Genomic DNA, 61946 nt, shown 5'->3' with positions numbered 1-61946 from the left:
GATATGTGGTAATTTTTCTTAAAAAATTATAATTCCTTTTCAAAATAATTACAATTTTAAAAGTATATCAACCAAAAATAGCTTCATAATAAATAAATGCTAAAAAAAAAGGATTGAAAGTGATAAATTTGGCCCTAAATAATTGCACTGGAAAGAGACACGATCCATTACTTTCAAATCTCAGCGGACTTTATTCTTTTATCCATTTTACTTCTTTAATAGCTTGAATTAAAATTCACGTTTAAATAAATTACAAAGTTAACTCCTATTGATTTTATCGATTTGCTTAACTAATTTTTATTAATTAAGACCCTGAATAAAATGTAAAGAGAATAACGCACTATCTCCCCTACCTTGTCATATACGTTTTCAATCTTATTACGCTTCAATGGCTCAATGATAATTATTTTATACATTTTAAAATAGTTTAATAAAATCAATTATAAAATAAAGTATCAAAAGTAGTTTTTTACTTTCTATATTATTACTAACAAAACTAAAAGACAACTATGAAGATTTTACAAACATTTTATATGGAATAAAAATATAATTTGTTTTGAATTCAAAGTTTTTTCACTATTCTTTGAAAGACATATAAAAAATGCATTTAAATTTAAATTGTTTCTTAGTTTAATTTTTAAACAATATGAAATTGTTTAATATATTAAAAGAACAAAAAGCTTTTCAATCCTAGAAGACAAAAAAAAACTAAGAAAAGAAAATACTAACCCTTGAGTTAAAAATAAAGAACAAAAAAACTTCAACCTTCTACATTACATATTTTTTGAATAAAAATACTACTATATCTTTTAAATTTAATTAATCCTTTCTTTTAACCATATCTTTAAGAGGCAGATGAGTTATTAGTTTAAAAAAAATATTTCAATCATATCTTCAGTAAATTTATTTGCATTAAATGATCATTTAATAGACGAAGATCTAATTTTAATTTGCGATTTAAATTAAAATTGAAGTATGAAGCGCGAGAAACAAAACAATTTAATATTTGGCGGTAAAATAGAGTTCTGTGTATTTAAATAACAGTGTCTCATTACACTTCTCACCACCACAGAGCAAAGACAACGCTCATCCTTTTCTCTCTTCTGTGCGTCTTCCTACACTCTTTCTCTTTTTTTTTCTATTTCTTTTTCGATTCTGCTATTTTCAGAGTTTATGTTTTTCTTGATAAATTCTTTGACCTGATTTAACCCATCTTTTGATTTTGTCTTAGTTTTCTTCTGTGTCTCAATCATTCTTGCCAAACATAGTCTACATTCTGCTGTTTCATGGCTGTGAAACTACGGTATTTGGCTGTGTAGAATTGAAAATTGGGTTCAATTTTCAGATTCTTCTATTGGTAAGCATTATCAACATTCTACTGTAAATTCTCACTGAGATTGTTTTTTGGTCTTGTACTATGTATGACTTTCTTTAATCTAAACTTGTTTAATCAGAGAATATCTGTCTCTTCCTTCTTGCCGATTCTGGATTGAAGTCGCATGCCTCCCTCAACTCTGTTCATGTAACATTTTCTAATCTTCCTCTGCCATTTGCAATGTTTCTTGTTTATATTCTAATCTGTGTTTATATTTGCCATTTTTCCATCTCTTTCTATTGATATATGCAAGTTTTGTTGATATTTATGAACGAGTGCTTGTTCTTTGAACTTGATGGTTTTATGTTCCTTCGTCAATTACCGATACACGACTTTATTTTTTTCAGAACATGAGAAACATAATATTATCGAACCAGACCATTGACCCAGAAAAACAGAGGTTACATTTGGTTTCCAGAAAGAAAACATGTCTCTTTTACTATATTTTCTTGTGGCTTCTTTCTTTCCTTGTCTTCTTTTTCTTTTTAGTAATTTCTTTTACCTTATTTAATTATGATCTTATATATTGATAATCACAATCTTGTTTCAAGCTAGTAAGGTTTATCACGATTTCGTCAATTACTCTGTATGGCCTGCAAAAAGAAGAATTAAAGAAAACAGAAAAGATAATTAATTATTAGAAAAATGTTCTTGAACTCCAATTTCTCAAATAACATAACACCAGTTATTATTATAGTTTTTTTAACATATTTTCTATTATTATTATTTTAAATTCTTTTATAGTTTTAAAAATATAGTAATGTTTCAAGTAACCATTTTAAAACTGTTCAACAATTATTTTACATATTATTCCATTATTATTAAATAAAATTTCTCTTCCACTTCGGTTAAGTTTTATTATTTTAATGTTTATTTATTTTTATCAAAGTTTATATTTGTGTTGTAAATAATACATGATTTATTTTCTTAATTACTTATTTGAAATATATTTATATTTCCCTTTTTTTGTTAATGAATTTTAAATTATAATAATATTTCATTTTTCATTTTTTATTTCATAATTTTTTCTTTTTTATAATGTTTTTGTACCAAATATTTCTGTTTTTTATGATTTTCAAAATTATTGAAGCGGTTTATATTTCATTATTTTTTTTGTATTCACAATAATATTGCATAATATCTAAAAAAGTTAAATATGATTTTAGTCCCTAAAATATCAAGCAATTTTATTTTTAGTCTCTCTTTCAAACTAAGATACCTTTTGCTCCTTATCCTTTAGGAAAACATAATTTGTCGTCCTAAAAAACGAACAACGTTAAGTAGAGGTTGAGCTAGCGATTGCTATGGCTCGAGTGAAAGAAATTAGGGTTCATGTTCGATCGATTTGCTTTGGCGATTGTTGTGACTCGAGTGATCTCAAGGGTGAAGAGCAACAACGGGAAAGAAGCTTCAAGAGCAGAAGGTTGAATTTCATCTTCTTCAGCATTGTTTTGGCTGGAGTGGTTGGTGATTATTTACTTTCGCAATTAGGATTCGTCTTCCATCAAACAAGGTAATTATTTACTTTTGGTTTAATGTGGATGCAGTGTTTGTGGTGCATTGTGTGTGTAAATTTTTCATTTTACCATGTTGTGAATGCATTATTCATTGAACAAGGTAATTATTTTTCATTGTCGATGCAATGATTAGTAATGGTTTTTGACGTTGAGTGCTTGACTAAGTGAGTAGTCGGATTCAATAAAGGCTGACCCAATATATGTCCCTGCAATAAGACAATTTTTCTCTGCATCACATGGGGAAGTTCATGAAGAACAAGGGGCTAGAATATGTGGGAGGAGAAATACATGTTATAAAAGGAGGGGCTAGAATATGTGGGAAGAGAAATACATGTTATAAAAGGAATTACCTTGTTCTTCATGAACTTCCCCATGTGATGCAGAGAAACGTCAAAAAGCATTGCTAATCATTGCATCGACAATGAAAAATAATTACCTTGTTCAATGAATAATGCATCCACAACATGGTAAAATGAAAAATTTACACACACAATGCACCACAAACACTGCATCCACATTAAACCAAATGTAAATAATTACCTTGTTTGATGGAAGACGAATCCTAATCGCGAAAGTAAATAATCACCAACCACTCCAGTCAAAACAATGCTGAAGAAGATGAAATCCAACCTTCTGCTCTTGAAGCTTCTTTCCCGTTGTTGCTCTTCACCCTTGAGACCACTCGAGCCACAACAATCGCCAAAGCAAATCGATCGAACACGAACCATAATTTCTTTCACTCGAGCCACAGCAATCGCCAGCTCAACCTCTACTTAACGCTGTTCGTTTTTTAGGACGACAAATTATGTTTTTCTAAAGGATAAAGACCAAAAGGTACCTTAGTTTGAAAGAGAGACTAAAAATAAAATCGCCTAATAGTTTAGAGACTAAAATCATATTTAACCCTATCTAAAATTATATTTTTTGTACTTGGTATCATTACTTTTATTTCACACCAATATTTTCTTTTAAATCTTTAACCGTGCCTGTATAATTTTGATTCAGTAATAACTCGTACGTAATTGAGAAAATGAGAAGACATTAAATCATGTATGCTTTTTTTAGGATTATAATTTATAGTACAAGAATGTTTGTGTATATGTAAATTCAAACTCCTATCCTTAGAGAAAAGTATGTTTCATAGTTATTATTCAATATGCTTTTTGGATAAATGATACTTCTTATCTATATTTGTTAAGTGATTCAACTGAAGGTGAAAAATTAGCCATAAAAATTGATAGAAAGAAGAAAGGTCAAGAAGAAAATGGTGGAGCACTCACACTTAGAGTTCTGGTATGTTCATTCATCTTTCATTTATTCTGGAATTCAGCTAAATATATTTGGAAGTTTTGAATATTGATAACTTATGAGTTTACACTTACTTTCTTAACTCATATATAAATAAAATAAATTACTAACTGCAGATAGTTTTTTAGTAAAAAAGAAAGTATTGATGTTCGTACTTGTTAATTAGGTTGTTGTTAAACCTTTTGCTTGAATTAAAGTCTAAAGATAATGCATAAGATATATTAAAAAGATGATAATATATATATTTAAAAATTTACATCACAGTTACATCTGGTTAAATAATTCACTTGATATTAAAATAGATAGTGTTTCCATGCGACTAAATAAATTCACAAAAATATTTAAATTAAAAATAACGTTTACGAATATTAAAAATATTTTAAATTCAATTGAAAACAATATTTTAAGGTATTAAATTTTTAAAAATTACTAAGGCGTAAAACATAAAACAATAATCATTAACACATAGTAAAAAGTATTCTAAATAAAAATATGATGTATTAAAAGAAAAGAAAAAGTCCAACTATTTTTGTATCATAACATGATTTCCGAAAATAGTGAATCCAGATCTTTTGAGATTTCGGATAGCAATTATGGAACATTTAAGCTTAATTATAATTATCAGAACTATCATTAATTAGCATTGCTACAATGAAGTAAGTTACATTAGGGATTATTCTTCAGAGTTAAGAACTCATGACCTGACTGATAGACTTAGGTAAAGTTTGGCTTCTCCTCAAACAACATTAAGGATGTTTTGTTTATTTGCTCCCTTGTACCTTTATATTTTTTTCATGTCTAGTTCTTATACTTAGAAATTATTTATTTTAGTTTTAAGTTTTAAAATTTACTCTTTTAATATTTGTTAAGTTTGGTTCAAGATCTATGCAAACTCTGTCATGTTTATCAGTTTGATAGAACGTTTACAATAATTACAGAACTGCTATGCTACTACTGTTTCTACACATTCACAAAATTTTATCACTTTTTTTTCGAGGGAAAACTCCTTTAATTGATCAATGAACAAGCCAAGGAAGTTGAAGCAAAGGATTTACACAAGAAGTCCTTCATCAAGCTTACATGCCATTCCACGCAGCTCAGATATTTTGGTTTGCGATAAAGATATATGAACTAATTCTAACATCTAAGTAAAGGTATGCTTACAAAAAAGTAGAAAAGAATGTCCAAGAATTTCTGCCCGACACAAATGAAGAAAAATGAACATGCATCATGGAGTTTCATCAATGGTCTCCAGCGCTGGTCTCCAAGATCTCTGTTTGGAGTACCTTTCAACTGGTTCTGCCTCCCTTACCACCTGATTCGCAGCTTCTAATCTCTTAAGCTCCGAAGGGAACATGCAAAATTCACTGAAAACTGGAAAAATCTTTCCCAGGTTGTTAAAGCTTGCATGCTTGGTTGCCCTTGATGCTTTGTAATTAAGAGAGCTCATTTCTTCATGGGTTAGAACAGAGTAGAGAAGCTCCATTGGTAGAAGGAAGTAAAATTTGCGCCTTTCGAGTTCCTCATCAGCTAGGAGCCCTTGAATGCGGTGTCCCACTTTGAGGTAGGTAGAGTCACAAACAAACTGTCCAGGGTATTCTAGCATCAGTTCTGCAGCTCTGATTGGTTTTGTGTAGGACTCTAACCTCCCATCCAAGAACAACACCTTGAAGACCCCATTGGCTGTCAAGGAAGGTGTGCAAGAAGCTGCGTTGCCCATTTCTGAGAAAGACAGAAGGGTTTCAAAATTGGTAGTACTTGGTATTTTAACTTTGAAATGTCAGAGTATTTATCAGGGAAGCTACCTGGTTGTTAAGAAAGAAAGAAAGAAAAATGGCTGATTGTCGTTTTCTGCCTCAAGGTCCATGGTTGGGTAATCAGTTAGCATATCTTTATTTCGATATTCTGATTTTAATATTTTGGTACTGAAGTTTGTCCTAAGTGTTGTTATATCTTTATAACTAAGTTTCCCATCTGGCAGAGGCTTAGTTTTATGCAGGTACGAAATTAAGAGAAAGTGGGCGTGTCTTTGGGCATATAATCTATTTGCCCCTTGTGTTAAAGATCATCTTTTTTAATTAAAGCCACAGATGAAGGAAATAGGCCAACCTGGAAAATTTTGGCCTATTTTAACTTCGATATGTGGAAAATTGACGCACATAACTTTCCAGTTTGTTTAATTTTGTATTTGTTAGGGTCTATTTGTGGAGAGAAGTGGAGACTAGTTTATTGCAGTGCACATGGGGAGGGATGGAGAAAAAGCTACGGGATTTAGATAACCTCACTCAAGGACACTACCAAACTAATGATTAGATATGGTACCGTGTAATTTTATTTTATTTTATACCATTTATAAAGGATTCACCTGATATCTGCTAATGTCTACACATGCAGTTTGTTTTGGTTGATATGAAAAGAGCATCTGCATTTGAGGGCAAACGTCAAATCTCTTGGTATCCAGTCACCATCCAATGCTAGCTTGCACTATATTCCCATCAACTCATTATATTAATTGCCTCAACATTTCTCTTTTGCTCACTTTTACTCACACAGCTAATTAGATGAACAGTCTCTGTTTTGTCAAATCTTAAAGAACAGCTGAAAGAAAATCAACCAATTTTTCGTTTGATAGCTTCTTAGTTTTCTTGGAGTGTCAGGATCTAATTTTAAGATGTTTTCTTGTAATAAACCTGTTGGGAGAGTAGTTGGCGAAAACCAAATTCACAGGGTGTAAAATTTGATTGAAAAAGATAGGTAAAACAGGTATAAGTATTAAATTTGCCTGCTGAATTAACAAATGAAGAATCTTAAGTAGGACAACTAAATGATTGGCCCATAATTAGTTGTCATAGGGGTTGAATGTACATTGAATGTTTTATCTGATGGGTTTTCTGCTTGTTTCCTATCCAACAAAAGGAATGATTGGCAAGCAGCGGTTCGGTTGTTGCTTAGATGGTTGACATCAGCCACAACATAAAAACACAGACTTCACAAATGTTAAACTGCTTGCTCTCTTTCCTAATTTCTTCTAGAACCCAATATTTGTCTACGATCATAATATGAAATGCAGAACATGGAAAAATGAAGTAATGGGAAAGCAAAAAGATAAAGAAAAGGAATTTAAATTACTTACAGATATACTTCTATATTTTGTACTTTTTATAGGCACTGAGTATATATGTTCATGCACAGGCAAATTGGTTCCAGCTCCAACTCATACAACTTAAAGATCTCTGGCCAGTTAACACCAGCTGTTTGCTTTGCACCAAAAGAAAATCAACAATAATCATAAAGACCCCTTTTTTCTGTTTGCTAGCTCAACAGTAGCAACTTTTGGTGCCCAAAAGGGTTGTATCGTAGAGATATTTTATTAATTAAATCCGTAAAATGTTTTTAAAATTAATACATACGTATATAATAGTGATAATTGTATGATTAGTTTCTATCAGTGGTCAAGGTAAAAAAAAAAAACCACGACATTGGGCTAGGCGATAAAAAATATCTTTTATACTATATATACTGGTTTGTGGTGTTTAAAGCAGTGAGTGGGACCACACCAATGAGTAAGGGACACGTATGGTGGAACAGGGATTAACGACACGTTGGGACGTTGAACTCGAATAACCTCATCTCCAACGCGTTAACGTTCTCCACTCATCACTGCCGTTGGTTCTTCTTCTTCTTCGTCTTACACAGGTAAATGTTCATGTTTGTACTTATCACTTCTTTAGAACGCTCGGCAAGGTTTTATGTTTTCAAAGCTTGCTAATTGCTGCGTCAGCTGATTGCTCTTCTCTTCAGGGATGGCTTATGTTCAGTATGGAAATGCAAATTGCAACTCTTTATTCCAAAAGTTTGCAATTTTCCATGTTGGTACTTCTGCTTTGCCATTCTTCCAGCCGGGGGTAAACTCTTGTACAATTTTTAACAGAGGTACGTTAATTACTCAACTGCTTCTGTAATTTGTGTTGGCTTCATTGCAATACGATGCATCTTTTCTTCCCTGAAAATTGCAATTATTTTTTAACGTAGTATGTTCGTATTTCTCTGTGCTAACTGTCCATGAACAGTAATTCCCCTGTGCTTAAACGGAAAGAGGAGTTTTGCTTTGTCAGAAAATAGAGTTAATTGCAAGTTGCCAAAGAAAGAGAGATTCTGTATCCCTACAAGTAGAAATTCTTCCAACCCTAGTGGAAGTACGGATGAACCCTCTAAAGAGAAAGAGGTAAGTATGAGTTTAGACTATGAAACTTGAAATCTACCGGCCAATGGAGATTTTATTTGGCTGGAGTGTGCTATCAGAATTATATTTTTAACTATGAAACTTGAAAGAAGTTAAGGATAATAAAACACGGTTGCAAAACCCAAATATATGTGCTATGTTTTTGCTTTTTTTTTTTAGTTAATCCTAAGTTCGAATGTCTAATATGGTATCAAAATCTACTATAATGAGGTTATGATATTTTATGCTGATGTCTTCTGAAAATTATGACCAGTCAAGTGGTAATTAATGAACATTTAGTGATTTGGTTGTGGAAATGGGTTCAATAAACGGAAAGTAGAAAGAATGCTCGTGTGGTATTTGTCTGATTTATACTTAACTACTCTTCTGCTTGCTTTATCAGCCGTGCCATCTCAAGCATTTAACAAAATGAGACACCTGATGGTTATTTTCTTTATGATGTTACAGAAGACACCATTTGGATATACAAGGAAAGATGTCCTGTTAATTGGAGTTGGGGTTACTTTACTTGGCATTGGCTTAAAAAGTGGATTAGAGGTACCTTGCTTTTTTCTTATTCAACATCTTTTTGTTTTGTTTTTTACTATTTTTTGTACTTCAACATCTTTTTACTCAGCTCATTCCAATTCATAATTGAGAAAGTACGTATCCTGGAGATTACTAACAAATGGTTCAGGTTCCTTGTAAATAAAGAAGTGTACCTACTTTGAATTGCTTTTGCCAATGATGCAATGGATAACATATAGGCACTTATGTACTAGGGTTAATTCACGCAATTGTTCTTGGATAATTTTTGCAGTTTGCTGGAGTTGATTCACTACAAGCAGGAAATGTGGTTCAGCTAGTGCTAGTTTTGGGCCTCACAGTTGGGTGGATCTTCACATATGTGTTCAGAGTTTCAAACAAGGAAATGACATATGCACAACAATTACGTGACTATGAAAGTAAAGTAATGGAGGTACAACAATCTTAACAGTGTTGCTTTTTGTGCCAAATCTGCGAAAATAATTACTTTTTGGTTGACCAAAAGAATTGAAGTGCGTGTTTGGGTATTGAATATGATATTTTTTGATGAAATTTTAACTTTTTCTAATCTTTTTCAACCATCTTCAAATTTGGTTAAAGGCATCATATCTAGTTGTATGATATCATAACATAACCTTTTTGTTTTTAAGAAAATACGAAAGAGATCATTAGTCCTTAAATTGTGAAAATGGATGACTTTAAAAAATATGCAATGACAATATATTGGTGCCGTTACATAAGCTAGCTATAAACAAAACAGTGTCCCCTAGAATATTTACAGTTACATGACATGGCCAAAGTTCAGATAAATATAAGTTGTAAGGATCCATGACTTTATTCTAAACGTTTCACGCAGTATGATAAAATAATACTTCTACTTTCCTCTTTTCCTGAGCTTTTGAGAGACTGAGAGTCTGAAACATTCAGGTGTCCTGAAAAAAATGTATAGTTAAAACAATTTTGCATCAAATGTTTTATGCTTTGTGTAGAACATTTTGTTGAATTGCACTGGTCGTATGATATCTTTTTAGTTGTCGGGGCACTGTTTTTCATAATGTCTTGGACTAAATATGAGTTGTAAGGATCCATGACTATTCAAAACGTTTCACGCAGTATGATAAAATAATACTTCTACTTTCCTCTTTTCATGAGCTTTTGAGAGACTGAATCTGAAACATTCAGGTGTCCTGAAAAAAATGTATAGTGAAAACAATCTTGCATCAAATGTTTTATGCTTTGTGTAGAACATTTTGTTGAATTGCACTGGTCATATGATATCTTTTTAGTTGTCGGGGGAACTGTTCTTCATAATGTCTAGGACTAAATGAGATGTAAGGATCCATGACTTTATTCAAAACGTTTCACGCAGTATGATAAAATATTACTTCTATTTTCCTCTTTTCATGAGCTTTTGAGAGACTGAGAGTCTGAAACATTCATGTGTCCCGAAAAAAATGTATCGTGAAAACAATCTTTCTAAACATGGCTGAAGCTTGAAAATTTCGTCTGCCACAGGCTGAGGTTAAAAATCTTTCATATTGTTTCTGAATATGACATAACACTGAATAATTTTGCCTCTGTTGAATCTGCAGAAGCGTTTAGAGTCCCTAACAGAAGCAGAGCTACAAGCACTGCTTGAAGAAGTTGAGGAAGAGAAGAGACGCTAGCTAGTGGTGCGCAGGTGAACAGAAGTAGCTTGTTTGTATATATATATACACTGAAATTTTGCCAAACTCATTGAAACAGAAATTTGAATCTATATGGAAATGGAAACTAGTTCAGAGAGGTTTTAGCTATGTTTTCTTCAGTTTACTCACGGACAAAGGGACGAGAGTTCAAAATTCTTAAGATGGTAATGCTTTTAAAATCCATATATTTTGTGACTTTTTCTGTGATTTTGTGACTCATTAAATGTCTTTCTGTGATTTTTTCTTCCTCCATTTTGGAGACCAGTGTTTATAATAGAAGTCATAAACGAGGAAAATTGTGTTTCTGATACTGATAAAGATCATGGAAAGTGGTAGAGTTGACAATCGTAATCGTGGATAAAGCTATCATTTGATGTTTCTTAATCATTGAAACATGAAATTGGATGGAAATGACGGTGGGTAATCTATACACTTTTTCTTTTCAATTTTTAAAATAAAATAAATATAAAATCAGACAAATAAGTATTTCCATCATTCTCATTTTATATTATTTCCTATGTTTCGTTCTTATCGAAGATATAAGCGTAAATGTTTGAATGTTACTCTTCATGCAGACATTTCACGTAACCTGCAGGGATGGGGCGAACTTGTTTTTTTAACAGCTAATGCTGATAAGGTTGATCACTTTAACTTATTTAATTAATACGAAAGCTATATTGTTAAATTCACACATTTAATTTTGGAAAATTCTCTGTTTCTTTTTATAATGTTTTTCTATTTTTTTTCTTGGATTGATTATTTATTAATTAAAATAAAATAGATACATTATTTTGATATATATTCTTTGTATGTATTATTTTATCGCTAAAATAATCATAATGAGCTATTATTTCCTTTTTTTTCATAATCTTTTCTCGAAAGAATTCACTTATTTTAATATATTATTTACTTTTTACATTCATTATAACTCTTTGATATTTTTTCAACAGAGTGAGCGAGTCTCTTTTTCTATTAAATAATAAATTATAATTTTCAAATTAAAGTAACCATTAATTAATATGGTAAATTAATTATGGACACTTTAAATATATAGAAATATAGATGTTGAAACGAATTGATTCGAAGGGAGATTACTCTTAATTGCGATGTCAATATATCTTGATCATTATGTATAAGATTTGGTATTGGAGAGTTTGATATATACGTCATTCTCTACGAATTAGAACATAATGGACGTATGTTGATAGTTTAAGGGGGTGATTACTTGAGAAAAGTAAGAAACTTAATTAATAAGAGATAAAAGCAATAAATTAATATCCAATATTTTCTCCCGAATAATAAAATAGGATTTAAACATCTAGATGCAGACACGTGTCATCTAGATGAAGACACGTGTCATTTTGATCTCAGTAGTATTAGTAATATTATTACTAGTTTGAAAACTTCTCCATATTCAAACACCAAACCCAATCATTACAATGCACTACTAACCTCAAGTAATTGCCCTTCTTTCTGTCACTAAACACGAAATGATTACTACATTGAATTTTTAAAAATATATATATATATATATAAGAATTGAAAACGTCACCTTCTCTCTCTCTCTGTCCCTAACGCTTCATCCGTACTCATGGCCGTTTTTCGTTCGTCCATTCCTCCCAATCCCAAACCACCCTTCTATTTGTCCATCCTCTGAATTTCCATATCCATCTCCATATTCTCTTTCTAGATATTCTTCTCCATTTTCTTGTTGTGCGAATATCTCAATTTGTTCCTTTCGTTTTTCTTTTCGTTTTGTTTTCCCATGGAGTCGGCGAACGGTGCTGGCTTCGCTCTAAAAACCCTAATTGGGGTGTGAAATTCTTGAGAGGCAAACTCATCGGTGGAGAATGACGATTGTGACCGGAGATCGGTACCTGGTGAAGTTGGTGGAGTTCGTGGAGGAGCAAGCCGGTCCTCTCATCGAAGAAACCAAGGTCTTGAAGATGAATCCGGCGGGCCTCCACTACGTGCAATCGAGGTTAGAGGCGCTGCACGAGGTCGAGAACCTCCTCGCTGGCGCTCCGGTGGACTACCTGAGAGCGTACGTGTCCGACCTCGGCGACCACCGCGCCCTGGAGCAGCTCCGGCGGATCCTGCGCCTCCTCACCTCGCTCAAAATATTTTCTGTGCTGCCTCATCCTATTAGGGATCCCACGCCCTTGTCCTTCTTGCCTTTTGGGCGCTTGAAGGCTCTGGAGCTCAGGGGTTGTGACTTGTCCACTTCCGCCGCCAAAGGCCTTCTTGAGCTCAGGCACACGCTTGAGAAGATCATTTGTCATAACTCTACTGTGAGTCTATTTATGGAGTTCTCACAATTGTTTTAGTTGCTTTCTTTCTTCTCTATTAAGTGAGTGTTAAAAATTGTGTCCGTGTTTTCAGAATGCTCTGCGGCATGTGTTTGCTAGCAGGATAAAAGAGGTGAAGAATTCTCCTCAGTGGAACCGCCTGTCGTTTGTGTCATGTGCGTGTAATGGCTTGGTTCTCATGGACGAGTCTCTGCAGCTTCTTCCTGCGGTTGAAACACTAGACCTTAGCAGGAACAAGTTTGCAAAGGTGGATAATCTACAGAAGTGTACCAAATTGAAGCATTTGGATCTTGGTTTCAATCACTTGAGAACATTTGCACCCTTCACCCGGGTACATGGATATAATATTTGTTTTTTCCTTACATGGTCTTTTGCAATTGCATCCATAGTATGTGCTGGACCTTGTTTGTCTTGGGGGAAAATCTTTTTGCTGCTTATTGCATGTTGGGAAATTATAGTTTTCGATTTAGTTGACTGTATAGTGTTGTTGGGAAACCAGAGTTTCTTTCATTGGGTTATTTTCCTGAATCTGAAGTCATCTTTCAATTTCCGTTCTACCAATTGTAGAAGTTTCTTTTGGAAAAGTAAACGGTCCATTCATGACATTGTTGTGAATAAAGCGATCGGAATAAAAAATTCTATTTTTGTTATTCTATTAGCTTGAATCTGCCTCTCCACAATCAACATTTAATAGAGCATGGTAGTATGAAATTTTAAACACTGTGAACATGAATATCAATACTTTATTCTTCCTTTCTTGGTTGTGATAAGATTTTTCCTTCAGCAAACTTGATTGAAAATATTAGTCACCTTAGATATTGTTTTCTTTTCGATAAGGTGTTAAAAGGATTTCAACTATTAGGTTAAGGGAGAGGTGTGTCTTTGCTTCATTTAGAGAACCTGGGTTTCAAGTGATGGGATCCCAAGTGGAGTTGATTTGGTTTGGTTTTCAAAATTCTAGCTGACTCATGCACTTATTGTGTGATTGAAAATGGAAGTATTAAGCTTCTTTTAATCTTGCAATGAGAAATACGGTGTGAAAATCACTGAAATTAGAGTGGTGTGTGATTCTAGTTTTGCTTGGATGAATTTCTGTTTTCAATATTCGAGGGTTATTCTGGATGTTCCTTGCACTATTGTGTCCCCTAACTTCGAGTATGAATCTTCTCTTAGAAATTAGTTTTAGGGCCTAATGCAACCTTATAAAGTTGGCTGTATGCTGAGGATTTTCCAAGCTTTATGAAGTATTTTAAAACCAAATCTGCATTTGAAGTGGGACTAAACCACCACCGTTGAGGTTGCAATACAGCCTCCAAAGAGGCAACATCTAAGATGGACTGAGGGTAACCATAATTAAGTCAGTTTTCCAACCTTCCCCCTCAGACCCTAGGATTCTGCCTGGAATGTGGCTAATACAGGAGTACCGGTAATACTAGAGTTACCATCATGTATGTTGTATTGGTCATTTCCATGTTGATCAGACCATGCGGAAATGTATGTGTATATTCTTAAATGCCACATACTTGCCAGGGTAGATCCCTAAAAGTAGTTTATGTTCCCAACTTCCCGTGCTATATTTGTTGAGCGTGCTTCTTTTTGTGCTCTCACTAATTTTGGTGAACTATTTGTAAAGAAAAACTAAGTTTTCTTTACTTGCTTACAGATTTCAATGACATGATCCTTAAATGAAATGAGAGCAAATTTTTCGTAGAAAAGTTATTAATATCTTTCTGTTATAGTTGTATGCCTTCATTTAAGGATTTGCTCTGGAGACCTATATACAATTTTGTTGAACCGTGCAGGTTTCCCCTCAAATTGTTAAACTAGTTTTGAGGAACAATGCTCTAACTACTTTGCGTGGAATTGAGAATTTGAAGTCACTTGAAGGACTTGATCTTTCCTACAATATTGTTTCCAATTTTTCAGAGCTAGAGTTTGTTGCGGGCCTTCCATATCTTCAAAGCTTGTGGTTAGAAGGAAATCCTTTGTGTTGTGCTCGATGGTATAGAGCACATGTATTCAGCTTTTTTGCCTTCCCAGAAAGGGTAAGTCATATTGTTCACTACTCAGCTGATCTAGCTATCTGTCTTCATCTTTGTCTATTTGTTTGTCCATGTGTGCTTGTCGGTGTTGTGTGGCATGGTTTTTATTTAATTGTACCTCAATGTCACTTGCAGAGTTCATTTAATTTCTTTGTAATATCATCTTCATCTTTGTTATTTTTATCTGAATCTTTTACTCTCTTATTTCTAAACACACATCTGGTCTTCTGTGTTAATCAGCTGAAGTTAGATGAGAAAGAAATTAACACTAGTGATTTTTGGAAGAGACAAATAATTATTGCCAGTATGCATAAGCAACCTGCCAGTTTTGGGATTTATGTACCTGCAAAGGATGAGGCTGTAGTTGAAGGTGCCAATATCAGAAGGGTATGTAATTAGTGAAGCTGCGTATATATTCATATAAAATGAAAAACATTTATTTATTATGTACCTTGAATTTGTTGCTAACTATTCTCATTTGTCGAAAATTAAATTTGAAAATCCAATTTCATCTGTACATTTATCTATAATATTGTGAAAAATCTAATACTTTTCATTTTGATCAGCATTAGATATTATTATGATATTATTCTTGATTTAAACAGAGAAAGGCCTGTCGTCTTGTCAGTATCAGAAATGAAGAAGAGACCACTAGCATATATTCTGAGGAAGATTCTGTCTCTTGTGCAAATGATATTATTCAAAGTAGAGAGGATCCTGATTTATCTGACAATGAACCTGAAATAGTAGATTTGATAAATAGAATTGAACATATGAAGAAAGAGCGTTCTATTAATTGGTTGAGGGATTTTAAAGACTGGATGGGTATTCCTTCTGACAAATCAGTGCAGACTATGAAAGAAGGCAGCACTACACTGCATCATCAGAAGGGAAATTACATCAGAAACAAGACAAATCCTGAGCAGTCTGGTGAAGTCTCTAGATATGCTTCAGACTCTGTTCTAGCCTCAGGGGATGACAGTAGCATGAATATTTTAGAATCTGATAGTTCTTTTGTAGATACATCTGCTAGTTTTCATAGGCAACAACACTTTGACTATAGAGGTTTGCTTGGTAATGCCAGTGGGGCCTCACTTTTTGACTCGGGAGGAGTGGACATGGAGAAGCTTAAATCCTCAATTGAGGGCATTGATAGTTCACTTTCACAAACTAGAAGTTCTCATGCTGACACCCTGACCACAGAAGGGGCACAAAGAATGACTGAAAATTTCAACATCTCACCATTGACTATTATTCATGATATATCTGGGTCTCAGTCATCTGCTTGCCCAGCATCTCCTCCTCATTTTCAAGAAGACCTTCTTCATCGAAGGCAACACCTGGTGGAAGAAATTTTGCAGCTGTCTACAGATTCCTTTTCAGTAGCATCTTCTGATAGTAACACGAGCTGTAGTGAAGTTGATTGTGGTGAATTTGAGCCATCAGTTTCAGAAGTTGATAATCCCCAATGTAAAACTTATGTGGATGGTGTTGGTAGTCATTTATCTCAAAGTCAGCTTAAGGAAAAGTTTTGCAACCCAAGACAAGGAAATCTTGAAAGAGAAAATGGAATTTCTTCATGTAGTTCCTCCTGTGATCAAACTTCTAAGCAGCATGCGATTGATTTTGCTGAGAATACACTTTGTGCTAGCCAAGACACTTGTTTGTTGGAGAAAAGAAAAATCAGAAAGAAAGCCAAGAAGAGAATTATTTCAGTACTAGAAGAGAAATTAGATGGCAATGCTTCTCATGATACACAAGAGAAGATAAGTCAGGGACATATTTCTACAAATCTAAAGCAAGAATTGGACCTTAATGATTTTACTGAATTTTCTGTGCATAATTACTCTACCCAAGAGATTGATGATTTTATAGTGACATATTTCAATACAACTATTGCTGATTCTGAAGCCAGTGAGGTCTGTAGTCATTGTATGCGCTGTAATTGTGTCCTTCAGAGGGAGACAAACTATAAAGAAAGGTAATTATCAATCAGTTTAATTCACCAGCATTTGTGTGAATTTACTGGGATGAATCAAATGAATGGTATCCTGATTTATCTTAAGCAATTTTGTTTGTTTGGGTCTCTAATTATTTACATAATTATTTTTGGATCACTAGTCAATCATTATTTTTATTTTTCGTATTAATTTTTTTTTTGGGAACTATCTCATCTGAAAAATGAAAGTACCATATGCTCACTTTGCCATTTCATTCTAATCTTTCCAATACATCAACATCAACCAGCTGGTGCTTTCTTATGGTTTGCTGTTGATTACATTAATCAGTGTCTCTTAGGAGTTGTAAAATATCTGGATCCGTCTTAACTGGCATCCTTCCCTCCATTGTTTAAGTCGAAAACCTCCCCATGTTATCTGTCCTAAAACTTTGTTTATGCATAAGGGGGAAGAGTGAAGTAAAATGGTCAAAAGTGTTTAACTTCATTTATATTTATTATAAAAATATTTTATGCTCCTGAGACAGAAAATGAGGCCTTTTGTCCAGGCCAAGCACAAACCCTGCCTCCACCACCATATAGAACCCAGGTTGTCAAACTTGGAAGTGTATTTAAACTCGTGGAGCTTTTGTAGACTTGACTCATAATTTGTAATCTCATAAGAGTTTACCTAATATAAATGACATATATACTTGAACATAATACACTTAACATTCAACATTTTAACTCCATACAAAAGCAAAGTAGCAAACTAATGACAGATCAGACCCACTGATATCAGACATTGTGAATAACAGAGAGAGCAAGAGTGCAGCAAATGGAGATTAATAGTTATATGTATAGGGATAATTATAATATATAAACATATCACATCAAGGAGCATAACACTGAATGAGCTGATGAAAAAGAGAATGGTACAAAAAGTATCAAATTTATTACTAATAAGTCAATAAACAATGGCCTCACTTAAGCTGACTGGACCACTATGACAGAGGAAGGAGCTTTCGCCTTTCACCAAAGCCAAAGGAAGGTGTAGAAGAGGCAATATTGATATAGTTGAGGGAGACGTGTGACTTTAAACGGATGATGAAATGAGCAAGAGAATAGGCAAGTTAGAGACATGACAATTTTTGATAAAAAATGTCTTAGATTGCGGGAAGTCACACCCCTTTCTAGTAGTTTTGATAAAAAAGGACGTGATATTTTCCAAAATAAACACTTTTTGTATGATTATTATTTGTAGTATGTATGCTAAAATTTCTGCACATTCCTGAAATGGGGTGTTTAATTTTTTTTCCCTGTATGTAGTGAAGTTGCAGTGTTACTGAGCAGCCAAAAGAAGCTCTATTTTCTACTGATCAACGTTGCTTCTGATGGGTCAGGTTAGGCCATGAACTTTTGTTTTTGTTGGCAACAGAAACTTTATTGTTCCTTTCATTTTTTATTAGATTCACTTGTCTCCTTCTGTCCATGTCTATAATGTTTGTAAAATTATGAATCTCCTTTTCTGCTCTAGGGGGTTAACGTTCGTCCCTAGTTTAAACTAGGGCTTTGTGTTTGTTAAAAAGAAGTTCCAGAGCATTTACAATATTCGACTGAAAACAGAGTTAATATGACATCAGTAAAAGTCAATTCATATGACAGCTACTACAGGGAACTTTAACTTTTTTACAGTTAAAATGTGCGTTTGATAATTTAGCACAATACAGTATCATTTCTCTCTTCATTTTGTTGTTTCTTTGAAGTTTATGTTAGTCTCTTTTGTTAATTTTATCTCTAAAGATGATTTAACTTCATCTTATGCAAACAAAACCTATTTTTTAACCTAATTTTTAATTAATCTCAAATAACAAATCATTTTTGTTAAACCAGAGCTTTCAATATTAATCATTTGGAACCAATTCTTCAACATTCTAAACCAAATGAGCCCTAAAAAAGGCTTAACTTTTAGTTCCTCTGAATGTTAAAAATGATACTTCATTCTTACCAAGTTACCAATATTTTTATCCATGTTTTGCAGCTTGAAAAATGAACACTCTTTTTAAATTTCCTTTATTGTTTTTTGAAAAAAAAAATGCATATTAATTCAACAAAATAGATCAATAAAGCTTTCTCTATTGGTTTTTATATTACTATTAAGACCCTCTCGGTATGCCATACAGGTACAATCTTGAATGTGTTGAGTTCCCACAATATTGAAGAAGTTTGTGAGGTGCAAGTAGGAATGGGACTTCAGGTGTTGAGGTTAGTGAACTTGTATACTTACGTTGACTTGAGAAACAACAGCTTGCTAAGTATAATTATTTTGGCCGTCAGGGTAAATTTTGAGAACGAAGAAACGTATCTTTTTGTCACAAGAAGCATTGAGAAATCAAGAGAATTACTATGCACCATACATGTGCTTGATTCAAGTGATGGAAATGATAGATGCTCAATAAGAAGGTGATTTACCTTTTATCTTAGATACGCACTCATTAAAAGGGTGTATGTCTTTATGACAGTATTGATATTATCAATTGCTCTACATATGTGATCTATGAATATGTTATGTTTTTTTATTTTATATTCTTCCTGTTATAATAGACGGATTGTGGAAATTTAAATGGCAGTTTGGAGCAGGTCCAGGTTGGGTTGTTTGACAAACAAGTATGTGGTGGTTCAAATGTGAGCATATATCAGTATGCAATGGTGCTCGTTTTTTGTAAAAACGGAAGTGGTAAGCTTCTGTCCAGTCATTTTATACAGTTCTTTTTTCTTTATATTCTATTCTAATGAGAATTACAGCGGTCAATTTATTTTTACGTCATGAACCTTTTTGGAGATTAATTTGCTCTATTATTATGTAAAAAGATGTCTTAAAACTATATGTGAAATTGCAAAAGATATTTTCATCAGATGGTAGGAAGTCGGAATAGTGTATATTGCACATTTAGTTGGATGATTGTGTGAAGCCACTTTTGACGGGAGTTTCCATCAATTTTATTTCAGTAGTATTACTTTGGGAAGGTTTCAGAAAAGCTGTTTTTCAATGGACAAAATCTTTTTAAAATGTCTTCAAAACGTTTTATTTTTAGTAACTAATAGTTTACAGATATTAAGCTATCCATCGTCTTAAACTTCCAGAGGAATCATGGCTGTCGAGATCACTCTTTGTGATTGGAGGGTATGTGCTTTTATGCATTGAAGATGTTAAGCAGCTGTACTCGTTTTCATCGGATGCATCCGTGTCTCCATATTTCAGAATTGATTCGTTTAGCTCCATTGCTGACATTACAGAGATGGTGAGTATACTTTTTTGGCCAAATGACATTGGAAGTACCCGACAATTAGAAACAAACAAAACCAGTGGATTTTTATCTCTTAATGTCATCCCAAAATCCTCCTTGTGAATGGAAGATGAGAAGAACATTTTTTTTACTGCGTAGATAATTTTCTACAATAAAATATATTTTACAATTATGATCCTCCGATAGATATCTTTGATGCCACCTTATAATGGTCATTGGCATGATATAAATTCTTATCACGTCATTACTAAAACAGTGACAGAAAACATTTTCAAAAAATCATAAAATTTATAAAGATGAAAGTGAGCAAGAAAATTGCTGAATTAAAATCAAATTTAGTGATATTCTTATATACTAAAAACAGATTTAAGCATTCCTAAATCTCTTCCCACTTATCATTTTGGTCCTGCTTACTCTTTGAACCCCCAATTATTGTCGCTTATTTTTGCTTGGCTTGTTTAATGTTATTCTTTACAGGTTATTGAGGGCGGTGGCAGCTACTGTGTGACTTTAAGTCTGACATGTCCTCTGGCAGAACTCCATCCATTTACCCAAATGAACCTCGAATCTGTCAATCACGAAAATACGGCTCCTAGCTCTCTTAAATTGAAGCTTCGGTGGTTCTCCAGAAATTACCTTGTGAAGTTTGTGTCATTGTTGAAGGCAATCCATGAAAAAAAAACGGGGTCACCTTTGGTAGTAAGATGCATATCGTAAATCATTTTTGCTGTGTTAGTTCATATTAATTTCATTCATTTTTGTTTTTTATTTTCATATTCTTTTTATGTCAATTAGTTTGTTTGCTTGGTGTGTTGAGTCTGCAATAGTTTCCTTCCCCTTCCTTATTCTTTGATTTGTGTCCACTCTGTGGCTGTTCTTTGTGTATAGAATTGTATAGTATAACACTAGACGTTATCATCCTGTTGTCTTGCTCCACCCCCCTCTCCCCTCATCCTAGATAGAAAAAAAGCGACGAGAAAATTTCCAATCTAAACTAGATTTGCTATACAACCTTCGACTCCATTTCCAGTGCATTAGTACTAAAGCTTCCTATTGATAATTAAAACACTTCCTTTTCGTTTCTTGTATGGACAGAGATGAAAATAACTATTAACATTGATTTGCTACTCAAGAAATTGCTGCAAGATCAGCTACATATTTGATAGCTAATAAACCACTTACACCTTAGGTCCTACTCATGATTACACATCTTTTGACTTGAACTTTGCTAGTGAAATTTGGGCTCCAAAATTTCATCAGCTGACCGATTAACAAGCTTCCTATTGTACTCATCGATTGCATATAAAATGGGTTTGTTGTGGAACAGAGTTCGGTTCCCCAGCATCGGCATTCATATCACTAGCATTAGAATAACAAAATCCGTAGGTTGAAGTGGATCTGAGCTCCTTCTGCATGAGGTCGTCATCCGCTTGCAGGATATACTTAAAATCTTTCCACAAAAAGACTAATATATTTTGAATTATTCTAGAAATATGAATAATAAATTTTATTATCAAGTGATGTAGAATAATTAAATAGAAACTTTATTTCTCTAATGCATTCCGAAATGTTGCAATTTGAAATGTGTTTTTTAGAGTGGTTTTGGAACATATAATTTGAAGGGAGGAAGAAAAGTTAAAAAAAAAACGAAAAAGAGAGATAAAAAGGTCATCACAATACAATGGGAAGAATGTAGGAAGAAAAGATGGAGGTGTAAAATCCAATTGCTAAGAAATGGTTATTTGTTATTGCATATTATGGAATAAGAGCTTCTTTTTTTTATCCATGTTTCCTTTTCTAAATATTTCTTAAAAATCTCTCCTCTCTCTGTAACCTCGCCACCACACCCCATCCATTCCTCTCACATTCACCCTCACCATTGCATGTTCTGTACTTCCATACGGTTCTTGCATTCAGATGCTCTCATATTTCTTTTTTTTTTTTCTTTTTACATCTCTCCTTTTTTCATCATTTTACTAACAAAAAAATCCCTGAAACCAATTTTGGTTTAAGGGTCTCCCAAAGAAACCCTTACTGATCAATTATATATTCTGAAATACAGAATTAGCAGTACATAATGCAAGAATTGAAATCAATTGGTGGAGTTTCGATTGAGAGCTCTTCTTGTCGCCCAAGAGTATAATGTATGCATGTATAAGTTTATTTCAAATTATGTTTTCCTTTATTTAACAAAATTATTTAGTATATTTAAAATAATACAAATATATCACAGAAGCATTATAACTTATACATTAAGAACAACTTTGATATACAAATTTGTTCATAAAGCTTTTTTTATCAGAAAACAAAATGTGTTCTTCGTTCTGAATAATCAAACGCCAGTTTGTGATGGAATATCCAAATATAAAGAGAAAGCGAAAGACATAAATTTTATGCTGTTTGTTTTAAACCATGCTTAGAACTAAGTTAGTATATTGATACATTTTGCTTCTTTTGAGTTGCGCAACACTGTTTCATGGTGAGGCTGTGTATTCATTTGTCACATTTAAAATACAATTTTAACGAAGTAGTCACACCTTAAAGCACACTTTTTTCTATTACTTTAAAACAATATTGAGATCATGTTTTAAAATACAGCCTCACATTTTTTTTTTTTAAATGAAGTTTCGCTGTAAAGCACATTAAAGACTTTTTCAATTAATCTTTTTTATTCTAGTAGTGTTTTAAAGCACTACTTCACCTTTTGAAAAAAATAAATAAATTTTACGAACATTATTTAAAACACAAGTAGTTTTATGTTCTAAAACACAACTTTACAAAATTTCAAAAAAATTATCTATTTTAGTAACTTTTTTTCAAAATTACCCCATAAATGTAAAAGACCCTTATTTATATTACCCAAAAGATAGCAGATAAGGTGATTGTAAAGAAAAATGAACAGCTATTTATACCAGAAAAAAAAAAGTGAAAACTTTGTCTAGCAGCCAAAGAAAGTACAAAAAAAAAGGTTAATTTAAAGCCAACAGTCCTAGTAAAAAGGACGTTCAATACACCTGAGTGTTTATTGTTGGCTGGCAACCGAAGAAAATTCTGGGAATCATTATTTTCTAGAGTTGTTTAGTTCACGAATACAGTTATTGAGATAATTTTTTTAAGGAATGAGCCATTGAAACTTGACCACAAACTCTATAATCCGACATAACGATAAACGAAAATAGGTAGAAAGAGAAAAGTTAGAAGAAAAGGCACGCGATATTGGCGCGGCTCAATCAGACCAGAGAATCAAAGGTGAATGATTGAAGCTAAGGTCAGTTTGAACCGTTCCAACACCTCGTGTTGGTGCCTAACTTTTTGGTATTGCTTCATTGAGACTCATCTCAACAACACTTGCATATATGCTTCAGATTGTGTGCAGTGTGGTGGTAGTGCCACTGCTACTGCACTGATCCCTTATTATATATAATAAAATTTGTTTGAGTGTAATGATTAGAGCATTTGATTTTGGTTGATTGAGAAGAACAAACAGAATCCTCCAAAGATATGTTGAATCTACTGATCTCTCTAAGATTGCCGGCCACCATTTGCCGCCGGCCTTTCAATTCTCTTAATATCTTCACCTTTATCATCGATATTTCCCTTCCCATCATCCATCTCACATTTCTATTTTAACTTATTCATACTCTTTAGCTGAAAATTTTTACAATAATTCTACACCATAAGGAATTCAACAGTTCTGGCAAATCATTTTTAATGCCATAGGGGCTTCAATATAAATGTTTTTGTTTTTACAGCTCAGTAAAACTAACTGCTACTCAGTCGGATCTGGAAATAAAACAAATAACTAATCCACACTAATTAAAAAAGTAAAGAAAAAAGTAAAAGGAGAGAAAATTGATAAAAAAGTGAGATTGATTTTATAAATTGTTTGACTGTATAAAAGTTATATATATATTTCAAATAATAAGACGTTGTTTTATATTAGTTTTTACCAACCATCACTCTTATTTACAGACGTGTACATCCTCCCCAAGGAAACCAGTACTTGTTGGGCAATTGGTTTAAACTTACGAATACATTCTTCTGAATTTGAACACAAAATTGCGTGTTTCAATGCATGAGTTGGGAGAGAATGATTTGTTACTTTTAGAATAAACATACTTTTAAGCTTTTTCAACTGTAATCTAAAATATGCACTTATAATTTATCAAGAATCCTTTTTGGAATATGTGCATATACTTACAAACGACCATGCTGACTCTATTCAGAGTATGTTGAATTAAATTTTGAGGGAACCTTGAAATTTGATGCCATGTTTTGTTTTGTTTTGAGTTGAATATCATCAAGTACCTGCATAACAGATTATACTATACTAGTGTGATGTTTTTACATAAATACCAGCTATCCTAGCATACAAACATGGTAGCTCTAAATGTTAAACAATTAGTTTAGGGGAAGCAAATATCAATGGATGTTAAAGCCGACTCATGTGGAGAGTGACACAAAAATATCATTCTATTCGGTACAATCAAAGAAAATGTGTTGGTAAATCCAAAGAGAAAGAGAAATGGAATGCACCAATCCAAAGTTTGCCGTCTGACAATTTGTTTCTGTTGTCTTCCTCATTATTCTCGAGTCACAATCTTCCATTGCATTTCATTCCAATGCTTTCATTTCCACCGTCACCTCTTGTCCGTATTTCATACCTTATAACCTTTTTATTTAAACAATCCACAGCTCAACTTTAGCGCTTTAACACCAGCAAGCCCTCCCTTAAACACCAGCAGCAAAGAAGGGCAGAAGTGGTTGCTGAAGTTCACTGCAATGGCGAGGCCAGAAAGGACGCGTAGAAATAAAAGCCTAGAGACTCTAATGGATTCGGACAAACCAGGAAGAGGAAGAAATGTGAACCAACAGGGACCCCAGAAGTCCACTCCTGGCTATGGCCTTGAATTCAGTAACCTCTCGTATAGTATCATAAAAAAGCAGAAAAAGGATGGAGTATGGATCAACAAAGAAACATATCTTCTCCATGACATCTCTGGCCAAGCAATAAAAGGTGAAATTATGGCAGTCATGGGGCCTAGTGGTGCTGGAAAATCCACCTTTCTTGATGCATTGGCAGGGAGAATTGCTAGAGGGAGTCTAGAAGGATCAGTTAGAATTGATGGAAAACCAGTAAAACTGAGCTCCTCTACATTGTTTATTTATGGATCCAAATTAGATATATGTTTTACTTTTCACCAAAAAAGGGGAGATATTCTCTCTTTCTATTCTCTTTAACTTAATAATGCTATATTATGGTGCAGATTACTACAAGCTACATGAAAATGGTGTCATCATATGTGATGCAAGATGACCAGCTCTTCCCTATGTTGACAGTTTTTGAAACATTTATGTTTGCAGCTGAAGTTAGGCTTCCTCCTTCCATTTCCAGGGCAGAAAAGAAGAAGAGGGTGTATGAACTACTTGACCAACTGGGCTTACAGGTATATATAATCCATCGTCTCTCACTCATTTACAGACATAAAATGGCAGGTTAATGACTTCATCCCCGTTCAGAGTGCTACACATACATATATTGGTGACGAAGGAAGGAGAGGAGTGTCAGGAGGGGAACGACGAAGGGTATCTATTGGCATAGATATCATCCATAAGCCATCACTTCTGTTTCTTGACGAACCTACCTCAGGCCTTGACTCTACAAGTGCTTACAGTGTTGTAGAAAAGGTTAAAGACATAGCTCGAGGAGGAAGCATTGTCCTTATGACCATACACCAGCCTTCATTTAGAATTCAAATGCTCCTGGATCAGATCACAGTCCTTGCAAGGTGAAAATTTCACAGCCTATATTTTCTTTTGTAGATAAAGCCTATATATGATGTTTATATTACTGTCTAAGGAGCCTAAATGAGGAGATATATAAAGCTTATTATTATATAGACCATCTGAATTTGATAGGCAATGATAGGAAGACCTAATAAGATATTGAATACATCAGTTTATGACGAGATAAGAAGTTACAACTGTGAGAAACTTGTAGGAAAACCTTTAGGGGACTTATACCTTGCTGTTAAGATTGTAAGTAGAATGGGCCTCAGCTCGATGTAAAAACAAGGAGAAACTCTAGTACTTCACATGGATGAACTGGAACAATATATTCACAACATATGAAAACAAATTCCTGACCAGATCTGCTTGTGTTTGATGATGTTGTAGGGGAAGATTGATATATATGGGCAAGCCAGATGCACTACAAGATCACATGTCCAGATTTGGAAGGCCTGTTCCTGATGGAGAAAACAGTATTGAGTATCTTCTAGATGTTATAAGTGAATATGATCAAGCAACGGTTGGGCTTGACCCCCTAATCCAATTCCAACGTGATGGCCTGAAACCTGACCCCGCAGCCATGACCCCTGTTCCAAAAACTCCAAGGACACCTTTCACAAGGAACAATCCTTCATCTAAGCACTTAATTAGCCTACGTAGCCAAGGATTTACTGCTGGAACACAACAACCTCATTCTGCACAGTTTAGTTATCGCGACGAGGATGACGATGATGAGAATTTCGATAACTCCCTAGAAAGGAATAGTGTCCCAACACCAAGGAATATGACCAGTGGTGTTCACCCACGTTTGGCTTCTCAGTTCTACAAAGATTTCTCAGCCAAAGATTTCTCTATCTGGCTTTACAATGGTGTCGTAGGAACGCCGCGGCGGCAACCATCATGGACTCCAGCAAGAACACCAGGATGGACGCCTGGGAAAACACCCATGTCAGGACCAAGAAGTGCAGTTTCCTACCAACATTCTGCAGCTTATCGGTATCCTAATCGCCCCAAAACTCCTGCAGTGGATAGTCAGTCTATGGACTATTCGGAAACTTCATATGCCCCTTCTCTTGAAGGATTTGAGATTGAGGAAGTGGTTGATGAGCCAGTTTTAGGATCCAAGTACGCAAACCCATGGTGGCGTGAGGTTGCAGTGCTCTCGTGGCGAACAGCACTAAATGTAATTCGCACCCCGGAACTCTTCCTCTCTCGTGAGATTGTGTTAACTGTTATGGCACTTATCCTGTCCAGCATTTTTGGAAATCTGAGTCATCATTCTTTCAAAGACATCAATAGGCTCCTCAATTTCTACATCTTTGCAGTGTGCCTTGTTTTCTTTTCCTCCAATGACGCAGTCCCATCTTTCATCATGGAGAGGTTCATCTTCATCAGGGAGACTTCCCATAACGCTTATCGTGCTTCTTCATATGTTATTTCTTCCCTCATTGTTTACCTCCCATTTTTCGCTGTTCAAGGACTTACATTTGCTGCCATAACCAGAGAAATGCTCCGCTTGAATAGCAGTCTCTTGTATTTCTGGCTGACACTTTATGCCTCGCTTATTACTACTAATGCATATGTGATGCTTGTCAGTGCACTCGTGCCTAGTTACATCACAGGGTATGCAGTAGTCATAGCCACAACAGCACTCTTCTTTTTGACCTGCGGTTTCTTCCTCAAGCAAACTCAGATACCCATTTATTGGAGGTGGCTTCACTATGTTTCTGCAATCAAATATCCTTTTGAGGCATTGCTAACAAATGAATTCAAGAACCTCGACTGCTACACAGGAAACAAAGCAGAATTATCCCCCGGACCTTTAGGAGACTTGAAGCCCAGCAAACATCATAACTCCAGTCTGCCAGATAACTGCTTATTAGGTGTAGACATCTTGTCCTCAATGGATATCAAAATGCAAAACATATGGTATGACATTTTAATCCTGCTAGGTTGGGGAGTTCTTTACAGGTTGTTCTTCTATTTGGTTTTGAGATTTTACTCCAAGAACGAGAGAAAATGAACCATTTACCGCCCCTTTTTATTAGGATAACATGCTCATATGCTCCGACCTGCTAAAAGCTGAAGGTCACAGCGGTTACGTTATTTCTTGTATCATTGCTATCATATTCGTCAGAACTCATTATATTCTGTTAAAGAAGCTTGCGAATTTTCTGCATCTGTTCCTAAGGTGCGACTGGCAATTTTTATGCTTACGAAACTACTACAATTAATTGCTCTGAGGAAACAAAAAACCATCATAAGTAAACCTATTATAACGGGGAAGATGGGTATAATAACACCAGCAATAGCCCGACCAACATTGTACTCCGTTCATACCATGATCAATGTTAAAATAGAAACCCTCCTATCAATCACACCACAATTTGCATGCTCTAGTAAAAAAAAGGAATAATGCTTCGGAGGCCTGACTTTGAACGATAAGAGAAAGATAGGGAGAGAAAAACTGACCCACCCAAATCTTTTCAATGTAACCTTCGGCATATTTGGATAGGAACTCAATCTTTCTTGTATCTTCATGTGCCCCAGTTGGACCCAGTACCAAAGGCTCCCGATTCCAAAACTCATTAACTAATTTTAATAAATATGGTTTACTTCCGTTCCCCAATACAGTAATCACAAACCTAAAATCAGCTTTAAAATTTGAAACTCGTTCGAAATTAACACTAACATTTTGTACATGGAGAAACGTCGAGACAAAACACATATTAACTAAATTACTCCTAGCCTTTGAGTTGCGCTATGGACATGTAAACTGAAATCAGGGTGTTTATAAGGTATTCATTTAAAGAGAGCCAGCATGTTGTGCAATCTTTCTTTCAATTGTACTTTTGTCTGCCCCCACTACACTGTCAACCTCTTTGCCATTCTTAACAAAGAAAAATGTGGGAACACTTCTAATATTCCAGCTTGCAGCAACATCTCTGGCCTCATCTATGTCAATTTTCAAAAAAACAACTTTTGGGTGCTTTTCAGCCAAGCTTGTATAAATGGGGGAAATGAAGCGACAAGGGCCACACCACGTTGCAGTAAAATACAGGATCGCCAATCGTGATGTCCTTGATGCAGCACTTAACTTCTTTTCCAATTCAGCAGCAGAATGAATACCAATGACTTGCCCTTTAGAATGCAACAAAAGTAATAGGTCATTAAATTAAATTAAATACAAATTGAAGGAAAGTCAAGAAAATTGCAACAAATGTTCCTTTAGGAATAAAAATGAAATACCAGAATCAAACATGTTACAAATGCCACAACATCGCATGAGTTTTTAGTTTACAGATTAATTAGGTAACGTAAATCTTACCGCTCTGCATCCTACACCATGAAGTTAGGCCCAATTTGCAAAGTAGTTTTCAATTACACAACCAAGAATGGTTTGGGCCATAAATTCAAGCCAATATCCATGTGTTTCCATCAAACTTGTAAAACTATAATGCAGGTGAGCAATTATGACGAAAATATTCATACTAAAGCGTTTACCACAGCCACATGAAAAGTATAGGCCGGAACATATCAGACAAAGAAATATTGTGTACTGTTTTTATTTTTCACATTAACTACAAGACAATGAAGTCAACAAAAAAAGTTTTTACCATCACCAGATGAGAAATACAAAGACTTACCGTCTTTTAAAGCAGATAAGGCTTCTTGAACCTGAAAAAATCAAGTCAACATAAAAAATTTAGCTATAACTAGATCATCCCATAGCACAGTATTAAGGATCATATAGTGAGAGAAAAACTTCCCGTCACTACATATTGCATTCCAATAAAGGAGGAAAGAGAATGTAATAGGACAACTATAGTAGAAGTATGAATACATAGGAAATGACAGATTGTAATTCGTTACATCACAATGTTATCACAAACAGTAGCCTACAGAAACTAAATCCGTTGAAAATAATACTTGATAATGAACAGAATAAACATAGTTACATACTAGATACCCAAAATCAAGATTTTACCTGGCAACGGTAATAGGAGTTAAGATTGCAAAACATATGGCTAAGATAAGTTTGAAAGTCCCTAAAATACATGTCTATGAAAAAACAGCTAAAAAAGTAGTAACTTAGTCTTGAGTCTCAATCAATCCCCTCACTGCTTAATCCTTATAGTCATCAGTCTCATAACTAGGGTTACAAATCACAATCAAGTTATTTTTTAGTATTATCGTGTCTGATTGTCTACTTTATGATCATAATGGAACCTTAGTACATGCCAATAGGGAAACCTAGATTATAGCATGCTTGGCAGGAATTTACTTATCATTATATCTTAGGGACCCTATCTCCAGTCTCAACAACCTATGGAATATAAAAATGAATAAACCTTACTCTTTGGTGCCAGGATCAGACATTCTACCCTGGTGTTCTGCTGGTAACCAAAACTAACAGTAACAGACATTCTACTATGGCCTCTACTTTTTTTCCTTTTGTAACTCCCTAATGTTTTGTCTGGGAAAATCCTAATATACACAATATATGATATTGTATGATACTAACACCTTAGATAGAATTACCACAAATAGAATCAGAAGAAAAGGTCATTGCATTTGGCCCTCCTTTTAACCAAAAAAGAAAAGAGAAGGATATGAAGTAACTCAACTAATAAAGAGAGGAAAGACCTTTGGCGGTAGATTTCTTGACTTTAGCCTACCTATATGTCTTGATCTCTTGCAAGAACAAAGGGGAAAACTAAGAAACTACTTCAGCATGCCACTGGAAGAAAATCTTCACTCAATGCAGCTGAATAGGCCATCTTTAATCTAGCACGAATGACACTATGACTTAATAGAAATATCATCCCCATAAAACAAGAATCCCAGATGATTGAGCTCAAGTGAAGCACCCCAAGAGCACAAGAAGCTCAACCGATTCTGCCAGTCTCAGTTTACTGCTTCTGAAAATACTTGATACTCTAGTGAATAAGTATAGTTTTAATATAGACAACTTCTATCATGTTTGTTCTCCTATGCACTAACAAACTAGCTAAGATGAATGCAATAATAAGGTATTATCTTTCATTGAACAATGCTAACATTTAAATATTGTTGACGTATCATGTTGACAAAAAATGGAACAGTTTGCACTAGTGAACTTCAGAATGCATTAGTCTGTACTTTCCACTGTAATGAAATATATCAACAGTAGAATAGTTCAATTGGAAAGAAGCTCACCATGTATTAATATGGGTTGGTGAAATTACTACATACAGAGAGTACTACGAAAAATGGTAAGTAGTTATTCGTTAGAAAATATCTTACCTTATTTCAAATTATATAGATAGATTTGAAGAGTTGAAATTGTGTACAAAAAAGTGTTTGAACTGCTAGTCCGCCAATGAGATAATATGATAAAAGACTCTCACCCAAAGAGCCATACATATTGGAAGTTGGAAGGTCGTAGAGCTAGTAAAACAGTGCCAAGATTTTACCAAGTTTGTAAAAAGAGAATGATATCTAAATTATAGTGGAAAAGTACAACCAATGAAATTTTGTCCATACGTTGCTGGTAGATAATATCATTATATAAACACACACACCACATATATATCATTATATAACAATCTATTTTCTAGATTCTTTTATGTTAGAAAAATAATGCTTGAAGATGATCTTGAGATTAACTATTCTCTGCTTCCAACTATAACATATATATCATTATATAACAATCTATTTTCTAGATTCTTTTATCGTAGAAAAATAAGGCTTGAAAATGATCTTGAGATTAACTATTCTTTGCTTCCAACTATAAATAAAGGACAATAACCAATTCTTAATTGGTTAGTTATTAAGAGAAGTCCTCACTCTATTTTATTGCATACCTTATCTGTAGCTTTAATGACACAAAGGAAAAATTGGAATGTTAGGTAAATGTAGACCCATTCAAAGTATTGGAGTTGCATCTCGAAATTTTAAAAGATTAGCAATATTCCTTGTATATACACGCATCAAGGAGCATCCAATATGTACCCTATCATGTACGCTCTTGATATTTTTTTCATTTTTGGAATATCAGGGCTTCACAGCATACCGCAAACCCTAATTGCCAAATGGATCGTTCTATCACTGAAAATATATCTATACTTACTTGGGCTTCAGTTTCTTGTTCTTTCTTGACAGAAGCTTCAGTCTTGATAGGATCTCCTTTCTGCTGCTTTTGTTTTCTTAAGCGAACATACTTTCTCCTATGCTCCTCAATTTTGCGTGCATTAGGTTCAACCTGTCCAGTAAAAAAAAATACAATTACAAAGAGCACAAGGATTCCTTCTGCAGGTTTCATGTGTCGAAAGAAGGTAAATTACCTTTTTAAGTACCGTACTTAGCTCTTCATCAAAATCTAACTTTGAAGCCACATGAAGGTCACTTGCTGCTTCTTCCCATAGTCCCAACATAGCCCTCGACATTCCTCTAACTTTGTATCCTTTGGCTGAGTCGGGGTTAATCTGGAACAAATAATAGATCCTTGAGTACAGAAACTCGTGGCACAGATATTGCTTTCACACCATATTTCTATGAGATAAGGAATAAAATAAACCTTCAAGGCAGTGTCAGCATCCCGTATAGCAGCGTTTGGCTTCTTCAGTTTCACAAAGACACTAGCTGAAAACAAGAAATCGAGATTTCCAAATGATACAGAGGGTAAAACGAACAATAAACTGTAAAGTGGGAAGAAAACAATACCGAAAGAAATTTATCGAAAGGCATTTGATTCTGGTAGGAATACACAGAGAGAATCCGTACCTCTTGTAGCATAAAGTATAGCTGATTGGGGATTCAACAAAATGGCTTCTGTCAGTTGGTCCAGTGCTTCGTCCAAATTACCTAAAAACTCATTAAAAAAAACTCAATTTTTAAACAAAAATAATGTCCAAAAAGCTTAAGTTGAGAGATTTGAGAGAGAGAGTAAACTATAAGTAATCATGAATTGAATTGCCTTCTGAGATAGCATCGACTGCTTTTGACTTTGCTAGTTGAGCAGCATTCATATTTTCTTCCGTCACTTCAACAGAAGGATCTCCCATCTGCAATAGCAATATAGCTTAAATTACAGAGTTGCTGAAACGTGGAAGGCATTGCAGTGAGTCCATACGCACAAACCATACACAATATATAATACCTTTTGAGGAGGGTCATTATCAGGTTCAACAACATCGGCATTATCCAACTCTATATCAGATTCTACAAGGTCGTCTTGAGCAGATAAAGGAGGGTCTGGCTTCTCCTCATAAGAATCACCTGGTTCCTGCATAAGTTGAGTGAGTAATAAAAAACGGAGATTCCAAAATTGATTCAGAAAATATGAAAAGGAGAGGGGAGGCTCACCGTTTTGGGTTGGGGAGGGATACGAGCACCGAGGCTGCAGCAGAGGGAGAGTGTGAGCGAGTGAGCGAGTAAGCGAGTGAGCGAGAATTGGGAGAAAGAGATGAAAAATGGGAAGAAAGCGAAACCTGAGGAGATAAGCCTTGAAGAAGGAAAGGGATGGAATGTGGAGGAGTGAGGGATTGGACCTGCATGACTCTATGAACTGCTTCAGCTCTCTCAGTTTCTCTTCCTCCATGCTCTCTCTCTCTCCGCCGAACAGACACTCCGATATAGGGTTCCGTCCGATCCACTCTTTCAACTCCAACACGCCTACAACTTTGCTCTATTTATAATTTATAATCAACGAATCCTTCCAAATTTGTCTTATTGGTATTATGTCATAAAATATTTTTTTAACAATTTTTTTTACGCTCGCTTATATGATAACTCTGTGATTCATCTATTTTAAATACACGAATCAATAAAACAAAACAGTAATACTTAATTTATTCTCAAAAAATTATTAAAAAAAATTATTAATATATCATGATCCATCGTATAATCATATAAAATAGGCTGAATACCTATTTTGTCCCCAGTTTCGCTCGAAAATGTCAAATTAGTCCATCCTTTAAAAAATGCGTCAATTACGTCCCCACTTAATAAAATTTGCATCAATGAACTTCCGTTAAATCCGTACAAACGGCGTTAATTATTTTTCTCTCTTATTAAGTAACGCCGTTTGTACGGATTTAACGGAAGGGATTTCATTGATGCAAATTTTATTAAGTGAGGACGTAATTGACCCATTTTTTAAAGGATGGACTAATTTGACATTTTCGAGTGAAACTGGGGACAAAATAGGATATTAAGCCTATAAAATATGAATCTCAATTGTTTGTTAAGTTAGTTTACTCATTCCTAATGATAGAAACGTAATTTTATAGAAATGTTAACCATGTATTATACTTTTAAATGTTTTTTTTAATTAATTTACATTAAAATAAAGTGTGTGTAAGTTGTATGCATATTCACATGTAATATTAATTAGATTTTTTTCATATAAAATTAGATGTCATAAGCTACTTTTGAATAAATCTCACTTTGAGGGATTCCTGAGAAGAAGAAAAAACCATGTCTTCCACTAAAATATTTTAATTAACTTTAAAAATAATATCTCAGTTAAAAATTAAATTGTTATTTTGGGTTAAAAAATTAAATAGGTAGATAACGTGGAAGTTAAGACAAATAGATATGGTTAGAAGGTTAAAACGAATCAATTTGAGATAAAGTCTAGATAGATCAGTTTATGCTTAAGGTTGACATGAGTCGACCCAAGTAAAATATTTTCAAAGGCGAACCATGATTGAAACTTGATTGAATTCGATCATTAGAAAAATATGGTCGAAATTAGGTTGAATTCGACCAAGTTTTTTGTTGAATTTTTGGAGTCGGTCTCGATTGAAATTCTACCAAGTCAGCTACAACTGAAATTTTGTCGAATTCGACAAGTCAGTCTCTATCATAATTTGGTCAAATTCGCCCAAGTCGACCCCTACCAAAGTTCAACTAAATTTAGATAAGTAAAATCAAACTGAAATTTGGTCAAATTTGTCCAAGTAACTCTCAACCGGAATTTAACCAAGTCAAACTCGGCTTAAATTCGATCAAATTTGGTCATGGCCTAAATTTGATCAAATTCGTTCAAGTTCACTACTACTGAAATTTGGTAGAATTTTGTTGAGTCAATTCTAACTAAAATTTAGTCAAATTCGATCAAGTCAATCACGACCAAATTTTGGTCAATTTTTGCTGAGTTCTCTCTGACCAAAATTCAACTAAATTTAACAAAGTACAACAATCGAAATTCAGCTTAGTGATCTTGGACGAATTCAGTTGAGTTAGTCATAACTGAAATGGGCCAAATTTAATTATGTCAGTTCTGACTTAAATTTGTTGGAATTCAACTTAGTTAATACTATCCAAAATTTAGTTGAATCCTATCGAGTCAACTCTGAATAAATTTAATTGAGCCAATCCTGACTCAGATTGAGATTGGTCATCCCCTAACTTAAGATAATCTGATTAGTTTGATTGAAAATTGTGACAAGTCTATTTAAACTAAAAGTTGAGATAACTAAACTTAAATCGAAAGTTTAATAATATATTTTAAAAAATAATATTTTTTCATAAAGAAAAGTTTCAACTTTTATCCATGAAACTTTGGTGAACATTTTAATCACGTGGGCTTTTTCAAAGGATGATTTTCTTCCTATGATTTTTTGTTTTTGTTTGCCCAAAAGAATGTGAGTTAAGGCCGGACTTTTTCAATTGGAGGATTTCTTTTTCCTATGAGTTTTTTTTGGACCAAAGCATGTGAGTTAAGCCATAGGACCAAATTGATACCTCTACATAAAGTAATTAAATGAGAGAATGTGTGTGTTTAGATAGCATAATGAATTAAACACTTATGCTTTATTTGTTTCAAAACAAGTAAATTATGGTGTTATTGTTGTTTGGATAACATGACGTGCAACAAAATCAAAGTGTTGATGTGTTGGAAAAACTTAGATTCGGTCCCTACAAGGTTGAAGAGATTTTTACATGCATTGTAGAGTTACTCTTCATTTTTTCACATCCATTGCAGATATTCAATTACATGCCGATAAGATATTCCTAATGATTGTCATAGACTCAAATATTCTTTAATGTTGAAAGTGACATTAAGAAGGTGAGTTGATCATTTTGGCTTTACATTGTTTCCTTAATTTTCTTGCTTTGTGGTTGTACGGTTGGTGTTAGATGAGTTCCATGTTTTCTCATCATTTTTTCTTGAAATCTTTCCATTGTATTTCCATGGCTACTTTTTGAGTTTCTTTCATTTCCTCATAAAACAATTCAATTTCTTCCATTATATCCAACTCTATACTCTTAACTTCCTGCATTTTACTTATTCTTTATCACCTAGAATACTGTTATGTTCTCATCCAGTGATTGTGAGAGAAAGAGTGAATTCATGGTAATAAATGGAAATGAGCACATTCTAGAAACACAGTAGAGGAAAGTATATCTTTGGTCATGATGAGCCCTTATAAACACTGAAGCTGCTTGATTATCTGTCTTTTTTACATGATTGATTTGAAAGGTGGCGGAGAAAAAGAAAGAAAAAGTTAGATGCTACCAAGAGTTTTTCAGGATAAGGATTTACTTTGGAAATATAATCAGACACAGAGCGCAAAGTTTTAGGAAAACAAGAAGACAAAAGGTTCAGCTTTGAGATAAATATTAAATACTATTTTTAATATGTAATTAACTTTTTAATTGTTAGAAATAATATATACAAAAGAAAATATATTTATTAAATTTAAAGAATGTGAGTGAAGAATTTGACGAGGCACTCCGGTATCATCAGTATCATTTTCTTTGCCAATAAATAAGGTATTTGTTTCTCACTAGCCTTATGAAATACAGTGCATTCTTCTCCTTGAACCTTTACTTTACTTTCTCTGATCTCTCATGTATTCTTCTTATACCTTTACTTTTTCTCTGATCTCTTTCTATTCTACTTGTATCATTCTCTGATCTCTTTCTCTGATTTTTTTCTGTCTTCTCTTTCAATGCTTCTGTTCATGTTTATCTCTATATCTTCTTGCCTTTTTGTTACTCGTTTTTTCTTTTTATGGTTTAATAACAAACATATTTCGCACAACTTCAATGGAATGTGTATATACTCACGGGTACATACTTCATACTTTGATGAATATGAATGCTAGTACACTCTCAAGGTATAGACGAGAATGAATGCTAATTTATCAGTCATGTTTGTCATTTAATTTTGTCAGAAAAAAGATAGAAAGAAAAAAAGCTACGTAGTTTTTCGTTTAGGAGCTTTTAATTTTGTATCATTTTGCAGATGCAGATGGCGAACAATAAGTGTGATGAGTCTATGACGAAGAAAAACATAGATTTTGCGAATATGGAGGAACTACTACAATCACAGAAACAACAAATTACTGATTTAGAAAATACAAATATTCTGAAAGCTGATCGAAAGAAACATTTACAGGAGAGTTTAAAAGTGGTTCTGAATACGATAAAGAGAGAAACTTTGATGGATAAGGAATGTGTGAAAGGTATGTATATTTTTCTTGTTTTTGAGTAGTGGTTGTAGTTAGTATTAAATTTATCTGTATCGAAAACTCCTTGGATATTTAAATATTTTTTCTTTACCTGGAAAATTAAGATGTATTACTCTTCACCAGTCATGCTTGTTCTTTTAATACTTGAACTTCTTTTTTGTCTTAGTCTCTTGTACAGTGTATCATTGAAATATGGCTTTGATTGCTTCTTGTGTTTTGGACCTTATACGCTAAAACATAACTTGAAAAAATTTCAGAATTAAAACAATTGAAAGTGATGAACTCTAACATGAGTGATGAGCTGGAACGTTTGAAGAAAGAGAATGAAACGATGACAAAGGAATTGACAGAGAGTAAGGCATTAACTGATCAGCTGAAGGAGAAACTTTCTGAGGAGAATATGCGGATGACGATGAAACTTATTGAAGAGAATGGTCGGATCATAAGGAGATTTACCGAGGAGAATGGGCGGATCATGAGGGAAACGGAAAGAAGTGAAGTCCTAAATGATATACAGCCGAAGAATTTTACTGAAGAAATTCGAAAGGTTAGTGGCAGTCAGAGCCTTTGGATTTATGTTAAATTTAATGGAAGCTTGTTTTTTCTTTTTATCAGTATGAGGTAGAACCATGAAGTTGTTTTGATACATCCTAAGGATGAGTTTAAATTATAGTGTAATTTGTTCTAATTTGACAAGTTGGCCTCAGAATAATATATTAGAAATGTTGTTCTAATTTGACAAGTTGGTCTCAATAATATATTAGAAATGGTATCAACAGGATGACTATGAAAAACTCAAAGCAAAAGTGGTTGTGCTTGAAGAAGAACTAGAAAACTCAAAAGATTTCAACCAAGCTCTAATCACCAAAGAGCGTGAAATTAATGATGAGCTTGGGAAGGCTCGGAAGAAATTGATGGAGGTGAGATTTTGATATTAACGTGTCTCTATGTTCTTAATTGTGTTTTTTTTTTTTATTATAGAGAGATGCTTCCATGAACGATTATGGACCTGGTCACACAATTTTGTTCCAAGTCCATTTCATTATCTGTGGTTCAATCGCAGGAAATTACGGAGATATCGTGTCTTTATGACAATATTTGTGTCAGAAGAGTGGGTGAGATAGACACTGAGCCTTTCATTAGAACTTTCAGAGCAAGGAAAAAAATGAGCAAAGAAGAAGCAGAACAGACAGCTTTGAAAATGTGTTCATTATGGCAGAAGAATGTGGAGGACCCTCATTGGTATCCATTCAAAATAATAACAATTGATAGTAAACCAACGGTGTAACTTCTTTTCACATTTACATTCGACACATTCCCTTAACATAGATAATGAATATGATGAGTATTACTTGGTTGTTTCAGCAAGTTTTAAACGAGGAAGATGGAGATCTCATAAGATTGAAAGAAGAACTGGGTTTTAGAGCATATAAAGCAGTGGTGGCAGCTCTGAAGGAAATGAATGAATACAATTCGAGTGGGAGGTTCATTGTAAGAGAAATGTGGAACAAAGAAAAAGCAAGGAGAGCTACATTGAAAGAAGGAATTGAATTCATGATAAATCAAACAAAATCAAAAAGAAGGAAAACGGTGGATGATGAAGATAGTGAGAATCATGATGATGGAACTCCATCTATAACAAAAGGCTCTGAAGTTTGATAACCATCTGTGTTTATATTCATATTTAAATAGACAAATAGGTTGGTTTAGCGAACTTAGTAACTTTTTGTTAGGTCAGAGCCTGGCTTATTTAACTATGTAAATCTGGTCTATTCTCCCATCCAGACACTCTTGTGTCTTTGGTTATTAGTAACTTTTTGTTAGGTCAGAATCTGGCCTATTTAACTATGTAAATATGGTCTATTCTCGTCTCCAGACACTCCTGTGTATTTGGCTACTAGTAACTTTATGTTAGGTCAGAAACTGTCCTGGCCTATTTACCTATGTAAATCTGGTCTATTTTCACTTCCAGACACTCCTGTGTATTTGGCTATAAATTGTTCACGTTTGTGTTATCTTAGTGTTATTTTTACTTGCCGTGAGATTTAGATTTTATCAGTAATAATTTTTAGAGTATGTTTGGGAAGATTTGCCTTTCATAAATGTGAGGAATTCAAATACATGAAGCAAATGCACAAACTATCCTTTGCCTACTATTTAGCTGTGTTTTACCACTGGACAATTACCTATCTTACAACGCTCTAAAAGCTAGTTGTAGAACCCCTTTTGTTCCTTAAAAATGTAACTATTTTCTGTTTGGTATATCATCTTGTATGAACAAAAGCACATAACTTGCAATTATGACTGAATTAATTTGTTCAAATGCAGCAAGAAAAAACTTGGCAGTTTGCAAACAGAAGTATTTATACTGTCATGTCAACAGGTTTGTGCTGTAAATTCATAATTTATGTCCTTGGATACTGCTTTTGAAACAGGGGAAAAATATGACAATACTGGTATGCAAAATGTGATAGCAAAATTGGAAAGGGTGAAGTTAGTAATTGCTCTGGATTTTTCACGGGCAATATAAAAAAAGATTATAAAAGATAGCTTTATTAATGAATTGATTTGATTGATGAATTATAAAAAACAGAGTTAAAAAATCCCAATTTTCCATTGAAAAACCACGGACTTATGAACAAGATCCTTGAGATGGACCAAGCTCCACAATTTTCTAGCACAATCAATTGCTTCACCTGTTACCTATTCCTGTTTTTGTCAGAAACATCATTTTTTGTACTCGTGGGATTTCCACTATTTCCATCAAATCATCTTTACACTAACTAAATATATATCCATTGTAATGGTAGTTAATTTTCCAACTAATTAGTTGCTTAAAAACCAAAGTAAATCCAACGATGTTGCTAAACCTGTAGTTCGTGAATGGTCAAGATTCGAATGGCATGTCAAAAGTAATGGTAGCATCAGTGATGAATGTAACCATGGTTTTCTAGAACTGAGAAAGACACGAAGTTGGGACACTTGACAACTTCTGCACGTGTTCAAGGCATGACAGAAACACAGATGTTAGATATCATGGTATGAGGAAGGCTGCATCACTTGCATATTCTAGTGACAACTATTTGTACTGTCCTAGGGCTGTACAACCCTTATAATGTTGGCTTTCTCACGTTCTCTCATTTTCCTGTAATGAAATTTTCATTAAGTACATGTCATTACGGATTGGGTGAAAGATGATTGTGAATAGTTTGAAGTATTTGGCAGACAATACCTGTTGTATATGGATATTTTCAGGGTTATGCATCAAGATAAATGTTATTGTTTGTCACTAATTTGTTAATTTGTTAACATTTTTTGTAATGTTCAACGAAATAACTTTGAGGCAATATTAATTATGTTTTTTCGTCAATATCATAAAAAAGTTGGTACAATAATTTCAACTAATAACACCATAAAAATGATTTCAATCCGTGTCAGTACAAGTAATTTTGATCAATACTAATTAAAAATAATTTCAATCGATACCATCACGAAAAAGTTTGTCCATTTCACTAGAAACTTTTTTAAATAACTTTACAAATAATAACATCGACAAAAATTGAAAAGAATAATAAAAATTCATACTAAGGTAGAAGAAGTCTTCCTACCACTATATCATGAAAATATGCTCCATATCCATCATAGCTGTAAAGAGATTGCATAGAACATGAATCACAGCATGTACTTCCAATAATAATGTATTTTAATTGTAAGTGTTTTCGTTTGTGGCCCTTACAATAATAGTATCCGACAATAAAATAAAATGTTACCAAAATTGTTACATTTTATTATGTCATTGTCATCGTAAAAAAAGATAAATGTTTATTTTATTAATGATAGAAAATACATCGCACTTAAATGTTATCATTTCACCGTCAAATCCCGAATTAAAGAAAAAACAATGACAAGATATTCATGTAAAATATTTATGATGTTTAAAAGATGTAAATATTTTTCTTTGTTTGTTATTAATAAAAAGCAATAATTTTATTTTGATTTAAAGTTTTCGACATTGGACAAATAAATAACACACCAACCACTTAATAGCATTGTCGCTTGTATTTTTCTTATTGGTTTCAAATGCATTTTATCATTTTGTATTTGATCATCAATTGTTTTTTCATTTTGTCTCTTGTAAACAAATTTATTTGTTTTTGTCTCTAATTTTTTTGACACAATGGCAGTAATGAGTAATCCATTAAGTGTTGATGTCACGGATTAAGCACGATGACAAATTTATATTTCGAACTTCTTTGTTTAATGAAAAACCCAAAAAGAGAATGGAGATATACGTAATATACTTTTTCTAGGATTTTTCATCTACTTTCAATCAGAGGATAATAACACTATTTCTAGCCCATTAACTGATTGCTTTTTTTTTTTCCTTTAAAGAACACAATAAAAAAAATGCACATAAAAGTTGAACTCAACTATCATTGCCATTAACTCAGCCAACTAATCACTGGCTAATTAAAGAAAGGGACGAAATAGAAACTGTTTTTGCTGAATGGAATCGGGAAAAACTCCTGCTACCTCTGTCCGGAAACACTCCTCCTTCACCGATCGGTCCGTCTCCTCTAGTTTCCGGTGCGCTCGGTATCAGAATAAGTGGGGTGACCTGCAAGAAACACTCCGACGCTCAAGTCAGAATTGGCAAGTCTATGTAATTATCACAAAACAGAGAGTTTACCTTCTCCTTCGATTGGTATTTATATGGTTTCAGAGAATATTACCCATTAATTTACCTCTTAATGGCTTTCAATGTTAATCTTAAATACTCGACAACGACCGTTACCTCATTAATTACACATTCATGAGCATTCAACCGCTGTCTCCAAACAGTTTTAGAGACCCGCATCATATTAGACTAAAAAACCCGATCGAACATATTATATTTGAGAGATCCGATCGGACACGTCTGTGCACTCCCGGTCGGTTACTCCGCCCTCTGTAATAACATAAACTAAAAATTTCATGTGGAACTAAAATGAAAAAGCAAGATGTAAAAACTATTAGGGATAAAAACACAAGCTTTGACATGCAGTTAAAGTTTTACAGCAGAAGACATAGTATAACGGTCGTGAAGCTTGAACCAAGACGCAGAATAGGACAGAGAGCAATAACCAAGAGACAAAGGCTTAGTAATAATAACTTTTGTCTCTCACATCACTTTCTGCTTATTTTGTTTCTAACCTCTTCTAAGGTGTGGTGTAGCCCCTGAAAACACCAGGTGCCCCCACACCCAACAAAATATGCCCATCGCCCATAACAGTACATTTTACAACTATAAACCACAATTCTATTATTTCAAGTTCAGCCCACAATCACTGCCGACCATAAATTGATGCTTAAATTTCAAAATCTAGATTAAGAAAAGATAAGAAGCATTAAAACCACTCATGCTTTTGTTGGAAACATGTCAAAATATTGTTTTGACTGGTTAAACACACCTATGGCATAAACACTAAACACAGCAAACAATCACATCTTGTTGGATTTCGCAAACATCGCTTTAGTTTTGACAATTTATATATACATATATATACATCACCTAACAATTTTAATTTTATCCTTTCTGTAGGGATATTCTATAATAGTGTTTTCTTTTCTATGTGATGTGAGCATATCAATAAATCTTAAACCAACTGGCAAATGAAGGATGAATTAATCAAAGTTGGTTTGGTGGCATAAATCGGCCATCCTTACCAAGGTGGCGATCACGTTCACAACCAACTTTTTTGGCAATAATAAAAGCGGTGATACACGCCAGACGGGACATCGCAACCAACCATCCAAGGACAGCTGCTATAACATCTCTATTACAAGTTTTCAACGGACACAAGGATTCAACAAAAGTAAAAGCCATGTTTAAAGCAAAAGTAATAATTACAATCAACCAGAATCCAACAGCAATAACTAATGGAACAGATATCCACTCCCCCCAATGTATTAATTGAGAAGAAAAAGGAGGAGACGGCACAATGGGGATTGGAGGAAAAAAAAAAGAAGGAAGAAATTCGAAAGTTTGGTGCCAAAGAAATTTGGGGCCCAAGCTACAGAATACAACCAACATACGCACAGGATTTAGCAGGTAAAATATGGGCTCCGACTCTGACAAAGCAAAGTCGAGAGGAAACTTGGGCAGAAGATACATCTTCTACAATTCTATATCATTGACGGGATCATGTTGGATTTGATCCTGGTCCTCTTTAAGACTAGACCTTCGCAACTCTTCTATGCTCCTTACCACTTCAGACATTGAAGGGCGCTTGTCTGGGTATTGTGCTGCACAATCAACTGCAAGTTGCAACAACTGAACCATCTCCTCTTCCACATTCTGATACCTAAGGAGCTCAAGATCAAAGACCTCAGAAGTCCACTCTTCTCTAACCACAGATTGAACCCATCTGGGAAGGTCTACTCCTTCCTCATTCAGGAGAGCATGGGTAGGCGCCTTCCCAGTCAGAAGTTCCAAGAGTAACACACCAAAACTGTACACGTCTGCCTTCTGAGACACCCTGCGAGGATCAGTCACCTCAGGTGCACGGTAGCCGGCGACCCGGTTGGGGGTAGAGGAGGGGCCAACGAGGTGTGCAAGGCCAAAGTCAGACACTCTGGCATCATATGACTTGGTTAACAGGATGTTGGATGACTTTATATTTCCATGAGAAACATTAGGCCCTCGTGAATGCAGGTACTCAATGCCACGGGCAGCTCCAAGCGCAATGCCTGATCTCACTTCCCAATTCAGTGGCGTCCTACCCGCCCCTTTGTTTCCTGTAATCAAATAAAGATCAGAAACACCACCCATGGTACCGTACCACAGTAGGTACACTAATGAGTAATGAATGAGCCTTGGCCTCAGGTCGTATTTCATACAGTTCCAATGAGCCTATGGGATTTGGAAGCCGTTGTTGAAATAAACAGTGAAAATTTACAACTTGAAAAAGAAAATAAAAAAGTACTTAGAACACAAATCAGTATCTGCTTAAAGCCTAGTCTAGTAATAGCAGGAGAAGGAGAGGCAATTCAGATAAACGACCATTCACGTGATCCATTGGGACCTAAAAGATATAGTGCGAAATCACATCTTCAATAACCCCATCAATATACATAAAAGAGGGAATGTAAAATGCATTTAAGATTCTAATTCCTAAAGCATGTCACCGCAGATGCAGAGAAATGAAAAATCACTAACGTAGCCCATGCCATGATGCATTGCCCAAAAAAGAAACTCAATTACAGTCAGTAATGATTGACCAAGAACTGGAAAAGGGCGAAATTGAGTGAAGGGATACTGAAAAGAGAGAAGGAATGGAAAAGCTGACTAACCATGTAAAAGTGCAGACAAGCTTCCCATGGGCATGTAATCATACACAAGGAGCTTCTCATCCCTACTGAAATAGAAAGCTCTGAGAGGAACCAAACTCTCATGATCCATTGCTCCCACCGCTTCAATCTTCTCCTTAAACTCCTTCTCAGAAATCGTGACATCCTTCAACCTCTTCACCGCCACCACCGGCCCTGCCTCAAGCACCGCCTTATACGCCGTCCCGAAAGTCCCTTTCCCCAAAACCTCCGCCGAAGCCCTGAGCAAATCCTCCAAATCGAACGCCCTAGCCGCATTCCCGAAAAACACCAACTTCTTCGCTGCCCCACCACCGTTCACTTCCGCCTTGTTCCCCGCCGAAACCGCAGCGACAGCCGCCGCAGAATTTCCGTTGGCATGACCACCGTTCTCGACATCCGGAATCCCCTTCTCCGCAAGAACCGGAGCATCGGCCTCAGGATGTTTGACAGTAGCAATGTCGACCGCGCTGGTCTTCTTGGCAGTTTTGCTCCGGCACAGGAAAATGAAGAGGAAGACGAGCAGCAGAAGAAACACGACCGATCCGACAACAATCCCCGCAATGGCGCCGGCAGATAACTTGTGGGAGGTGTGGCTGTTTGGCTTGGAGTTGTTGTCGACGGAGATAGGATCGGCGATATCTCCGGGGCAGAGAGAGAGTGGGCGGCCACAGAGGGAGTTGCCAAGAAAGGAATCCTGAGGGAATGTCCGAAGGTTGAGGGGGACAGAGCCGTTGAGGAGGTTGTTGGAGACGTTGAACTGATCCAGGCTCAGTTTGCTCAAGTTGGGGATTGGGCCAGAGAGCTGGTTGTTTTCCACAAACAGAGTCTTCAACCGGGTCAGGCTGTTGAAGTCGGTCGGAAATGGGCCTGAGAAGTTGTTGAAGCCCATGTTCAAGCGAACCAAGTCGGGTAACTCGAACAAGAACGACGGGATAGCACCGCTCAGCAGGTTCCGCTGAATGTACAGGTTCCGAAGGTTCACGCACTTCGCCAGATCTGAAGGCAGGGAACCCCGCAGCGCGTTGAAGCGGAGACTGAGGGTGCGCAACTGTGTCAGATTGCCGAATATTCCGACAGGGATTTGGCCGGAGAGAGCGACGCCGGGAAGGTGGAGCTCGACGACGTGGTCGCGCTCGCATTGGACACCGGCCCAGGTGCAGGGGCTGTCCCTGGTGGCGTTCCAGAAGAGGGTTCTGCCGCCGACCGCAGAGCGGAGAGCGAGCAATGCGGCTCGCTCGGCTGCCAGATCTGCATCTGCTGCTGCGAGCATGAGCGCCAGCGTGGCCGCCACAACCACGAGAGTGTGCTTGTGAGGCAGCATTGGTGAGTGGAGGCAACCTCAGCAGCAGGAGGAGGCGGCTATGGTCTGTTTGGATTTTGGATATAATTAGGAACGTATGAGATGGGAGAGGGAGCAGTGAGAGAGTGACCAGCCAAACAGACCCAGAAGCATAAGCACAGAAGATGCAGAAGAAGTTGGACTCTGCACTTTCCAAATAATATCTCTTTTTTAAATTAAAAGTCTTGGAATTAATATAAGACTCCTCTGAGTTGGATTTCGATGCTCCTTAGCACATAACATAACCCTACCTCCCTTCCTCCCCGTATCTTTTTCGTATATCTACGTATTTACTCACTCTTCAATAAATACACTATTAATTTTATTTATACGACTAATTATTAGTTTTGTCACCACTAACTAAATCAATTAAGTCAAAAACTTAAAAATATTACAAATTCGTTAAGTATTTTAATGATACTGTTCTCTAAATAAAAGATTTATCTCAGTGGTGTTATGAAGAAAAATACGAGTTTAAAGTAATGGTATTTAAATTTGTGTAGTGGTGTTAATTAAAATATATTTAGTATAATGGTGATGGTCTAACTAAGGAAATAAAATATTTGAAAAGGAATTGAGTAAATCTGTGATACTCGGTTTGGTTAAGCGGTGGATTTATTAAAAGGAATGATGTCATACCACCACAGCACCCAACAACCAGATTCCCATTTCCTGGATACAAAATGTTCGAGAAATAAAGTGAATAATTCAACCCATCTTTGGTAAGTGTTATGTTTGTTAGATAAATTTTTTAATTGGATAATGATATTTGAGAAACATTATTTTTTATAACATTTTAATATTATCTAAACATTAATTTAATATATTATTTTTATTAGTTTAAAATTACTCTACAGTTAATAATAATAATCATAAATATTAATATGAATTAATCATATAATAATGAGACGTAAATGATATTAAAATGTTATCAAAATTTTATTATCATTCTCCATTGAATTGGAAAAGTTTGTAAGGTGTTGTTGGCTCAAAATCAGATAATTGATTAAAATAGCGGTTGGAGCTTCGCGTCGCTTATTGTAACAAGCTGTGTTTGATTATGAGTTAAGAAACCTATTTAACACGGTTTTTCACCTCTTCATACATACATACCTACATCATGTACACAACTCCAACACCTACTAAAACAAACACTTATATGTATAAGTTGTTTCTATTCACTTTTTCAAAATCTAATTATTAATGTTTGAAAAACAATTCTCGTTATTCTCATTTTTAACAAGTTTATTCAGGAAATATCAACAAAAAGTAATTGATGAGAGAGTTGGATAAATTTAAAAGTCTATGGAGGGAATGGGTTATTGAGAGTTGTTTTCATGGTGTACTTGCTAATGGTAATATTTGTTCTTGTTTTTTCACCACTTTTGTCTTCTTCGACCTCTCTGCTATCTTAATTCCACTGAAAAGAGAAATTCAACTCACTTTTGGATACGATAAATTATTATACTTTCATACAAATTTTAAGTGTATAGAGAAGAACATACGCATGCAGGAAGAGCAGCAAAAGTTAGCTGTTGCTAGGGCTATTCGGTTGGAAAAGCAAAGCCTGTCTTAGTGTCATGTCTGCTTTTCTACTCCCCACGCCACGCGACAAAGACACCATTCTTAATTTCTTCTAAAACTTTCTCTTATTAACAAAGCATTCTGATTAACCGAGTATGGTGGTTCATCTTTTCCTATTACTGTCTTCTTAATCACTCCATCCAAGTGTGGTAATTTATTAGTTAATACTTGTAACATACGTGAACTGCAAAATCAGTGAACTAATTAACATTGATTTGCAAGTTAATTACAAGCTTATTAGGTGTCGGCTGTGGCGTAATTAGCATGGAGTTGGATAGGACAGAGATGGGATAATTAGGGCCCATTGATCGGAAACGGTAACTGTAAGCCTTGTTTGGCTTGTCATGTCCTTTTTCCAAAATTTGACTTCTCCATTAGTAACCAAACGTTTTTATCAACCATGTTTCAACAATAACATCACTCCTACCAAATCACCGTGTAAATGAACTTCATTCGATTAGACACCATCAAGTACAATCTATTATTTTACACATTCAAATCCAACATGGAAGAAAACAATTTAATTAATTTTGTTCTTTTATTTTTGTTAATAACCCAGAAAGTAGAAAACTTTTAGGGGGGTAATCATTAAAATTACAATTAAAATTACTTGCAATGCACATAGGATTCTTGAACAGCAGTTAACTTTTTTGGCTTGTGAAAACAGTGCAATGACATTTCATTAATGGAAAATCGGTGAAATTTCTGTGGGCCACATATTCATCTTTTCAAAACCTTCATTGCATTTTAAACTAAGATGCCAGCCTCTACATTTTGAGATTTTTCTTATTATAAGAGAGAAATTAATAAATTAGTAAACAAAAAACTGCAACTTGTGCTTAAAAAATGACAATCGGTGATGGCTCCTAATCATTGCATCACATGACAAAGACTTTTGTAACTCTGTTGCATGTTCTCAATCGTTTTCACCAATTTTTCACCAATTTACTGCTTTATTTTGTTTTCACTTACTGCTTTTGGTTTATCAGTAAAATTGTGGTCCTATTTTTGAAGAATGAAAAGCATTGCAACCAAGTTTAGCAGATTGCATGTTGGAAAGAAAGTACCAATTATTGGGTCATTTCATTGTTCGTGTTGCCTTTCTTGCTGGATAACATGTAAATTCTTTGAGTTGCCCTCAAATGCTTATGCAGATTTGGCCAATCCCAAAAATCAAAACCAGCTTCACACGCATCCTAACAACTGATATTAATCTAAAACTAGTCTTTGCAGATTGAATACAGAACTCAAATGTATAAAGATTCTCCAAACATGCATTACCAGCTTGTATAAAGATTCTCCAGCCTTAACTTTGGATGCTACAATCAGCAAGACATTTATATTTGGGAACATAAAGAAGGCATATATGTCTGGTCACAATAAAGTTTAGGAAATCAAAGTGTACAAAAAACAGCTTTTGCTGACACAGATAAACAAGCACAGCGAATTACTGAAAAAAAAAAAACTCAAATATGAAAGGGTTTTATTTTATGTCAAACTCTTTGTTCGATAAAAAGAATAATTAAAGTTACTTTTTTTTCTGCTAAAGAAGAATTTATCGAAAGAGCCGAAGCAGACCATCGTTCCTTACTTTAGTTGTGATGAGGTTTGAGTGGATGAAACAGATATACAGGTGTGATTATAATTCGCAGTATAATCTATCTCTTTTATCTTTTACATTTTTTCTTACTTTTGCTGAAGGAATAATCATGAATTCTGTGTACAGATATGATTATTCTTTGAACTTTAGTAAAAGCAAGTCTTAGAAAACTATTTCCATACACACGTATTTCCCTCTTCCATTGAAAAATGAGAAAGAAACTACGCATGAAAGATCTTTCTGAGGTGTTTCATCCTATTGACATTTTAAATATTGACTTTTTAGGATACCAAAATTTATTCAAAACAATTGCCTTTTCTTTAACATATGTTTTTGTTATACCAATATAAGGGTAAGTCGATAATTTCACGATCCCATGAGATCCAAGTTGAAATTATGGGGGTGTAGAAAGAGATGTCCATCTTCGCTCAAAACCTGAAAAGGAGCTCGAAATTGAAATGACGGGTGTACACTGTAAAAGTCCAAGTTTCCATAATTGGATCATCAATCGTTGACTTTTCTTTCCTCACGTTTTATTTTGACTCATTTCTGGACCAAACCTTACACATTGAAACAATCATTCACTAACCTTATTCTTAGTCGCCAAGGAAAAAAATAAGGGATTGATGGCGAATACAATTACACAAAGATAAATAAATAAATAAATAAATAAATAAATGAGAAATAAACAATTCATTTTTTTTCTTTTAAAAATCTGAAAATAACTATATTTTATATATTATTGTTTACGTTGTCCTACATTTAAATTAATTTGTGATATGAAATCTTGAATTACAGTGACACTTGAACATATAATAAAAATAAAATTGATAGTATAAGTAATAATAAAAAAGTGTTAAAAGAATTATGGAAGGAATATTTAATATTAGCGGTGTTAAAATAAATAAAAAAGAAATAAAAGGGAGAGGAGAGTGAGATAAGGACCAGCGCGTTTTGCTTGAGGTGCAAGGATTTTGCAGCAGGAAGAAGCCTATATAAACGCTTCTCCTTTGACCTATTTTTATTTTTATTATTATTCTCCAAACAACACAACGCAACTTCAACACCTTTGGCTTTCAGCACCCGAAACCCAACCCAACCAGGTTTCACTTTCTCTCAATACTCTTATTTATTTATTCTTTAACTTGTTTTACATCCCTCGCACTTCTTTTCATTTCCAGACTTTACTTCTGACTTAGGCATGTTAATTCATGGTTGATATTCGTATGCCTCTCTTTTACTTTTAGGGTTCGTATTATTAGGGTTTTCCATTTTTCATTTCTCATCAACATTTTTCTTCTCAATTTCAATCCACCTTTCTCATGAACTCAATTTCCACGTGTCAGTTGGAGAGCTATCGATTAGAGTCACGCAGGATGAGCTCGCAAGAGCGAAGCCAGCGGTCTAGGGTTCCTCGTCAGGAATGGATTCGTCGAGGATCTACCGATCAGAGTCAGAGTCAGATTCAGAATCAGAATCAAAATGGTGCCGCCACTGCCGCCGCCACCGCTGCTGGTTCATCCAATACAACAAATCGCCATAGGAGGAGCGGTCCTATTCCTAGTCCCAATCCCAATTCCAATCCCAATCCCAATCCTAATCCCAATCCCAATCCCAATCCGAAGAATAATGTGCAGAAGAGATTCAATTCGAGGGACTCTAATTTGCCCCAGCTGTTGCAAGAGATTCAGGAGAAGCTCGTGAAAGGTGCGGTCGAATGCATGATTTGCTGTGACATGGTGCGGAGGTCTGCGCCAATTTGGTCTTGCTCCAGTTGCTTCTCCATCTTTCACCTTAATTGTATAAAGAAGTGGGCGCGTGCACCCACTTCTGTGGATGTGTCTGTGGACAAGAATCAGCGGTTTAATTGGCGGTGCCCTGGTTGTCAATCTGTGCAGCTCACATCGTCCAAGGAGATTCGGTATGTTTGCTTCTGTGCGAAGAGGCCTGACCCCCCTTCCGACTTGTATCTCTTGCCACATTCCTGTGGAGAACCATGTGCCAAACCCCTTGAAAGGGAGCTTGGGGGGGATAAGGAGGTTCTTTGTCCTCATGTTTGTGTCTTGCAATGCCATCCCGGTCCTTGCCCTCCTTGCAAAGCATTTGCACCTCCACGTTTGTGTCCTTGTGGGAAGAAAAATGTTACCACCCGTTGTTCTGACCGCCAGTCTGTTCTTACCTGTGGCCAGCGCTGTGAAAAGCTTCTTGAATGTGGGCGGCATCGGTGTGAACAAATCTGTCATCTGGGACCTTGTGATCCTTGTAAGATTCCTGTCAATGCCTCTTGCTTTTGCAGTAAAAGGACGGAGCTCATTCTTTGTGGGGAAATGGCTCTGAAAGGTGAAATCAAAACCGAAGGTGGAGTTTTCTCTTGCGGTTCAACCTGTGGAAAGAAACTTGGTTGCGGTAATCATATTTGTATCGAGACGTGTCATCCCGGCAGCTGTGGGGAGTGTGGATTGTTACCATCCCATATTAAGACATGCTGTTGTGGGAAAACTAGATTGAAGCAGGAACGACAGAGTTGTTTAGACCCTATACCTACCTGTTCACAAGTATGTGGGAAGACCCTTCCTTGCGGGATTCATCATTGTGAAGAGGCATGCCACGCTGGGGATTGTTCTCCTTGTTTGGTTCTAGTCTCCCAGAAGTGTCGATGTGGCTCTACTTCCCGAACTGTGGAGTGCTGTAAGACAAAAGTGGACGCTGTGAAATTTACTTGTGAAAAGCCTTGTGGGCAGAAAAGGAATTGTGGAAGGCATAGATGCAGTGAACGGTGTTGTCCACTTTCTAATCCAAATAATGTTCAAATTGCGGATTGGGATCCACACTTCTGTTCATTACCATGTGGAAAGAAGCTAAGGTGTGGGCAGCATGCATGTGAATCCCTATGCCACAGTGGTCATTGTCCACCTTGTCTTGAAACTATATTTACTGATTTGACATGTGCTTGTGGCAAGACTTCAATCCCTCCTCCATTGCCTTGTGGCACACCTCCTCCCTCGTGTCAGCTTCCATGTTCTGTTCCTCAGCCTTGTTCACATCCAGCGTCTCACAGCTGCCATTTTGGGGATTGCCCTCCTTGTTCAGTGCCTGTAGCAAAAGAATGTATTGGTGGGCATGTAATTCTTCGGAACATACCCTGTGGTTCAAAGGATATTAGATGCAATAAACTATGTGGGAAGACCAGACAGTGCGGTTTACATGCATGTGGTAGAACATGTCACCTCCCACCTTGTGATAATCCATCTACAGTGCCGGGTACCCGTGCCTCTTGTGGGCAAACATGTGGTGCTCCAAGAAGGGACTGCCGCCATACATGTACAGCTCCTTGTCACCCTTCAACTCCATGTCCAGACACGAGATGCGAATTCCCTGTCACAATTACATGTTCTTGTGGCCGAATGACAGCGAATGTTCCTTGTGATGCTGGTGGAAGCTCTGCTAATTATAATGCCGATGCTGTACACGAAGCTTCCATTATCCAAAAGTTGCCTGTGTTGCTTCAACCTGTTGCTGCAAATGGCAAGAAAGTTCCTCTTGGACAAAGAAAACTGATGTGTAATGATGACTGTGCTAAGTTAGAACGTAAACGGGTACTTGCAGATGCCTTTGAGATAACTGCTCCAAATCTGGATTCTCTCCATTTTGGTGACAATCCTGGTACTTCTGAATTGCTTTCTGACATGTTGAGACGTGATCCTAAATGGGTTTTATCTGTTGAGGAGAGATGCAAGGTTTTGGTTCTTGGCAAGAACAGGGGAAATACACAAGGTCAAAAAATCCATATTTTCTCTCCTATGATAAAGGACAAAAGAGATGCAGTGAGGGTCATTGCTGAAAGATGGAAGCTTGCGGTGTATGTAGCTGGTCGTGAGCCAAAGCGTTTTGTAGTTGTTCATGTTACCCCAAAATCGAGAGCTCCTGCTCGTGTGCTAGGGGTTAAGGGAACTACAACTGTAAATGCACCCCTTCCTCCTGCATTCGATCCTTTAGTAGATATGGATCCTCGGCTTGTTGTCTCTTTTCTAGACTTACCAAGGGAGGCAGATATCAGTGCACTGGTGCTGAGATTTGGTGGTGAGTGTGAACTTGTTTGGTTAAATGACAAAAATGCACTGGCTGTTTTTAATGATCCAGCCCGAGCTGCAACTGCAATGAGGAGGTTGGATCATGGTACTGTTTATCAGGGAGCCGTGGTAGTGATTGTTCCGAATGTTGGGGCATCAGCAGCATCTTCAGCCACCAATGCTTGGGGAGGATCTGGGACAATGAAAGGAGGAGGATCACTGGCAGCATTGAAGGGGGGTAATCCGTGGAAAAAAGATGTTCAAGAGCCAGGTTGGAAAGATTCTTGGGGTGATGAGGAGTGGGCTACTGGTTCTGCTAATGTGCATTTGCCTATTCAGAAGAAAGATTCCCTCATATCTACTTCAGTAAACCCTTGGAGTGTCTTAAATCAAGAATCTTCTTCAAGTTCATCTGCTGCAGCTGTTAAAGTTGATGTTTCCAAGGAACACTCAGAAAGTAGTGCTGTCACAAACTTGGAGCCTCATGATGGCGGTTCAAATCTAGGACAGCATGCAGGAAACTTGGATACTTTAGAAGATTCTGAGGTAGTAGATGATTGGGAGAAGGCTTGTGAATAGTGAAGAGAAGACAAGGAGTAAACCATTTTTTTTAGTCTCAATTTTACATTTTTTTTGAGAAGGAGGCTGATATTGTATCTCCTAGTCTCTTATTTTTGTTTGGCATGAGGTGGACATCACCGTACTTTTTGGGTTAATATTTTAATTTTCGTAGTGGAAAAAAATGGAGTGGTGATGTATCAAGCGATTGAAAAAAGAAACTTTGGTTTGATGCCATGGATAGGGTGTAGTTCTTTTGCTGATCGGAAATTATTAATTCCATAGTAGCACATTCTCGTCTTATATTTTTTTAGTAGCTGTGTCCTGTAAATACTGACGAAGGAGTAGTTATCTTAGCAATTTTGTTGTTTATTCTATGGAAATTATGCATGTGTGACAATTTGTAAGAGATGTCTAGTTGTAGTTGAGACCCTTCCTCTCACCAGCACAGTTATTAAGTTTTCAAATTTCAAATATTGTTTGCCACACTAATTTTAACTTTATTAATCTATATTTCAATTTGGTCTCTTTTTCTACTATCATCAATGTTTTTATGGTTAGTGAGTCTTATTTCTTACTTTATTTGAATTGTTGCATCTGTCCGTCTTTGACATCCAAATTTCAAGTGTAACATCATTACATTTTGTCTTGGTTTTGGGTAACTCATGATGCTGGATGGTTTTTATTATTTTAGGTATGACCCGAGTTCTAAATTCAAGACTAGCTAGATGGTTCCATTTACCATTTTAAGCTTAATTACTGATTTTAACTACCTATTAATAATGGTGAATATTGTAGGTGGATTTGGTTGAATCCACTTTGAAGTTGTGAAGTTCATTTAATAAGCAGTGCTCTGAATTTGAAGTTTGATGCCCTTTCTTTTTCAATTTTGTAACATTGGTTGCGTTTTAGATTCTTCTTCTTTCGAACCCAACAGAAGTAAGTAACATTGCCAACAGTTGCATTATTACATTTTTATTTCTGTTTGTATGAATAGTTTGTGTTTTCTTGACTTCTTCGTCCAATATAGTTTTAGCTTCTTGTAACTTTCTACTTGATTCGTCTTTATGCCATTGTAACCAACCAACCATATATAAAGTTAATTCCTAGCTTGCTTGGTCAATTTCAAAGTTAGCGCAAAATATATCATTTAAATTTATATAAAAAAATCTCAATTAATCACGAGAGGCAAAAATTAGACGTTGACATCTAGTAACAAGTAAGATTGGTTAATAATTTTAGGGATAAATACAGGCGAACGATTATTTTTCTTATAAATGAAGGAGACGATTGCGATTTTGTTGAAGAGAATTCAAATTCAATGTTCAACTTCCAACAAGAAGGAAACATTTGGTTTGATTTCATTCTGTGAATGTTTTGTTTTAAAATGATGACGTTATATTTTAGTTGTCAAGTTTTCAAATAAAAGCAATTTAAATGAGTCAAGTAAATTTCAAAGTGATACTGCAAGATCACGTGTAGTGTAACTTTCCATTCAGGTACTTCGACAAATAATAATAATAGTCGTAAATTAAATTTAAAGTTCATTATAAATTTGAGTATTTTTAATTGAATTACTGTTAAAAAATTTAAAAAGTTATTATATTAAATTATTTTATTATAATTAATAATTAAAATTTAATTTGTAAGTATTAATATTATAATTACATCATTGAAATTGTTGTCAGTTTAGTTGATCAAGCAGATAGATAAAGTGAGTTGATGAATTGAAAATTCAAATAAACGTGACCTACTTTGCACTTATACAAAATATAATAATAATACTATGCATTTAATAGAAAAATTAAATAAAAAATATTGAATTGAAAATATAATATTTTAAAAACACAATAAAAGAAAAATATTAATGGAGACTAAATTAATAATAGTAAAATTTATAAACAATTAAAATGTTAATCCATAATAATAATAACAATAATAATAATAAAAGTATATATTATCAATATTTGACTGAATCTTCAATAAATTCGAAAAGAATCGTTTCATAAAATTTTTAAAAGAGAAAAATAGAAAGAAATAGACGAAGTAATAGCATGGTTAGGGACTGTGTTCATGCTAGATCTCTCCTTAATAACTTTTAATAAATTTGGAAAGACTTCAAAATCATATTCAAGGTCAATTAATCAGTTCTTTCTTTTTTGTTTCACATTTACATTCTTAAAATGTGACAAGAACTTCCCCAATAAAAAAATAACTAAGAAACAAAGTGGAAGTGCAGCACATAGTTTTGTGTGACAGTTTCCGTTGAAGATTTCATACAATTCAGCATTTTGGTTTTGCAAATATTGGAGACAAATGGAAGCAGCACATGTCCATTGATTGTTTGTATTTTCTGTCGCATCCACATGCTTTCATCTTTCAACCATTCAACAAATGGAAACAGAAGACAGAAAAATTATAAAAAAAGAAGAAAGAAAGAAGGAACAGGAATAAGTTCTGTATCCTTACAGTAAGGGAAACCATGTGATATGATCATATGATTCCTGATAGGTCAATAAAAAAAAGGAATGGATTTCATTTCACATAATTCAAGGATTTGCTTAACATCAATCACGGCTGATTAAACCAGAGGATTTGACTCTAAATATAATAATATATTACATGTACTAAACAGACAGTGTAAAACTATGCAAAAGTGTTGCTGTGAGTATTATTTGACTCCTAATTGAAGTGTTGTTGCGTGCTGAATTTGACTCATCCATTAGTTTATTGAATTCATGGACCAAAACTAGAACTTACAGATGGCTGTGTGTGAATGATACAATTGGGGTGTCCATGTCACCTCGGCATTCCCTCTCTGCTATCTGTAATAAAATAGTAAAATAATGCAGAGATGAAAAGAGTGATAGTGAAGATCATCACGAGATCAACAATAATAAGCCGTCTAAAAGAATTTGTAGTGAAGATCACTATGTTAGATCATTTTCCTCTGCTGTTTAAGACACTGTAGTGTAGGGTCCATAATGACCATCATCATCCTAGTCTCCTCCGTCTGTCTCCTTTCAACCATTTCCTAAATACCTCTCTCTGTTCAATCATTCATTCCTTCATTCATATACATTTCTGTCACTTTCTTTCTTCTCATAACTTACTTACCTCATATTTTGCCTCCCTACTAATGGATTCTCATCTCTTTGATCAAGATAAGGTGAAATTCATTGCCTAAATTGCACAAACATTCTTGCATGTCAACACTGTGAATCAATCACAATTCTTTGCTTACATTTGTGTCAACCAAATTCAGTTTCACTCACATATTCTATTCAGTGTCTTCATGCATTAAGAACTTTACTGCTTCATATATACAATTGAATCTTTGTTGTAGGGATGTTGAAAGGATCTAGTATGTACCTTTTTTTTTTCCTTTATCCTTGAATCATAACTTTTAACTCCATATATTTATTATTCAGAAGAAAACATGGAAGCAAACAATTCTGCTATCGTTTCAAATTGTGGGTATAGTTTATGGTCAACTGAGCACGGCACCTTTATATGTATTTGGGACAATGCGAGAGAGCGATCTTGCAGCAGATCAGGAAGTTGTTTATGAACTCTTCTCCTTTATTTTCTGGACGCTCACCATAATTTCCTTGCTGAAGTATGCCTCCATAGTGTTGAAAGCTGATGATGAAGGAGAGGGTAACTTTCTGATCTGCAGTGACTGTAACATATTTATCTTTCAAGATTGAATGTTGGTAGAAATTTTTTGTAGGTGGCACTGTTGCTTTGTACTCACTGCTGTGTAGAAATGCAAAAGTTGGTCTACTCCCATGTGACACAAGTGCAAACGAGGTTATGCTTTACGAGGAGAAAAGTTCTCCCAAGATGAAAGCCGATTCAAGAGCACGAAGGGCCATTGAGAAACACAAGATCTGTCACTATTTAATATTGTTCTTAGCTCTCTTCGGTTCCTGCATGACTATTGGGGACGCAGTGCTCACTCCAGCCCTTTCAGGTATAATAAAATACAATTACCACTTTAGTAATATATTTTAATTTTGGTGGAAGTAATTAATTGCTGGTTGCATGTGCAAGATTTGGTAATTACTTTTCACTGTATATACTAATATTATGGCTGTTTGTTTACCAGTGTACTCAGCTTCAGCAGGAGTTCAGAGATCCTTGACAGACATATTGAAAGACATATGTAAGGCCTTGTAACTGATGCTAAAGGCCTTATCTTTAATTGCTACAACGTGTTTTTTGATTACCCTTTTATCTATAACCAGTTGGCTCGTCAGAACATACTAAGGAGTCCGTGTCAAAGGCTCTAAAAGCATGTAAGTTTAAACATATGCGGCACACTTTGCTTTTTCAAAATTTCCCTTTATAAAGCCTCAATTGATTAATTCTATTCTTGAAGAAACATTACTAACAAACATTGAATTTGCATCTACTTGTGATATCTGTAACAGACTTTGATTTGCTAAGTAACTTAGTTCATATATTTGATGGGTTTTTATCTGTTTGGTGCATTTTACTCGCCAGTTTAAGTTGTGATTGTGTATTTATTAGAAAAGTGATGCCTATGTATCTCCTGTAACTATGTTGTTCACTTTGTGCTTCATTTACTTTATTCAGATGTACCTGTTCCCTCTGCGTGTGTTATATTGGTTGGCCTGTTCATGCTGCAGCATTGCGGTACACGTAAAATTGGGATCATGTTTGCACCAATAATTGCTGCTTGGCTGCTGTTTGTTGCTGCGGTGGGAACGTATAACATTTTCCACTGGGATGTAAAAATCATCTATAAAATATCCCCATTCTACATATACAGATTCATCACAAAAATTGACATCCACAGATGGAGATTGTTAGGGAGCGTCATTTTATGCGTAGCAGGTGGCCCTTTTTATTTTATTTTTCCAGAACTGTGCAAATGTTAACAAGTTATCAGTGTTTATAATTCTGAGATATTTTTCTTGTTAGAATTTCAATTATTGCTTTGACAAGATACTGCATTGTTTTGCAGGATCGGAGGCAATGTTTGCAGGCCTAGGCCATTTCTCCAAGAAATCAATTAAGGTAAAATACGTAGCATCTTTTGTAATGGACATATATTAATTGTACACTGAAAAATGTTACTAACTTGTGCATCGTGTGTGGTTGTAGATTACATTTATATGCTTCATCTATCCGCTTCTTGTGTTATGCTATGCGGGTCAGGCTGCATACATTTCCAAAAATTTAACTTCTTCTGATTTTAATCATCTTAGCCAATCCATGCCAGGTAAGTTATTGGAGTATCTCTATATGGATGAGATTTTCCTTTCTGCAATTTCACTTTACTGAAGTGATGGTTGGTGATTCCAGGTCAGTGCAAACACTTGTACATAGTGTTATCCCTACTCTCTTCAGCCGTGGGAAGCCAAGCTACCATAACAGCGTGTTTCTCCATCATTAACCAGTGTCTCGCATTGAATTGCTTTCCCAGAGTAAAAGTTATTCACACATCAAAATCTATAAACGGGCAGATTTACATCCCCGATGTCAACTGGCTATTGATGATTTTCAGCCTCACTGTAACTATTGGTTTCAGAGACATTGTGAAAATTGGCAATGCAACAGGTATGCCGTTGTTGTCTGTTGTTGATTACACACTAATACTTAAAGGCAGTGGCTAACAGAGAAGAAAACAGAGAGCATGCAGAACTTAAAGAAATAAATTGTTATTGAGAAAGCTAACTTGAGTATGTTTACAATTTGATTTAAATACATTCAGAAATAACAGACTAACACATCATGTTTCATGAATCTAGCCACTGCACTGATAGCTTAGGTGAAACGTAGGATAGAGATAATCCAGTAATGGCCAATGAAACAGAATCTGAAAGCTTGCTAAAACTAAAAATATGCAACATCCAAATGCACGTTCTCAATAGTTGGACTGATTAGATATATGAGTGCATACACGAAGTTCTTTCTATATTATTCAGTTAAAATATTCATGACATAAGCTCACGATTTGTGACAGCATTGGCTATTATAAGTGGAATGCTTGTGACCACGAGTCTGATGTCACTGATCATTGCTTTGTATTGGGAGAAGGACATGATGGTGTCTGTGTACTTTCTTGTATGTTTTGGGTTCATAGAGGCTGCATATCTTTCGGCATGTCTGCTACAGTTCCACAAGGGATCGTGGTATCTGGTTGTCCTATTGGCAGTTACGATGACAGTGATGCTTTCATGGCACTATGGAAGTATGAAGAAGTACGAGTTTGATTTGCAAAACAAAGTATCAACAGAGTGGCTGATAGATATAAGTCCAGGCCTTGGGATTTCGAGGGTACCCGGAATTGGCTTCATTTACACGGAAATAGTGGCAGGAATCCCAGCTTTCTTTTCACATTTCATCACAAATCTTCCTGCATTCCATCAAGTCTTGATCTTGGTATCATTCAAGTCCGTCCCAGTGCCTTACATAGGAGAAAGTGAGAGGTACCTGATAGGTAGGATCGGGCCAAAGGATTACAAAATATATCGGTGCATTGTGAGAAGTGGATACTGTGATCACATAAGGGACACGGGTGATTTTGAGGAGAAGATTCTTCGTTCAATAGGGGAATTCATATCCATTGAACAGAATGACATTGAGTCGAGGATGAGTTGCCCAGATGAAAGAATGATGCTTGTTGGAGATTCAAGGGATGATGGAAATGGTTTGGTCCCTCTGGAGGATTTAGAGTCATCATCATCATCATCATGCATGGTGCAAAGCCAGGTGAACAACGAATCTCAGATAAGCCCGGTGGCAGAAGAGGCGATGGAGAGTAGCAGTGGTTGTAAGAAGAGAAAAAAGGTTCGGTTCATGTTGCCTCATAATAGTCCTAAAATGCAGGTATCTGTTAGGAATGAGCTTTTGGAGCTGATCGATGCAAGGGAGAGTGGAAGTGCATATTTCTTGGGGCAGTCACATTTAGTTGTGCGTGATGGCTCAAACTTTCTCAAGAGATTCTTAATAATGGTCTATCGTTTCAGTGAAAAAAATTCTCGAGAACCTCCAGTGGCTCTTAAAATCCCTCATGCTGCTCTCGTGGAAGTTGGTGTCGTATGTACTATATAGCTCCAACATGGTAGATTGCAGTATTTCGTAGGATGACACAAAATTTGTGTCATTTCTGTATTTCGTACCAGTAGTAGATTGCAGACTGTGCAAAATGGTGCTACTGGAGTTTTGATTGAAGCGGCATACGATGCCAATGGGATCAGAATTTCGAATTTATGCTCTCATCGTCTTCAAGAATATGCTTATTGAAGTTTTTCTTTATGCCCTGTGAATGAATAGTTAACATGTTATTACTCACTCGTGATAAATATTCTAGTTAACAGTGTAATGACATGTTAACAATAATTAACTATAGTAAAAGTTGAAGTCTTTCATAATGATCAGGAATTTCATCATGAATGTTCAAAATACTTACCACTTAATCAGGATAATCATTATTGCCTGAACTCACTTCATAGTTATAGGTAAAATATATTATGAGAATTTTTTTTTTGCATTACCAGTTAATAACTCTTCCCAATGTTTTAAACGATCTACTACTTTGTAATATTTTACTTTTATGTTTATATTACGAGAGATTAGTAAAATCAACTTGATCATTAATCTTTAGCAAAGTTAAAAAAAATGTATATATATCACAACATCTCATACCTAAATATGATTATTTAATTTTGATTAACATCAATTCATTTAAAGGAATTCACGCACATATAATCATAATATGAACTGGAATTATACTGCTTATTATAGTATGATTTGAGAAAGAATTTCTTTATCATCTTTTTTTATTTCTTAAAACACAATTCATGAGTAGAATGCAAAGTGAAAATATAGTGATGTCCCCTTTTATCTTTTAGTGAGTCCATAGGGGTCAGATTACATTTATATATTTTACTTTTTAAACTTTTGT

General features: G+C 35.1%; 8 protein-coding genes, 1 long non-coding RNA gene and 1 pseudogene across 14 annotated transcripts; 7 read left to right on the top strand and 3 right to left on the bottom strand.

Moving 5' to 3' along the window:
* The first annotated feature begins 1073 nt into the window (after positions 1–1073).
* LOC148205311 (uncharacterized) lies at positions 1074–2211 on the top strand. Its single transcript, XR_015783235.1, has 4 exons — positions 1074–1105; positions 1232–1357; positions 1455–1522; positions 1723–2211. It is a non-coding gene; the product is annotated as an uncharacterized LOC148205311 (long non-coding RNA).
* Positions 2212–5250: 3039 nt separating this feature from the next.
* LOC124843978 (uncharacterized) lies at positions 5251–7602 on the bottom strand. The gene is made up of 2 exons (XM_047320823.2): positions 7334–7602; positions 5251–5922 (listed from the first exon to the last, which is right to left on the bottom strand). Exon 2 carries the CDS (start codon positions 5918–5920, stop codon positions 5429–5431), a length of 492 nt encoding a protein of 163 aa, XP_047176779.1. The 5' UTR covers positions 5921–5922; positions 7334–7602; the 3' UTR covers positions 5251–5428.
* Positions 7603–7755: 153 nt separating this feature from the next.
* On the top strand, positions 7756–10863 carry LOC124843976 (uncharacterized). The gene is made up of 6 exons (XM_047320821.2): positions 7756–7896; positions 8002–8133; positions 8271–8425; positions 8891–8980; positions 9243–9401; positions 10561–10863. The coding sequence occupies exons 2-6, from the start codon at positions 8004–8006 to the stop codon at positions 10633–10635; spliced, it is 609 nt and encodes a 202-aa protein (XP_047176777.2). The 5' UTR covers positions 7756–7896; positions 8002–8003; the 3' UTR covers positions 10636–10863.
* Positions 10680–21172, top strand: LOC124843992 (uncharacterized). 4 transcript variants are annotated; one of them, XM_088102959.1, is made up of 12 exons: positions 10680–10820; positions 10922–11072; positions 11232–11293; positions 14768–15010; positions 15248–15394; positions 15613–16988; positions 18273–18346; positions 19127–19208; positions 19281–19406; positions 19574–19680; positions 20088–20245; positions 20729–21172. In XM_088102959.1, exons 2-12 carry the CDS (start codon positions 11051–11053, stop codon positions 20966–20968), a joined length of 2637 nt encoding a protein of 878 aa, XP_087959085.1. In that variant the 5' UTR covers positions 10680–10820; positions 10922–11050; the 3' UTR covers positions 20969–21172. The 4 variants fall into 4 exon arrangements, with proteins under 4 accessions (XP_087959085.1, XP_087959084.1, XP_087959082.1 ...); XM_088102956.1 differs by lacking the exon at positions 10680–10820 and adding an exon at positions 13039–13296 and having other exon boundaries at positions 10969–11072; positions 11232–12947; XM_088102957.1 differs by lacking the exons at positions 10680–10820; positions 10922–11072 and adding exons at positions 12428–12947; positions 13039–13296 and having other exon boundaries at positions 11239–11293.
* A 1839-nt stretch (positions 21173–23011) lies between these two features.
* Positions 23012–28220, top strand: LOC148205310 (ABC transporter G family member STR-like). Its single transcript, XM_088102955.1, has 5 exons — positions 23012–23519; positions 24947–25387; positions 25519–25698; positions 25772–26040; positions 26429–28220. Exons 1-5 carry the CDS (start codon positions 23505–23507, stop codon positions 28062–28064), a joined length of 2541 nt encoding a protein of 846 aa, XP_087959081.1. The 5' UTR covers positions 23012–23504; the 3' UTR covers positions 28065–28220.
* Positions 28221–28350: 130 nt separating this feature from the next.
* LOC124843975 (TPR repeat-containing thioredoxin TDX) lies at positions 28351–33701 on the bottom strand. Its single transcript, XM_047320820.2, has 10 exons — positions 33514–33701; positions 33389–33422; positions 33183–33308; positions 33000–33087; positions 32807–32887; positions 32601–32665; positions 32368–32508; positions 32154–32285; positions 29689–29719; positions 28351–29182 (listed from the first exon to the last, which is right to left on the bottom strand). Exons 1-10 carry the CDS (start codon positions 33621–33623, stop codon positions 28848–28850), a joined length of 1143 nt encoding a protein of 380 aa, XP_047176776.2. The 5' UTR covers positions 33624–33701; the 3' UTR covers positions 28351–28847.
* A 3138-nt stretch (positions 33702–36839) lies between these two features.
* LOC148205309 (factor of DNA methylation 4-like) lies at positions 36840–39519 on the top strand. Of its 2 annotated transcripts, none has more exons than XM_088110343.1 (6): positions 36840–36885; positions 37281–37500; positions 37764–38053; positions 38286–38426; positions 38570–38788; positions 38872–39519. In XM_088110343.1, exons 2-6 carry the CDS (start codon positions 37281–37283, stop codon positions 39163–39165), a joined length of 1164 nt encoding a protein of 387 aa, XP_087966469.1. In that variant the 5' UTR covers positions 36840–36885; the 3' UTR covers positions 39166–39519. The 2 variants fall into 2 exon arrangements, with proteins under 2 accessions (XP_087966469.1, XP_087966472.1); XM_088110346.1 differs by lacking the exon at positions 36840–36885 and adding an exon at positions 36907–37152.
* A 3760-nt stretch (positions 39520–43279) lies between these two features.
* Positions 43280–46369, bottom strand: LOC124843965 (putative inactive receptor kinase At1g48480). The gene is made up of 2 exons (XM_047320807.2): positions 44839–46369; positions 43280–44283 (listed from the first exon to the last, which is right to left on the bottom strand). Exons 1-2 carry the CDS (start codon positions 46175–46177, stop codon positions 43664–43666), a joined length of 1959 nt encoding a protein of 652 aa, XP_047176763.1. The 5' UTR covers positions 46178–46369; the 3' UTR covers positions 43280–43663.
* A 4021-nt stretch (positions 46370–50390) lies between these two features.
* LOC124843967 (NF-X1-type zinc finger protein NFXL1 pseudogene) lies at positions 50391–54297 on the top strand (annotated as a pseudogene). Its single transcript, XR_015783234.1, has 2 exons — positions 50391–50482; positions 50726–54297. The product of XR_015783234.1 is annotated as an NF-X1-type zinc finger protein NFXL1 pseudogene (transcript).
* Positions 54298–56990: 2693 nt separating this feature from the next.
* Positions 56991–61422, top strand: LOC148205308 (potassium transporter 25-like). The gene is made up of 10 exons (XM_088102954.1): positions 56991–57176; positions 57439–57667; positions 57741–57983; positions 58119–58175; positions 58258–58308; positions 58610–58870; positions 59001–59053; positions 59141–59258; positions 59342–59596; positions 60003–61422. The coding sequence occupies exons 1-10, from the start codon at positions 57147–57149 to the stop codon at positions 61091–61093; spliced, it is 2388 nt and encodes a 795-aa protein (XP_087959080.1). The 5' UTR covers positions 56991–57146; the 3' UTR covers positions 61094–61422.
* Positions 61423–61946: the final 524 nt, after the last annotated feature.

The sequence above is a fragment of the Vigna umbellata genome, chromosome 1, assembly GCF_029865625.1.
Source record: "Vigna umbellata cultivar VRB3 chromosome 1, Vumbellata_1.0, whole genome shotgun sequence".
NCBI lineage: Eukaryota > Viridiplantae > Streptophyta > Magnoliopsida > Fabales > Fabaceae > Vigna > Vigna umbellata.
The sequence above is the reverse complement of the archived record's forward strand: the minus strand, read 5'-3'. Positions and strand labels throughout refer to the sequence as shown.

Excerpts from the sequence above, each read along its gene's own strand:
- LOC148205309 (XM_088110343.1), top strand. The coding sequence starts at position 37,281 with ATGCAGATGGCGAACAATAAGTGTGATGAGTCTATGACGAAGAAAAAC. Across the intron at positions 37,501-37,763 it reads GGATAAGGAATGTGTGAAAG|AATTAAAACAATTGAAAGTG; the intron begins GTATGTATATTT and ends AAAAAATTTCAG. Across the intron at positions 38,789-38,871 it reads CAATTGATAGTAAACCAACG|CAAGTTTTAAACGAGGAAGA; the intron begins GTGTAACTTCTT and ends TGGTTGTTTCAG.
- LOC124843975 (XM_047320820.2), bottom strand. The coding sequence starts at position 33,623 with ATGGAGGAAGAGAAACTGAGAGAGCTGAAGCAGTTCATAGAGTCATGC. Across the intron at positions 33,423-33,513 it reads TTCAAGGCTTATCTCCTCAG|CCTCGGTGCTCGTATCCCTC; the intron begins GTTTCGCTTTCT and ends CCTCTGCTGCAG. Across the intron at positions 32,509-32,600 it reads ATGCTGACACTGCCTTGAAG|ATTAACCCCGACTCAGCCAA; the intron begins GTTTATTTTATT and ends TATTTGTTCCAG.
- LOC148205310 (XM_088102955.1), top strand. Across the intron at positions 25,388-25,518 it reads TTAGAATTGATGGAAAACCA|ATTACTACAAGCTACATGAA; the intron begins GTAAAACTGAGC and ends ATTATGGTGCAG. Across the intron at positions 26,041-26,428 it reads CAGATCACAGTCCTTGCAAG|GGGAAGATTGATATATATGG; the intron begins GTGAAAATTTCA and ends ATGATGTTGTAG.
- LOC124843978 (XM_047320823.2), bottom strand. The coding sequence starts at position 5,920 with ATGGGCAACGCAGCTTCTTGCACACCTTCCTTGACAGCCAATGGGGTC.
- LOC124843965 (XM_047320807.2), bottom strand. The coding sequence starts at position 46,177 with ATGCTGCCTCACAAGCACACTCTCGTGGTTGTGGCGGCCACGCTGGCG. Across the intron at positions 44,284-44,838 it reads CTTGTCTGCACTTTTACATG|GAAACAAAGGGGCGGGTAGG; the intron begins GTTAGTCAGCTT and ends ATTTGATTACAG.
- LOC148205308 (XM_088102954.1), top strand. The coding sequence starts at position 57,147 with ATGGATTCTCATCTCTTTGATCAAGATAAG. Across the intron at positions 57,984-58,118 it reads GCTCACTCCAGCCCTTTCAG|TGTACTCAGCTTCAGCAGGA; the intron begins GTATAATAAAAT and ends TTTGTTTACCAG. Across the intron at positions 59,259-59,341 it reads TCTTAGCCAATCCATGCCAG|GTCAGTGCAAACACTTGTAC; the intron begins GTAAGTTATTGG and ends TGGTGATTCCAG.
- LOC124843976 (XM_047320821.2), top strand. The coding sequence starts at position 8,004 with ATGGCTTATGTTCAGTATGGAAATGCAAATTGCAACTCTTTATTCCAA. Across the intron at positions 8,426-8,890 it reads AACCCTCTAAAGAGAAAGAG|AAGACACCATTTGGATATAC; the intron begins GTAAGTATGAGT and ends ATGATGTTACAG. Across the intron at positions 9,402-10,560 it reads ATGAAAGTAAAGTAATGGAG|AAGCGTTTAGAGTCCCTAAC; the intron begins GTACAACAATCT and ends TTGAATCTGCAG.
- LOC124843992 (XM_088102956.1), top strand. The coding sequence starts at position 12,507 with ATGACGATTGTGACCGGAGATCGGTACCTGGTGAAGTTGGTGGAGTTC. Across the intron at positions 16,989-18,272 it reads GAGACAAACTATAAAGAAAG|TGAAGTTGCAGTGTTACTGA; the intron begins GTAATTATCAAT and ends CCCTGTATGTAG. Across the intron at positions 18,347-19,126 it reads CGTTGCTTCTGATGGGTCAG|GTACAATCTTGAATGTGTTG; the intron begins GTTAGGCCATGA and ends TATGCCATACAG.